The 69787-nt window shown below is 36.7% G+C and overlaps 1 protein-coding gene and 2 long non-coding RNA genes across 3 annotated transcripts; 1 reads left to right on the top strand and 2 right to left on the bottom strand.

Annotated features, from left to right (window-relative positions):
- Positions 1-11851: 11851 nt before the first annotated feature.
- On the top strand, positions 11852-21176 carry LOC135158013 (uncharacterized). Its single transcript, XR_010296854.1, has 3 exons — positions 11852-11988; positions 17955-18160; positions 20803-21176. It is a non-coding gene; the product is annotated as an uncharacterized LOC135158013 (long non-coding RNA).
- Positions 21177-26668: 5492 nt separating this feature from the next.
- Positions 26669-37051, bottom strand: LOC129284054 (uncharacterized). The gene is made up of 3 exons (XR_010296853.1): positions 36913-37051; positions 29744-29953; positions 26669-27050 (listed from the first exon to the last, which is right to left on the bottom strand). It is a non-coding gene; the product is annotated as an uncharacterized LOC129284054 (long non-coding RNA).
- Positions 37052-52744: 15693 nt separating this feature from the next.
- Positions 52745-68455, bottom strand: LOC135158009 (trypsin-like). The gene is made up of 6 exons (XM_064115241.1): positions 68437-68455; positions 67107-67284; positions 66315-66616; positions 57180-57331; positions 54733-54818; positions 52745-52913 (listed from the first exon to the last, which is right to left on the bottom strand). Exons 1-6 carry the CDS (start codon positions 68453-68455, stop codon positions 52745-52747), a joined length of 906 nt encoding a protein of 301 aa, XP_063971311.1.
- Between the last annotated feature and the right edge of the window lie 1332 nt (positions 68456-69787).

Raw genomic sequence — 69787 nt, 5'->3', positions numbered from 1 at the left:
TTTTTGGGGATGTTCGAGTGACAAGATCGTCTCTGTAAAATTGATTTTTATGGACCTCAATGTACATGATGGAAGTTTTAAATGTAATAATTTCGTAAACCATAAAACTTATTTCCCTTAAGGATATTCCACAGTTATGTTTGTGTGCATCATGATCTGCGCATATTTTACACTCTGCGCGCTGACGTCACAATGGATGAACTGGCGATTTAATCAGCTATAGGTATTGTGAGCTGATTTTTCTCCTTATCTGCATGCACTAACTGCAGATCTGATGTGTTATTTTATGAAGCTAATAAACTGGAATTATTCCATGGACCATTTTTTTTATTCCTCTACAATTTCAAAATAGTTTCTCTGTAGTGCTGCAAAGTATGATGAATATGACCCCGAGTTTTGAATAAATGGAAAAGTGGTTCGGAATTTTCCCTCACAAAGATACTGCTTTTGGCGCGTTTTCGGGTGTTTTAAGAAGCAAATTTTCTCTAATAAGAGTTCTGATAGTTTGAAAACAAGCACATGAACCCATATTTTTTAATGTTTGCACCTCTTAGGTATACCTTCCTCTACAACTTTGCAAAGTTTAGTGAAAATGACATGGGTTTTGAATAAAGTGCAGCATTTCTTTTACTTCTCAAGTTTGTTATTGAAATTTGAAATTTTTGAGGTTGAGTATCTTTCCCGCAATTTCTAAGAAGTGAGAGTGTTGTTAGACTTAAATGAGCAAATAATTGATAGCAATATAGATAGATTATCCATCTTATGGATACAATTATTAATCATATTGCAAAATTTGATGAAATTTTCATGGATTTTGACTGAGTAATAGGGCTTTAAACTCTTTGTTGTGATCTCGTGAGGTCTAAAAATGCCAAATTCTTTTGGATGCGCAATTCTTAAGAACAGATCCATTTTGGGTTAACTTTGAAGCTCTATAGCAAAAAATCAAGCACATGGACCCATGTTAATTTTTGAATATTTGGAATATTCAGGTGCTAAAGTATCTATGTGCAAAGTATGATGAAAATGACATGGATTTCGATTGTTTGGGAGCAGAACTAAGGAACCATTCGTATTTTAGACATTTAGACGGTAGTATTAGACTTTTGCATGTTTTCGGCGCACTTTTGGGCTGTTTCAAGCCAACTCGCAACAGTTTAGACTCTGATAGTTTAAAAACGAGCACATGGACCCCATATTTTTAATATTTTAATGCCTTTAGAATATATTCTTCTACAAATCTAGAGAGTATGATAAAAATGACATGGATTTTGAATGTTTGGGAGCGAAATACGGAACCATTCGCATTTTAGAGAGTATTGGGAGACTTTTGCATGTTTTTGGCACTTTTTAGGCGATTTACAAGCCAACTTGTTACACTTGGGACACCAATAGTTTAAAAACGAGCACATGGACCCCATATTTTTATTATTTTAATGTCTTTAGAATATATTTTTCTTCAAATCTGGAGAGTATGATGAAAATGACATGGATTTGGAATGTTTGGGGGCAAAACTACGGAACCATTCGTATTTTAGACGGCATTATTAGACTTTTGCACGTTTTGGGCGCATTTTGGGCGATTTTCATGCCAACTCGCATCACTTTGGACACTCATAGTTTAAAAACGAGCACATGGACCCCATATTTTTAACTTCCCTACACCTTTGATATGCATTCCTTTACAATTTAGCCGAATTTGATGAAAATGACATGGATTTTGAAAAAAGTGCAGCTTACAAAATACTTTTTTAATTTTTGAGTAGATTCACGTCTTTGAAGATTTGTTTTTTTCCAAGTTTTTGCACCATTCTTGCCAAATGAGGGCGCTGCTGACTCCAACTAGATATAGTTTTACCAATTAAAAGACTTTCTCTTACTTTGGTATACACTTTGTTATATATCTTGAATATTTGGTGAAGTTTGATGCGGTATCCACTGAGTAAAGATGATTTAAACTCATTTGGTGAATTCGTGAGGTCTAAGAGAGGCATAATTCTCTTGATTGCGCAAGATTTGCAAATCGTTCAAATACGGCGACTTTGAAGACCCGTAGAAAAAAAATAAGCACATGAACCTATATTATTTTTTGCATTTTCATAATGCATAGATACCAAAGTAACTCTCTGCAAAATTTGGTGAAAATGACATGGACTTCATTTTAACTGTGGAACGTCCTTAAATACCATTTTTATTTTTTAAAAGTATTTCGCAAATGTTAAAATTTATCACGTAATTATAAATAATTAGTATAATACTTATAATTATTTATAATCACGTAATAAATTTTAGTATTTGTGAAATAATCATTTTTATCTATAAATTATTCATCAGAACGGCATCGCTAGCCGGAAGTACGTCATACATAAGAGGTTCAAGGGTCGACGTTATTGTATGGTTGGGGGTCCTAAAGCTGCGCGGGTCCTAAAGCTACGCACCACTCATCGCGCAAGCAGTTTTTAATGGCAAATGCGCACTTTGTGTGTGGAATTGTGACTGCAGAGTGACGAACAATTCCAATTCATTTTTTTTTCAAGAGGCTGCACTAAATCTCTAAATGCAGAGAAATCAATGGCCGTTTTGGAATTTCGGAGTTATAGTCACTTTAATTTCATATATCCTATAATAATGTGAACATATTTTATAAATTGAGGCACAGGAAATACAATTTTTTTGCATGATAAATCGAGTGCGTAGCCAAGGCTCGACATTAGCGGTGGCCCGGTGGCCCGGGGCCACCAAAAATTCACCTCGGGCAACCATTATTGATAAAATGTTAAGTTTTGGTGGCCCGAATCGGGCAACCAATAATTTTCAAAGTAGCGCAATTTTTCTCCCAATTTTGCACGCATTTATCAACTTTCTACAGCTCAAATTGCAAGCCAGTTGTCATGCGCCCTTTTTGTTGATCTACACACAAATACACACACACAAAGTTTGCATATTAGGCCTACAGCATCCAGCCAGACGCGCCGGCCGGCTGGCGTGAGCTTTGCATGAAGCCACTGCATACAGCTGTGCTCTAGATCTAGCTCAGCCTATTCAGACTCAGGGAGCTGCGATAAAAAATGTTGCTGCTGAGAAATCTTCCACAGAACTTTGAAAATCTCAGTCAAAGTCACATTTTACACCAATGAAATGCAATTCTACAGTCTACATTACGAAAATCTGGTGTATCCTGATTATTTGCAAGTATTAAGAAGAGGAATTATGACCTCTCTTTTGACTCAAAAAGACCGATTTCCACATGAATTAATACACATAAAACACATAGGCAAGTACATCACAGTCCCACGTGTGCATTTGTATGTATGTTGATACTTGGTTTCTTTCGAAGCTGTGTATTTTCTAGCCAAAAACAAACAGACAGTTTCTTTCTTTCTTGTTTATAAATGACTTCTTAAACCACTCTTGAGAAAGTAAATACTTTGGGAAGGCATTTCATTGATATGAAATGTGATTTTTTCCCCCCAACATTTTGGCAAATATAGGGAAGGACTTTTCTCACACTTTTTTTCCAGATATAATTTTTGCCGTTTTTTTTTTTTTTTCCTTTCATTTTTTTTTGACAGTGGTTAAACCATTTATACCCCTTCCCATTGAATATGCCTGATTAAAAAATATGTTTCTACTGAAAATAAAATAATACAAACTAAAGGATATAAAAATAAAAATGTGCCATTCCCAAAAAGTAAGTGAAAATTATTTGCTTGGCTTTTAATTATATTCCAGTCAGAATAGACTGTTGCCACAGCTGTTAAAAAATATATGTAATGGCTTCTTAATTTTCCCCTTTTCCCCATTTTTTTATTAACTTTGTTTTATTAATTTTTCTTTCTTTTTCTTTTCTTTTTTCTCTCTAATTTTTTCTTTTCTTTTTTTCCCTGTTCTTTGTTTTTTCTTTCTTCATTTTCTTTCTTTTGTTTTATTTCACTAATTTCTGTTATTATTTTTTTTTTCTTTTTGTAATATACTTTTTGAAAATTATTTTCGTTTGTTTTCCCCCTTTTATGCATTGTTCTAATTTTGCAGCATATTTTTCTGTGATTTTCTCCTTCTATAATATGCTGCAAAAGAGAAAACAGAAATAAACTGGATTTGGGGCATGCATATTCTAGGTTTTAGGATTCAAAGAGGAAGGAAGGAAAAACCATTGTTTTGTACATCTATCTGAATTTGCTATGCACTATTTATTTACTTTACCATTATCTCTATACAGAGATTAAAAAAAAAGTCCACACAACCTGCGAACAATACATTTAATTTATTCTCTTTCAATCATTTCATTTTTACAACGATAGAAAATTTATCAATTAGCAAAGTAAAATAACAGCAAACAAGGTTTACATGTATAAAGTAAAAGTAACATAGTGGTAGTGGCTGCAGAATTAATATTTCAGAAGTTTGTCTTATTCATTTTTAATGTTTTTCTTTATATTTTTCGGGCCACTTAACTTTAATATCGGGCCACCAAAAAAAAAATTTTGATGGTTTTGGTGGCCCGAACGGGCCACCACCAAAAAAAGTTAATGTGGAGCCTTGGCGTAGCTTTCGGACCCCTTCTACATCGGGCGGCGAAATCAAGAGGTGTTCGGAAAACACAGCGGGATTTTCGTATTAGTGAGTTCTGTGATATTTTCTTCTTGGTCAATGATCTTTAGAATATGTGCCACAAATTAGTGAAAGATAATTTGTTCAAATATTGAAATTGGCATAGTTTTTATCATTTGAAAACAAAGTGCGTAGCTTTAGGTCCCCCCATCATACTTACGTTGTTTACATGTGGATCGAGGGGTCTACTCGGCATCAGTTAGGTAAGAAACCTTAATTTTTTCACATTTTAATATTATAATTTTAAAACCTTCCTACGCATTAGGCGTAGGAAGGTGTAAAAATCAATGAAATTCATCAAATTCAAGTGATTTTTGTTTCAAAAGATGGATTTCCGAGGGAAATCCATCTTTGTTTTGCACTTTTGGTCCTTCTCTTCTGCGACTACGGCACGGGAAGAATGTCAAGACGCGTACGTCAATGATGAAGAAGTATATTTCATTATTTAAAAGTCATCATCATTGCGTCCTCAAGACTACGTATGATGCGCGCGTTCGGTAATACAAGGCCGGTCGGTAATACAATCACTCACTAAGTCTATACTACTAACCTCGCAATACGTGTGAGTGGCTCAGCCCTGGGCCTAGCTACGGCTACGCCCACCAGGCCCCCGCCGCACCCCCTCACTCGGGCCGACACCCGAGCGCAACTAACGGCATGCTGCCATGAGCCGGCATGAACGGGAACTCCTCATAAAAGTGATATTGACAGGTATACGGTAGAATACTTACTTTTCTATATCCAGTGCTGCTCCCTTCCTTTTCTCATACATTTTATCACTGAGAGCCCTACCAATCGCTTGTGGAAGAGGGCCATAATCAGACTGATTACTTGACATTTTCGCTGTTTGTTGATTTTCCTGTTCTCGTGACTGACGTGACTTCCCAATTTCACTCGCAAAATATTATGGAACGCTTGGTCGTGCACCGGCAGGAAGTTGGTTGGATATTGGATATTCGATATTCAAACTGTGAAGTTGGTTCGATATTCAGGTTCGATATTCAAACGCGTGTGAATTTGGTTGATTTTCGGTATTCAAAAATTTAGGGGTTTTGAAAGCTAAATAGGGGGTTAAACAGGTGCAGCGCGTCTCGGGCAACCATAAATCCACTGGCTTGCCCTAGTACGAGGACATTTAAGGGACAACGTCAGTGAATATAAGGGCATGAAATTTTGAAATTTTTTTTTCGAGGGGCCCCTAGGGATATCCCGACGGCCTAGCCAGGGTAACCACGTATCCTAACCTGTAGAACTCGACTCGGGCAACCAGATAAACACTAGCTTGACCCGGCGCATGCACATTTAGGGGGCTCAAATTAACAAAATTAAAGGGAATAAAGGCCTATTTATCGCATTTTTTAAAATTAAAATAAAGTATTTTTTCAAGGGGCCCCCAGGGATATCCCGACGGCCTAGCCAGGGTAACCACGTATCCTAACCTGTAGAACTCGACTCGGGCAACCAGATAAACACTAGCTTGACCCGGCGCATTAACATTTAGGGGGCTCAAATTAACAAAATTAAAGGGAATAAAGGGCTATTTATCGCATTTTTTAAAATTAAAATAAAGTATTTTTTCAAGGGGCCCCCAGGGATATTCCGACGGCCTAGCCAGGGTAACCACGTATCCTAACCTGTAGAACTCGACTCGGGCAACCAGATAAACACTAGCTTGACCCGGCGCATGCACATTTAGGGGGCTCAAATTAACAAAATTAAAGGGAATAAAGGGCTATTTATCGCATTTTTTAAAATTAAAATAAAGTATTTTTTCAAGGGGCCCCCAGGGATATTCCGACGGCCTAGCCAGGGTAACCACGTATCCTAACCTGTAGAACTCGACTCGGGCAACCAGATAAACACTAGCTTGACCCGGCGCATGCACATTTAGGGGGCTCAAATTAACAAAATTAAAGGGAATAAAGGGCTATTTATCGCATTTTTAAAAATTAAAATAAAGTATTTTTTCAAGGGGCCCCCAGGGATATCCCGACGGCCTAGCCAGGGTAACCACGTATCCTAACCTGTAGAACTCGACTCGGGCAACCAGATAAACACTAGCTTGACCCGGCGCATTAACATTTAGGGGGCTCAAATTAACAAAATTAAAGGGAATAAAGGGCTATTTATCGCATTTTTTAAAATTAAAATAAAGTATTTTTTCAAGGGGCCCCCAGGGATATTCCGACGGCCTAGCCAGGGTAACCACGTATCCTAACCTGTAGAACTCGACTCGGGCAACCAGATAAACACTAGCTTGACCCGGCGCATGCACATTTAGGGGGCTCAAATTAACAAAATTAAAGGGAATAAAGGGCTATTTATCGCATTTTTTTAAATTAAAATAAAGTATTTTTTCAAGGGGCCCCCAGGGATATTCCGACGGCCTAGCCAGGGTAACCACGTATCCTAACCTGTAGAACTCGACTCGGGCAACCAGATAAACACTAGCTTGACCCGGCGCATGCACATTTAGGGGGCTCAAATTAACAAAATTAAAGGGAATAAAGGGCTATTTATCGCATTTTAAAAAATTAAAATAAAGTATTTTTTCAAGGGGCCCCCAGGGATATCCCGACGGCCTAGCCAGGGTAACCACGTATCCTAACCTGTAGAACTCGACTCGGGCAACCAGTTAAACACTAGCTTGACCCGGCGCATGCACATTTAGGGGGCTCAAATTAACAAAATTAAAGGGAATAAAGGGCTATTTATCGCATTTTTTAAAATTAAAATAAAGTATTTTTTCAAGGGGCCCCCAGGGATATCCCGACGGCCTAGCCAGGGTAACCACGTATCCTAACCTGTAGAACTCGACTCGGGCAACCAGATAAACACTAGCTTGACCCGGCGCATGCACATTTAGGGGGCTCAAATTAACAAAATTAAAGGGAATAAAGGGCTATTTATCGCATTTTTTAAAATTAAAATAAAGTATTTTTTCAAGGGGCCCCCAGGGATATCCCGACGGCCTAGCCAGGGTAACCACGTATCCTAACCTGTAGAACTCGACTCGGGCAACCAGATAAACACTAGCTTGACCCGGCGCATGCACATTTAGGGGGCTCAAATTAACAAAATTAAAGGGAATAAAGGGCTATTTATCGCATTTTTTAAAATTAAAATAAAGTATTTTTTCAAGGGGCCCCCAGTGATATCCCGACGGCCTAGCCAGGGTAACCACGTATCCTAACCTGTAGAACTCGACTCGGGCAACCAGATAAACACTAGCTTGACCCGGCCCATGCACATTTAGGGGGCTCAAATTAACAAAATTAAAGGGAATAAAGGGCTATTTATCGCATTTTTTAAAATTAAAATAAAGTATTTTTTCAAGGGGCCCCCAGGGATATCCCGACGGCCTAGCCAGGGTAACCACGTATCCTAACCTGTAGAACTCGACTCGGGCAACCAGATAAACACTAACTTGACCCGGCGCATGCACATTTAGGGGGCTCAAATTAACAAAATTAAAGGGAATAAAGGGCTATTTATCGCATTTTTTAAAATTAAAATAAAGTATTTTTTCAAGGGGCCCCCAGGGATATCCCGACGGCCTAGCCAGGGTAACCACGTATCCTAACCTGTAGAACTTGACTCGGGCAACCAGATAAACACTAGCTTGACCCGGCGCATGCACATTTAGGGGGCTCAAATTAACAAAATTAAAGGGAATAAAGAGCTATTTATCGCATTTTTTTAAATTAAAATAAAGTATTTCTTCAAGGGGCCCCCAGGGATATCCCGACGGCCTAGCCAGGGTAACCACGTATCCTAACCTGTAGAACTCGACTCGGGCAACCAGATAAACACTAGCTTGACCCGGCGCATGCACATTTAGGGGGCTCAAATTAACAAAATTAAAGGGAATAAAGGGCTATTTATCGCATTTTTAAAAATTAAAATAAAGTATTTTTTCAAGGGGCCCCCAGGGATATCCCGACGGCCTAGCCAGGGTAACCACGTATCCTAACCTGTAGAACTCGACTCGGGAAACCAGATAAACACTAGCTTGACCCGGCGCATGCACATTTAGGGGGCTCAAATTAACAAAATTAAAGGGAATAAAGGGCTATTTATCGCATTTTTTAAAATTAAAATAAAGTATTTTTTCAAGGGGCCCCCAGGGATATCCCGACGGCCTAGCCAGGGTAACCACGTATCCTAACCTGTAGAACTCGACTCGGGCAACCAGATAAACACTAACTTGACCCGGCGCATGCACATTTAGGGGGCTCAAATTAACAAAATTAAAGGGAATAAAGGGCTATTTATCGCATTTTTTAAAATTAAAATAAAGTATTTTTCAAGGGGCCCCCAGGGATATCCCGACGGCCTAGCCAGGGTAACCACGTATCCTAACCTGTAGAACTCGACTCGGGCAACCAGATAAACACTAGCTTGACCCGGCGCATGCACATTTAGGGGGCTCAAATTAACAAAATTAAAGGGAATAAAGGGCTATTTATCGCATTTTTAAAAATTAAAATAAAGTATTTTTTCAAGGGGCCCCCAGGGATATTCCGACGGCCTAGCCAGGGTAACCACATATCCTAACCTGTAGAACTCGACTCGGGCAACCAGATAAACACTAGCTTGACCCGGCGCATTAACATTTAGGGGGCTCAAATTAACAAAATTAAAGGGAATAAAGGGCTATTCATCGCATTTTTTAAAATTAAAATAAAGTATTTTTTCAAGGGGCCTTCAGGGATATCCCGACGGCCTAGCCAGGGTAACCACCTATCCCAACTTGTAGGTCTTGACTCGGGCAATCAGATAAACACTAGCTTGACCCGGCGCATGCACATTTAGGGGGCTCAAATTAACAAAATTAAAGGGAATAAAGGGCTATTTAGAACATTTTTTAATAAAAAAAACGTATTTTTTCAAGGGGCCCCCAGGGATATCCCGACGGCCTAGCCAGGGTAACCACCTATCCCAACTTGTAGAACTCGACTCGGGCAATCAGATAAACACTAGCTTGACCCGGCGCATGCACATTTAGGGGGCTCAAATTAACAAAATTAAAGGGAATAAAGGGCTATTCATCGCATTTTTAAAAATTAAAATAAAGTATTTTTTCAAGGGGCCTTCAGGGATATCCCGACGGCCTAGCCAGGGTAACCACCTATCCCAACTTGTAGGTCTTGACTCGGGCAATCAGATAAACACTAGCTTGACCCGGCGCATGCACATTTAGGGGGCTCAAATTACCAAAATTAAAGGGAATAAAGGGCTATTTAGAACATTTTTTAATAAAAAAAACGTATTTTTTCAAGGGGCCCCCAGGGATATCCCGACGGCCTAGCCAGGGTAACCACCTATCCCAACTTGTAGAACTCGACTCGGGCAATCAGATAAACACTAGCTTGACCCGGCGCATGCACATTTAGGGGGCTCAAATTAACAAAATTAAAGGGAATAAAGGGCCATTTAGAACATTTTTTAATTAAAAAAACGTATTTTCTCAAGGGGCCCCCAGGGATATCCCGACGGCCTAGCCAGGGTAACCACCTCTCCTAACTTGTAGGTCTTGACTCGGGCAATCAGATAAACACTAGCTTGACCCGGCGCATGCACATTTAGGGGGCTCAAATTAACAAAATTAAAGGGAATAAAGGGCTATTTAGAACATTTTTTAATTTAAAAAACGTATTTTTTTCAATGGGCCCCCAGGGATATCTCGACGGCCTAGCCAGGGTAACTACCTATCCTAACTTGTAGAACTTGACTCGGGCAATCAGATAAACACTAGCTTGACCCGATGCATGCACATTTAGGGGGCTCAAACTAACAAAATTAACGGGAATAAAGGGCTATATTTATCCCATTTTTTTAATTAAAAAAAAAATCAAGGGGCCCCCATGGATATTCCGACGGCCTAGCCAGAGTAACCCCGTATCCTAACTTGTAGAACTCGACATGGGCAACAAGATAAACGCTTTCTTCACCCGGCGCATGCACATTTAGGGGGCTCAAATTAACAAAATTAAAGGAATATAGGGCTATTTTAAGCATGGGGAACCACGGTTCTGACTATTCCCCCATCCCTTAGTGCCGCCAATGGGTAGAGTTAAAAAAAATAATGAAAGAGGGAAAACAAATAGAAGAGAGAGAAGCGAAAGAGAGAGATAGAAAAGCAAATGAGAGGGCCAAGGGCAGAGAAAGAGAGGGGTCGTATCATTGTATGAACAGGTTATTTCATGATTATGCCCCGAGCATTAGGGCAATGCTCAATGCGTGATAAGAGCAAAAAAGAGGGGACACACCATGGCGCACGCAGCAAAAATTTGCTTAATAATAAGTCTCGAGCGAGCGAGATAAAAATTCACCTTTAACTTTGAGATTGATTATGATATGGTATGCCGAAAATGACATCATATATCTTCCTTTCCTTTCTTTCCTTTTATCATTTCTTTTTTGTTCTCGGTTGTAGAACTTTTTTTTTTTTTTTTTTTTTTTGGGGGGGGGGCAGTGCTATGCGGATCGGGTCGGGGGCAATGACGGCACCAGGGTTTTTGACCTAGGAGAATATGGGGCGCCAAGTGTCCGCCAGTGATTTCCGTCCAAATCACGGCATTCCGTACACAAAATGTGTTTTTATTCAGACGAAAATCATTTCGTCATGACGCTTTTTTATTTCGTACACAAAATTTATTTTTTGTCACACAAAATCAATTTCGTCTCGACGAAATGCACGAAATCAATTTCGTCTAGACGAAATGTAATTGCGTCCACAAAGTTTATTTGGCGTGCCATACGAAATGAATTTTTATCAAACGAAATGGCGCACCAAATGTCCAATGGTAAATTCCGTCCAATTCACGCAATTCCGTACACAAAATGTGTTTTTGTTCATATGAAAATCATTTCGTCATGACGCAGTTTTATTTCGTATACGAAATTATTTTTTGTCACACAAAATCAATTTTCGTCGAGACTAAATGTAATTGCGTCCACAAAATTTATTTCGTTGGATGCGAAAATCTATTCCGTCGACGAAATCATTTTGTGTCAAAACCACAAAAAAATTTCGTTGACGAAATGATTTTGTGTCAAAACACAAAAAAATTTCGTCGACGAAATGATTTTGTGTCAAAAGACAAAAAAATTTCGTCGACGAAATGATTTTGTGTTTTGAGTCTTTTTGACATAAAATCATTTCGTCTCCTCTGTCTCGAAGGGGACATAAGAAGGTCGCTGATTGGCTGCACCTTGCTCTAGCTGTTTTCGCTCCGGGACGATCAATCACACTTTTTCACAGCTCAAATTGGCATGTTGGTGAACTTATTAGCTTAGATTTCACGTTATTCATGCCTACATGAGCTGCATACAACTGCTCTAATCGGTAGGATGTGGACGGACATTGCATTCGTAAGTTCAGCTATGTTTTCGACTTCAAAATTACGTTGAAAAAAAAAAGGGAATTCGTGAGTCGTCGTTACCAAACTTGCATTTGCAAAAAGCTGTGTAACAGTACTAGTCCCGTGTGTTTAAGTTTATGTACTGTAGTCAGCAGACCATGGGGGGGGGGGGGGGGTTGGTCTTTTCTGCACACCAAAAAAGTAAAATGGTTATGAATTATACAGGTTGAAGATATTTAGGCCTTGATCTTAATAAATAATGTAAAATTCATTTCGAGCAAAATGCTGAAAATTTCATTGAAATTGGATGACAACAAAAGTTATTGATGCCTGGCCGTACACACCCAAGGGTTCATTACATGCCGCCGCGCACAGAAAAATCAAGCCATAGAAGTCGAGTCGTGTGTTGTGGACCCAAGAAGTGATATCCCAGCACGCGCGACCCACTAGTTAGAAATCCACTGCCAAACGCGGTTCGTGGTGCAAGGTTAGTATACTAATACTAACCTCGCAATACGTGTGAGTGGGCCGTACATGCCGTATGAAACTCTAACTTAACGTTAGGCTACTCCACTCAGTGACTCACGCGTATTGCGAGGTTAGTATTAGTATACTAACCTCGCACCATTAACCACGTTTGGCAATGGATTTCTAACTAGTGGCCGGGTCACGCGTGCTGTGATCCCACTTCTGGTGTCCACAACACACAACTTCTATTGCTTGATTTTTCTGTGCGCGGCGGCATGTAATATAATGAACCCTTGAGTGACTAGGCCTAAAAAAATCAGGCGATGGTTCGTATAGCCAGCCATTAAACACTCCACTATAGCCTGTAGGTGAAGCGGAGGTTAGCAGTAGTGAAGTGTAGTGGAGCTTACACAAACCATCGCTCGCTGTACTAGTATAGTTGTGGTACTGGCCTGGCCCTGGCCCCACTCATTACTAGTTCGAGGTTAGTTGCTACATATAGTTGCTACAGTACATGTATAGATCGACTATAGTACTAACCTCGTACACCGAACTGCATTTGGCCCTGGATTTCTGTGAAGTTGGCAAACATCGCTTCATTACAATACAGAATTAATATTTGCCGAAACTCCTCGCTACTCACGGGGGCGCTTTGCGGTGAGTAGCCATAATACAAAAAGTCAATAGTATATTTTTAATTAAATCAAAATCATATTAAAAAAAAAAGCAAATTTGATTAGTCCTACTTTGGAGTTTGGACTAGAAAGTGACTTCGCGTGTCTCTTCTTTTTACGCAAATAAAAGGAAGCCAGATGGTGGCGCTAATAAATTTCACAGCCTTGATTCAGGCTCGCTTCAAATGCAGCTCCTCGGTAATTATGCCCCCGCAGACAAAGTCCGGAGGGGGCATTAAGCGTTGCCCCTGTCCGTTGATTCGCCCGCCCCCCCCCCCCACTTGGTTTCCGCGCAATAAATCAAAATATATTTCGATTTATATATATTGATTAAAAAAAATTTTGGTGTGTAGGTACATGACACCATAGTACAGGCTAACTTTGAATTCAGAGTCTGCAGGTCCAAGGTCACAGCTCATGAATATCCGAGTTGGTTTTCGCATGATGACTTATGAAATATTCAACAGATTTATAAAAATTATGGTGTGTAGGTAGATGACACCAAATACAGGCTAAGTTCGGAGTCGGCAGGTCAAAGGTCACGGCTCATTAAATATGCAATTTAGTTTCCGCATGATTACTTATGAAATATTCTAAATATTTAAACGAATTTGAGTGTGTAGGTAGATGACACCAAAATACAGGTTAAGTTCGAATTCGTAGTCGGCAGGTCAAAGGTCACGGCTCATTAAATATGCAATTTAGTTTCCACATGATTACTTATAAAATATTCTACATATTTAAACAAATTTGAGTGTGTAGGTAGATGATACCAATACAGGCTAAGTTCGAATTCGGAGTATGCATGTCAAAGATCACAGCTCCTTAAAGATATCTTATGAAATATTCAACAGATTTTTAAAAAATTTGGGTGTGTAGGTAGATGATGATGATGATGCACAGCATTTTTACAGCGGCGTAACAGGGTTCGGTGGCCAGGGGGGGGGGGGCAAGAGCCAAAAATTTCCCGGTCATATCATGGTATGAATAGGCGTAATGGTGTAATAAGGCGACTATTTTGAGAAATGCAGCTCCTTGGTAATTATGCCCCCGCAGACAAAGTCCGGAGGGGGCATTAAGCGTTGCCCCTGTCCGTTGATTCGCCCGCCCCCCCCCCACTTGGTTTCCGCGCAATAAATCGAAATATATTTCGATTTATATATATTGATTAAAATTTTTGTTGGTGTCTAGGTACATGACACCATAGTACAGGCTAACTTTGAATTCGGAGTCTGCAGGTCCAAGGTCACAGCTCATGAAATATCTGAGTTGGTTTTCGCATGATGACATATGAAATATTCAACAGATTTATGAAAATTATGGTGTGTAGGTAGATGACACCAAATACAGGCTAAGTTCGGAGTCGGCAGGTCAAAGGTCACGGCTCATTAAATATGCAATTTAGTTTCCGCATGATTACTTATGAAATATTCTAAATATTTAAACGAATTTGAGTGTGTAGGTAGATGACACCAAAATACAGGTTAATTTCGAATTCGTAGTCGGCAGGTCAAAGGTCACGGCTCATTAAATATGCAATTTAGTTTCCGCATGATTACTTTAAAGATATTCTACATATTTATACAAATTTGAGTGTGTAGGTAGATGATACCAATACAGGCTAAGTTCGAATTCGGAGTATGCAGGTCAAAGATCACAGCTCCTTAAAGATATCTTATGAAATATTCAACAGATTTTTAAAAAATTTGGGTGTGTAGGTAGATGATGATGATGATGCACAGCATTTTTACAGCGGCGTAGCAGGGTTCGGTGGCCAGGGGGGGGGGGGCAAGAGCCAAAAATTTCCCGGTCATATCATGGTATGAATAGGCGTAATGGTGTAATAAGGCGACTATTTTGAGAAATGCAGCTCCTTGGTAATTATGCCCCCGCAGACAAAGTCCGGAGGGGGCATTAAGCGTTGCCCCTGTCCGTTGATTTGCCAGCCCCCCCCCCCCCACTTGGTTTCCGCGCAATAAATCGAAATATATTTCGATTTATATATATTGATTAAAAAAAATGTTGGTGTGTAGGTACATGACACCATAGTACAGGCTAACTTTGAATTTGGAGTCTGCAGGTCCAAGGTCACAGCTCATGAAATATCCGAGTTGGTTTTCGCATGATGACTTATGAAATATTCAACAGATTTATAAAAATTATGGTGTGTAGGTAGATGACACCAAATACAGGCTAAGTTTGGAGTCGGCAGGTCAAAGGTCACGGCTCATTGAATATGCAATTTAGTTTCCGCATGATTACTTATGAAATATTCTAAATATTTAAACGAATTTGAGTGTGTAGGTAGATGACACCAAAATACAGGTTAAGTTCGAATTCGTAGTCGGTAGGTCAAAGGTCACGGCTCATTAAATATGCAATTTAGTTTCCGCATGATTACTTATAAAATATTCTACATATTTAAACAAATTTGAGTGTGTAGGTAGATGATACCAATACAGGCTAAGTTCGAATTCGGAGTATGCAGGTCAAAGATCACAGCTCCTTAAAGATATCTTATGAAATATTCAACAGATTTAAAAAAAAATGTGGGTGTGTAGGTAGATGATGATGATGATGATGCACAGCATTTTTACAGCGGCGTAACAGGGTTCGGTGGCCAGGGGGGGGGGGCAAGAGCCAAAAATTTCCCGGTCATATCATGGTATGAATAGGCGTAATGGTGTAGTAAGGCAACTATTTTGAGAAGGCCAGAACTTATCTTTAAAAAAAGTTGCGAGCGAGCGAAGCGAGCGAGCAATTTCTTTTTTACCTTTTTAATACAAAAATCCAATTTTGTGATAGATTTTGACATGATATCCAGATAATAAATTTATTTAATTCTTCTCTCTTTAGATTCCTTTTTTGTCACGGTGGTCTGTACGCGCCACTGTGAAGAGGATTATTTGCGGCAGTAGCGTGAAGAGTAAAAAACAAAACAAAAAAACAACGAGGGGCGCAGTATAGAACATGTGCCAAAAGGCTGCTTTATATATATATATATATATAAGTCCTGAGCGAGCGAAGCGAGCGAGAAAAAAAATCAACTTTTCATGAGAATATAACTTTGAGCTATTTTTTAACATATTCAGTAATTAAAATTATATCCTACAATACTTTTCCAACAAAAAAGGAGGTAATTCCTCCTTTTTTTTTTAATATTCCATTTTCAGTAGCCAAATAGAGATGAAAATTATTCTATTTGGGAGGGTAACCATGGACCTGGGCCTTTACTGTGTATTTACAGTAAACTCTTACTAAATGAACAAATATATAAAAAATTTGGTTTACCCTACATAATAATCCTGGGCTACTTTTAGATTGCATAGCCCGGGGGGGGGGGGAGGCTTTTTGGTCCCCCTCTTCAGATCTCCGTCGATCGCAACGAAAACCAATACACACGTCACCATCAATGTAATCTGCAAGCATGGAGCTAAGGGTGTATCGCTGATTTTACAGAATTTAAATTTATTTTTAATAAATTAATAATGTTAATTTATGCCTAAATATAGAATTCTCTGCTTTAAAGGTAAATCTCTAAATAATTCCCCAAATTCTATGATTTCTAAACAAATGTGCTCCTGAAAAATATGGTAAATCAAATTTCTAATCTTATGTATTTTATTGGTTTTATAATTCCATACGTATTTCTTAGTTTTGGGGCCTTATGTATTTTATTGGTTTTTTTCAATGGGATCACTTCGTGGTACTATTCCAATTATAAAAAGCAAAGATTTGATTATTTTCAACCAATCAGTGCAAGAATAATGATGCATTTGTCAATTATGACTGAAAACAGAATTTCCATTGGATTAAATATGTATACAAAATAATATTTTTGAGCAATTTTCGGTCCAACATAAACTCATAAAATGTTGGGTAACTGCGTATCCGGGCGTCTCGAATTTGGTCTCAAAAGCTCTGCGAGAATTGAACGAAAAAAAAATTGTGGTACCTCGTTTCTCATTGTGGACTTATCGTGAAAAATGTGGATAGGGGGGCTTATTAAGCCCCCCCCCCCCCAGGGGCTAGATAGGGTTAATATATCATCATGAATATAAAAAAAAAAACATTTATTTTGTTGCAAGTCACTGGAAAAGGTTTGATTCCTAAATAAATATTATTCTTCATGTATTATCAAATATTTAATTGAAAAATTTTAAGTTATCTTTTCATTCGATGTATTAAGCGCTATATAAAAGCGGATTATTATTATTATTAGGTTTTATCATAATTTTACTTTTTGAAAATTATGCTATTTTGTGACTAAGGCTACGTTTCATGTACTTTCCACCAATAGTATACGATATCAATGGATTCTAGTTAATCCTTTTGGGTAAGATTGGAACTAACTCTGTGTTTGGTAGATAAAGTTATATGACTAACTTGTCCAAGTGTTGAGAAACGGGCCCCTGCTGAGTACATGTAGGCCTAGAGTTTTTATGCCCCCACAGACGAAGCCCAGAGGGGGCATTAAGCGTTGCCCCTGTCCGTCCCCCCCCCCCACTTGGGTTTCCGCGCAATAACTCGAAAAATATTTAATGGATTAAAAAAAAATTTTGGTGTGTAGGTAGATGACCACAAAATACAGGCTAAGTTCGAATTCGGAGTCCGCAGGTCAAAGGTCACATCTCATTATATATGCAAGTCGGTTCAAAGGTCTGAATTTGTTAATTATATATATATGCATATTGGTTTCTGTATGATATTAAGTTCAATCATATTGAATGGATTTCTGATCGCGTTAAGCAGGGGCATCTGTGTCCTTTGGACACGTCAAATTTTCTTAATTATGTGTAATTGATTTTATGACATGTGTTTACATTTGCTGCAGATTCCCATTCAGCCGTTGGACTGAACCGGTACTGTAACACAGTATGGATGGTCAATATGAAGCGAGCTTCATTGAATTCCTCCAAGAGCTTTGTACTCCGTTTTGCTCATTTTGAAGATGGTAGCTTTGACAGGACTGGGCAAGTGACTCGTCTTAGACAGGATGCTGTCCCAACCATATTTGATTTCCTGCCTCGTCTTCAGAAGGTAGATTAGATCTATATCATACATGTGTTCTAAAGAAATATTTTCTCTGTATTATCTACCTTTGGTTTGATAGAACATTGCTTTAAATATTCCATTTTCAGTAGCCAAATAGAGATGAAAATTATCCTATTTGGGAGGCTAACCATGGACCTGGGCCTTTACTGTGTATTTACAGTAAACTCTTACTAAATGAACAAATATATTAAAAATTTGGTTTACCCTACATAACAATCCTGGGCTACTTTTAGATTGCATAGCCCGGGGGGGGGGGGGGGAGGCTTTTTGGTCCCCATCTTCAGATCTCCGTCGATCGCAAGGAAAACCAATACACACGTCACCATCAATGTAATCTGTAAGCATGGAGCTAAGGGTGTATCGCTGATTTTACAGAATTTAAATTTATTTTTAATAAATTAATAATGCTAATTTATGCCTAAATATAGAATTCTCTGCTTTAAAGGTAAATCTCTAAATAATTCCCCAAATTCTATGATTTCTAAACAAATGTGCTCCTGAAAAAAATGGTAATCAAATTTCTAATCTTATGTATTGGTTCTATAATTCCATACGTATTTCTTAGTTTTGGGGCCTTATGTATTTTATTGGTTTTTGTCTCGCCTGAATAGCAGAGCGAGACTATAGGCGCCGCTTTTCCGACGGCGGCGGCGGCGTCAACATCAAATCTTAACCTAAGGTTAAGTTTTTGAAATGACATCATAACTTAGAAAGTATATGGACCTAGTTCATGAAACTTGGGAATAAGGTTAATCAAGTATTAGTAAACATCATGCTCGAGTTTCAGGTCACGTGACCAAGGTCAAAGGTCATTTAGGGTCAATGAACTTTGGTCAAGTTGGGGGTATTTGTTGAATTACTATCATAACTTTGAAAATTTATGGATCTAGTCCATGAAACTTGGACATAAGGTTAATCAAGTATTAGTAAACATCCTGCCTGAGTTTCAGGTCACATGACCAAGGTCAAAGGTCATTTAGGGTCAATGAACTTTTGCCAAGTTGGGGGTATTTGTTGAATTACCATCATAACTTTGAAAATTTATGGATTTAGTTCATGAAACTTGGACATTAGGTTAATCAAGTACCACTGAATATCCTGTGCGAGTTTCAGGTCACATGACCATGGTGAATGGTCATTTAAGGTAAATGAACTTTGGCCGTGTTGGGGGTATATGTTAAATTACCATCCTAGCTCTGAAAGTTTATGGATCTAGTTCATAACACTTGGGATATAAGAGTAATCAAGCATCACTGAACATCCCCTGTGAGTTTCAGGTCACAAAACCAAGTCAAAGGTCAGTTAAGGTCAATAAACTTAGGCCATGTTGGGGTAATTGTTGAAGTGCCATCATAACTTTGAAAGTTTATGGATAGAGTGAATGAAATGTGGACATGGGTGTAGTTGACAGTCTTAAGTCTCCGTTCAAATGTCATTTATGGTCAATGAACGTGGTATTATGTCATTATATGAATGATGTTTTTGTGAATGATTATTTTATAGTAGTTTTCAAAGTTAGCACTGCTGCTATATTAAATTGCGTAATGCAGGCGAGACTGCCAGAGGCGTTCCACTTGTTTTTTTTCCACTTGAGATCACTTCGTGGTACTATTCCAATTATAAAAAGCAAAGATTTGATTATTTTCAACCAATCAGTGCAAGAATAATGATGCCTTTGTCAATTATGACTGAAAATAGAATTTCCATTGGATTAAATATGTATACAAAATAATATTTTTGAGCAGATTTTGATATTATGGTATTGTAGATAATGCCATGGGTAACGCGCGTGCCAATTTTCGTCGCGATTGCGAGATCAACGGCCGAGATCATAAGGGGGGCTGAATCAGCCCCCCCCCCCCGTCTTCTTAGGCGTCGAAATAGCCCAGTCTATTTAGGGTTAAAGATAAATCCCTAAATAATTCCCCAAATTCTATGATTTCTAAACAAATGTGCTCCTGAAGAAATGGTAAATCAAATTTCTACTTTTATGTATTTTATTGGTTCTATAATTCCATACGTATTTCTTTGTTTTGGGGTCTTATGTATTTTATAGTTTTTTTTTCAATGGGATCACTTCGTGGCACTATTCCAATTATAAAAAGCAAGATTTGATTATTTCCAACCAATTAGTGCAAGAATAATGATGCATTTGTCAATTATGACTGAAAATAGAATTTCCATTGGATTAAATATGTATACAAAATAATATTTTTGAGCAATTTTCGGTCCAACATGAACTCATAAAATGTTGCGTAACTGCGTATCTGGGCGTCTCAAATTTTGTCTAAAAGCTCTGCGAGATTTGAACGAAAAAAAAAATTGTGGTACCTCGTTTCTCATTGTGGACTTATCGTGAAAAATGTGGATGGGGGGGCTTATTAAGCTTATTAAGCCCCCCCCCCAGGGGCTAGATAGGGTTAATATATCATCATGAATATTTAAAAAAAAAACATTTGTTTTGTTGCAAGTCACTGGAAAAGGTTTGATTCCTAAATAAATATTATTCTTCATGTATTATCGAATATTTAATTGAAAAATTTAAAGCTATCTTTTCATTCTTCTATCTGTTTTTGTTCAATATTTCTTATATGTTTCTTTTTTTTTAATTCATTCATCTCGTACAGAGTTCATCCAAGCCAAGGAATTCCCCGAAAGAAAGACGTTTTGATTCAGCAAACAACCTCCCAGATACTGCAAAGTCTTCAGCACCTTCATTTCTCGAGGACCACTCCTACTCAATATCAGAAAGTCCAAGAGGGGAAAAGTGGAAGATAACAGCAATAATGGACTATTAAAAACTTGGAGAAGAGGCTGAAACCACACAGCAGAAGTCCCGCCGTGTACATTACTTGCTCTTAAGTTTGGACAAACATGACTCGCAAAACTTTACAACAAATAATTTACGCTATGTGCATTCTGATTATTTGAAATAGCTCAATGAAAAAGTTTACCACTCGGCATGTAACAAAAGTGCATTCATTAAATTTGAACGTGTTGCAAAAATGATGTCTTACAGTATATTTATTCTGACTTAGAATGTCAGAAGAGAAAAAAGTTTGTGAAAAGTAGGAATGACAGCAAGCTGACAGAAGAATAGAACAGGATAGAACAAGGCGATAGTTATGAATGAGCTGTTGGATAGAGACAAAAAGATGAATTAAGAATGGGTGTGATAGAGAAAGAGAGACGGGTGTTGGGGGAGCCTGTGATCAATGCCTGAGAAAGCGAAGATTACCATAATTTTTTTAAGGATTTGAACAGTCAGGAAGAATCTGGGTTTTTTTTTCTGTTGGTATTTCTCAAAATACTTGTATGTTTTATGTAACGAAACGGGTATAATCCTTCGGAAGTTTCACTCACACAGAAAATATTAACTAAACAAAAGAAAAAAAAGCCAAATAATTCACTGATTTTCAATTGTTCAGTAACTCTCATATCCAAAGTGCCCCCCCCCCCCATCATTTCAATGTATTGGAGAGAGAGTATGAACGGGACATGGCTGTCTGCAGAAAAAAAAATACGGGGGGGGGGCAAAACATTTTTGGGATATGTGCAAGGGAGCGAAGCGACAGCAGAAAATTATTTTGCAATATATGCGAGAGAGCGAAATGACAGAAGAAAAATGCAAGGGACAAGAGATTTGGGGAATATGTGAGAGGGAGCGAAGTGACCAAGCAGAAGAAATGTAGAGGACATAAAATTGTTGGGGTATGTGAGGGAGCAAAGCAACCGATAAAAAAAGCAGGTCAAAATATTTTTTGTGAATGATTATTTTATAGTAGTTTTCAAAGTTAGCACTGCTGCTATATTAAATTGCGTAATGCAGGCGAGACTGCCAGAGGCGTTCCACTTGTTTTTCAATGAGATCACTTCGTGGTACTATTCCAATTATAAAAAGCAAAGATTTGATTATTTTCAACCAATCAGTGCAAGAATAATGATGCCTTTGTCAATTATGACTGAAAATAGAATTTCCATTGGATTAAATATGTATACAAAATAATATTTTTGAGCAGATTTTGATATTATGGTATTGTAGATAATGCCATGGGTAACGCGCGTGCCAATTTTCGTCGCGATTGCGAGATCAACGGCCGAGATCATAAGGGGGGCTGAATCAGCCCCCCCCCCCCCCGAAATGAGCGAAATGACAGAGAAGAAAAATGCAAGGGACAAGAGATTTGGGGAATATGTGAGAGGGAGCGAAGTGACCAAGCAGAAGAAATGTAGAGGACATAAAATTGTTGGGGTATGTGAGGGAGCAAAGCAACCGATAAAAAAAGCAGGTCAAAATATTTTCGAATATGTGTGAGGAAGCGACTCGTTCACTCTTGAGCAGGAGGGACTTGTTTAAAAATAGCTTAAGAAATATGCGTTTTCTAAGCATGGTAAACACATATTGTAGGCCTACGGTAGAATTTAGGTGCTCTAAGAGTTAGATTCTGAATGAGCTGCATTTGCTGGTAAGACATGCGCAGAGGATCTTTGTCTTTCATCCATTTCCACACTTTTCTTTTGATTTCAGTTTCCAGGCAGAAAGGTCCACCCTCCTGTGGATGCCAATGGGGCAGGGGATTATATGCTTAAAATGCAAATTTTTCTGGTTGGAATATCAAACATTATCCTGAGCTTCGCGCTCATTTTAAAAATTATGTATAAACTATTAATGCTGATAAATACATTTAGATGTGCAGTGCTCTCTTGTAAAGCAGTTTTGTACTGAAGAGGCTACCCTGGGTAAATAAAACAGAATAAATGAATAAAGAAATAAATAAAAATGATGTTTCTAATCTCAGACTTTCTTATGCCCCTCGAAAGCTCACCCATTTTTACAATTCTTTGTTTCTCTTTTGATATCTAAAGTTCCGTTTTTTCCCTTTCTATCGTGCACTATTCTAAGCCCCAGCCCCACTGGCTTCCACAGGAGGGGGGGGGGGGGGGCTTCCCCTGAAAACTGAAATCAAACAAAAGAAATGTGAAAAATAAAAATGGATAAGAGACACAGATCCTTGCCGCATGTCTTACCAGCCAATACAGTTCATTCAGAATTTGACTCGTAAAACACCTAAATTCTACCGTAGGCCTATAATAGGTTTATTGCCATTTCGTCTACTGCCATTTTGTCCACTCACCAAATGGTATGTCATTTCATCTACCATCAGTTGTTCCTTTTCCACATCTTCCAATTACCATTTTGTCCAATAGCTAGTTCGTCTAATAACCAATTTGTCTACTTTCATTTGGTCTAATTGCATTTTTGGCCAATTTGTCCAATAGCCACTTTGTCCATTTTCATTATGTCTATTACCATTTAGTCCAATAGCCAATTGGTCTAAGGGCAAATGGCCACTGACCACTTAGTCTACTTACATTTTGTCTATGTTCCATTTTGTCCAACTGCAGTTGATCCACTGTCACTTAGTCTAAACCCATTTCATCTAACAATCATTTGGTCTAATCATCAATGGGTCCCATTGCCATCCCGGTCAATATTCGTTTCGTCTACAATCAAATAGGAATAGTCTACTACTAGCAGTCCTTCTAGTTTGGTGCCTGTGTATTGCTACCCCGACTCCTGTTGCTCTTGTGATTTGTTATTAATTTACACCTGTCGTTTGATTAATCTTTTATTAGTGTTTTTTTAAGCTCCATTGTAATACATTTTATGTTTTTATGTAATGTTCTCCCCATCCTTTCCCACTTTTCTCTCTTTTTAATTTTTTTTGTGGCGTCCAAGGCTGTTATCGTTATTATTATAGTACATTTCTTGTTTATTAGTACTATCATTAATTACTATTATTACAATTATTATCATTGTAATATGATGAGTGATGATTATCATTTTTAGGTGTGCATTTGTTAAAAAAAAGAAATGAGGGTAAATTCCAAATCAAAGGACCCTATTTCAATTTTATCATTTTTAACCACTCCAATTCCCCCTTTTGTGTGCGTGATGTGGTAGAGAGAGCGGGGGGGGGGGGGGGGGGTAGGAGGCTGCATGCTGTACCGCATCATTCCATTCCTGATAGCAGGCCTAGTTATATATTTTTTTATCTTCAGGAATTTCAAGGTATATTTAAGAAGTCATTTTGTCCCCCCCCCCCCCCCGGATGATGCATTATATTTGTATTAGACAACATGGCTATTGGACCAATTGGCTATTAGACTAAATGACTATTGGACGATTTGAGAATTGGACGAACTGGGCGATTTGGTTGTTAGACAAACTGATTATTGGACCTAATGGGTGGTGGACGAAATGATAGACGAAATGGCAATTATCCGGTAGATAATTTGGATATTGGACCAACTGATATTAGCCAACATGGCTTGGACTAAATGAACATTGGACGAACTGATTAATGGAGATGGCATTAGCCTTAATAGAATTAGACTAAATGGGTGGTAAACGAAATTGCTATTGGACGAAATGGCATTTATAGACAAAATGAAGGTAGACCATGTGGTGAGTGGACTGTATGGCAGTAGACGAATTGGCAATTTACCTTAAAATATGGGTTTACCATTCTTAGAAAACGCATGTTTCCTAAAACAAGTCCCTACCGCTCGGGAGTGAATGTGTCGCTCCCTCGCACATATTCCAAAATATTTTGACTGACCCTGGGTAAATAAAATAAACAATTACCAAAACAAAAATTTTGTTTTTAATCTGAGACTTTTTAATGCCCCTCGAAAGTTCACCTGCTTTCTCACTCTCCCCCTCTCTATCTTTGTTTTTATTCATTTTCATTTTACAATTCTTTCTTTCTCTTTTGATATCTATAAAGTTCAGATTCACCCTCTCTAACTTGCACTATTCCAAGCCCCCGCCCCATTGGTATCCACAGGAATGGGGGGAGGGGGGGCTTACCCCCTGGAAAATAAATTCAAACAAAAGAAAAATGTGAAAATAAAAATGGATAAAGACAAATAATCCTCTGCGCATGTCTAACCAGCCAATACAGTTCATTCATAATTTAACTCTTACAACACCTAAATTCTACCATATTATCAGTTTACCATGATTATAGAAAACGCATATTTCCTATGCCATTTTTAAACAAGTCCCTATCGCTCGGGAGTGAACGTGTCGCGCACCAGCACAAATTCGAAAAATATTTTGATTGACCTGCTTTCTGGTTTTTTTTATCGGATGCTTTGCTCCCTCACACATACCACAATTTTTGTCCCTCTTTCCTTTTACTTCTGCTTGGTCACTTTGCTCCCTCTCACATATTCTCGAAATATTTTGGCCCCTGCATTTGTTCTTCTCGTCACTTTGCTCTCTCACATATATCCCCAGAATAATTTTTCTGCTCGGTCGCTTCGCTCCCTTGAACATATCCTAAAAATGTTTTGCTCCCCCTGCATTTTTTTCTGCAGACAGCCAATCCATTTCTCATCCAACCTCTCTCTCTCTCCAATACCTTGAAATGAGGGGGGGTACTTTTGATATGAGAGTGTCTGAACAGTTGAAAATAAGTAAAATATAATTTGGCTTTTTTTTTTTTTTAGTTAATATTTTCTGAATGAGTGTATCTTACAAAAGGATTATACCCATTTCATTACATACAACATACACATATTTTGAGAAATACCAACAGAAAAAACATGTACTATTCATTACTGTCCAAATCCTCAAAAAAAAATTATGGTAATGTTCGCTTTCTCAGGCATTCATCAAAGGCTCCCCCACACCTGTCTCTCTTTCTCTATCACCCTCAATCTCAATTCATCTTTTTGTCTCTATCCAACAGCTCATTAGTAAAGGTCAAGTCTACCCAAGAAAATTGTTGGTTCAGTTAAATTGAGAAAAATCAAACTAGCATAACGCTGAAAATTTCATCAAAATTGGATGTAAACTAAGAAAGTTATGGCATTTTAAATTTTCACTTATTTTTCACAAAACAAAAATATTCACAACTCAGTGACATGCAAATGAGACAGTCGATAATGTCCCTCACTCACTGTTTATTTTGTTTTTTATTGTTTGAATTATACAATATTTCATTTTTTACAGATTTTACCATAAGGACAAACTTTACTGAACCAAAAAAGTATTGAATAATGCTAATTCCACATGATCAGGGAGGAATAAAATTTTGTTTAACATGACAAGGAGAAAATTAGAATATACCTTATTCTATATATCAAATGAAATAGTGAGTGGATGACGTCATCAGTCTCCTCATTTGCATACTGACTGTGTACAGAATGTGCATATAACTCTTTTGTAAAATTTAGCAAAATTTTTAAATGTCATAACTTTCTTATTTTACATCCCATTTTTTATCAAATTTTCAGTGTTATGCTTGTTGGATTTTTCTCTTTTTATTCATATCAACAATTTTTGGGGTGGACTTGTCCTTTATCTGTCCCCCTTGCTCTATCCTGTTCTATTCTTCTGTCATCTTGCCGTCATTCCTACTTTTCACAAACTTTTTTCTCTTCTGACATTCTAAGTCAGAATGAATATACTGTAAGACATCATTTTTGCAACACGTTCAAATTTAATGAATTCACTTTAGTTACATGCCCACTGATAAACTATTTCATTGAGCTATTTTTATTAATCAGAATGCACATTGGGGTAATTATTTGTTGTAAAGTTTTGCAAGTTATGTTTGTCCAAACTTAAGAGCAAGTAATGTACACGGCGGGACTTCTCGTGTGTGGTTTCCAGCCTCTTCTCCAAGTTCTTAATACAGTCCATTATTGCTGTTATCTTCCACTTTACCCCTTTTGGACTTTCTGATATTGAGTAGGAGTGGTCCTCGAGAAATGAAGGTGCTGAAGACTTTGCAGTATCTGGGAGGTTGTTTGCTGAATCAAAACGTCTTTCTTTCGGGGAATTCCTTGGCTTGGGTGAATTCTGTACGAGATGAATGAATTAAAAAAAAGAAACATATAACAAATATTGAACAAAAACAGATAGAATTAAATATTCGATAATACATGAAGAATAATATTTGTTTAGGAATCAAACCTTTTCCAGTGACTTGCAACAAAATAAATGTTTTTTTTATTTTTTATTCATGATGATATATTAACCCTATCTAGCCCCGGGGGGGGGGGGGGCTTAATAAGCCCCCCCCCCATCCACATTTTTCACGATAAGTCCACAATGAGAAACGAGGTACCACCATTTTTTTTTTCGTTCAATTCTCGCAGAGCTTTTAGACAAAATTCGAGACGCCCAGATACGCAACATTTTATGAGTTCATGTTGGACCGAAAATTGCTCAAAAATATTATTTTGTATAGATATTTAATCCAATGGAAATTCTATTTTCAGTCATAATTGACAAATGCATCATTATTCTTGCACTAATTGGTTGGAAATAATCAAATCTTGCTTTTTATAATTGGAATAGTGCCACGAAGTGATCCCATTGAAAAACAAGTGGAATGCCTCTGGCCGTCTCACCTGCATCACGCGATTCAATATAGCAGCAGTGCTGATTTTTAAAACTACTATAACTCGCACAAGATGTTCAGTGATACTTGGTTACTCTTATTTCAACGTTTTATGAACTAGACCAATACACTTTAGAGATATGATGGCAATTCAACAAATACCCCCAACGTGGCCAAAGTTCTTTGACTTTACATGACCTTTGACCTTGATCATGTGACCTGAAACTCGCACAGGATGTTCAGTGATACTTGATTACTATTATGTCCAAGTTTTATGAACTAGACCAACACACTTTCAAATTTATGGCTGTAATTCAACAAATACCCCAATTTGGCCAAAGTTCATTGACCCTAAATGACCTTTGACCTTGATCATGTGACCTGAAACTTGCACAGGATGTTCAGTAATACTTGATTACTATTATGTCCAAGTTTCATGAATCGGATCCATAAACTTTCAAAGTTATGATGGTAATTCAACAGATACCCCCAATTCGGTCAAAGTTCATTGACCCTAAATGACCTTTGACCTTGGTCATGTGATGTGAAACTCATGCAGGATGTTCAGTGATACTTGATTAACCTTATGTATAAGTTTCATGAACTAGGTCCATATATTTTCTAAGTTATGATGACATTTCAAAAACTTAACCTTAGGTTAAGATTTTGATGTTGATTCCCCCAACATGGTATAAGTTCATTGACCCTAAATGACCTTTGACCTTGGTCATGTGACATGAAACTCAGGTAGGATGTTCAGTAATACTTGATTAACCTTATGACCAAGATTCATGAACTAGGTCCATATACTTTCTAAGTTATGCTGTCATTTCAAAAACTTAACCTCAGGTTAAGATTTGGTGTTGACGCCGCCGCCGCCGTCGCCGTCGGAAAAGCGGCGCCTATAGTCTCACTCTGCTATGCAGGTGAGACAAAAACTATAAAATACATAAGGCCCCAAAACAAAGAAATACGTATGGAATTATAGAACCAATAAAATACATAAAAGTAGAAATTTGATTTACCATTTCTTCAGGAGCACATTTGTTTAGAAATCATAGAATTTGGGGAATTATTTAGGGATTTATCCTTAACCCTGAATAGACTGGGCTATTTCGACGCCTAAGAAGACAGGGGGGGGGGGCTGATTCAGCCCCCCTTATGATCTCGGCCGTTGATCTCGCAATCGCGACGAAAATTGGCACGCGCGTTACCCATGGCATTATCTACAATACCATAATATCAAAATCTGCGAAAAATCTCATTGCTCATTATGTTAATTAATGCGTAAAATCATAAGTTTGCTCTAATTAACAAAATAATGCCCCTAAAATGCTCATTTTTGTTTCACTTACTCTTTATAGGCATCTGATTAAATTAATTTTTTTTAAAGTTGTCAACATCACATTCATTTTTTATGTATTTTATTGTTTTCTAAATTTCTTATGTATTTCTGTGTTTTTCGACTTTTTGTTTTTTATTGTTTTTTCAATGGAAATTGTCGGAGACGTTTTTTTTTTACCATAAACAAGATAAAATTAATTGATTTTGAGCAGTAAAAGGAAAAATATGATACATTTTATAAATTTTGGCTAAAAACACTACTTGCATTGGATTTGTACACAAATACACGTTTTTGAGCAATTTTGGTTCTGCATGCAGTTACGAAATGTTGCGTAATTTCGGAACCCTGTACCTGGGGGTCACAATTTTGGTCTCAAAAGTTGCGCAAGACTTGAAAGTAAAAAGTCAACGAGTGACGCGGTCAAAAAAATGTCGAGCTCCATGCTTGCAGATTACATTGATGGTGACGTGTGCATCGGTTTTCGTTGCGATCGACAGTGCATGGAGATCTGAAGAGGGGGACCAAAAAGGCCCCCCCCCCCCCGGGCTATGCAATCTCAAAGTAGCCTAGGATTATTATGTAGGGTAAACCAAATTTTTAATATATTTGTTCATTTAGTAAGAGTTTACTGTAAATACACAGTATAGGCCCAGGTCCATGGTTACCCTCCCAAATAGGATAATTTTCATCTCTATTTGGCTACTGAAAATGGAATATTTAAAGCAATGTTCTATCAAATCCAAAGGTAGATAATACAGAGAAAATATTTCTTTAGAACACATGTATGATATAGATCTACTGTACCTTCTGAAGACGAGGCAGGAAATCAAACATGGTTGGGACAGCATCCTGTCTAAGACGAGTCACTTGCCCAGTCCTGTCAAAGCAACCATCTTCAAAATGGTCAGAACGGAGTACAGAGCTCTTGGAGGAATTCAATGAAGCTCGCTTCATATTGACCATCCATACTGTGTTACAGACAGTACAGGTTCAGTCCAACGGCTGAATGGGAATCTGCAGCAAATGTAAACACATGTCATAAAATCAATTACACATAATTAAGAAAATTTGACTTGTCCAAAGGACACAGATGCCCCCGCTTAAAGGGGAATCCAACCCAAATAAATAATTGTTTTTATAAGGAAAAGAAAAATCAGACAAGTAGATATGTGAAAGTTTGAACAATATTGGATAAACAACAAGAAAGTTATGAATTTTTAAAAGTTGTAAATATTGGTAATCACTGTACCCAGTGGCGTAACTACGGGGGGGCATGGGGGGGCACGTGCCCCCCCAATCAGCTGGCAAAAAAAAAAAAAAAAAAAAAAAAACGGGGAAAAGGAGAAAAAGAGGGAGAAAGGGAAAGAAACGTAGTGGGAAATAAGAAATTATTGTTCATTATAATGTTATATTATGATTATGTTATGTTATATTACTTTAAAAAAATCATAACTTTATGAAACATAATTTGCTCAGGGCCTTTGTCTTCATTGTTCCTGGCGCTCGCATCGTCTGTTTAACGAGATATATAATCCCGTTGTACTAAAACCTCCCGTTTTCAAGTCAATATACACCAAATATATTTCCTCGCACTTCGAATTATTATTGTTTTATGTAGTTACATATGCTTCTTTTTCATGACTACTTAAAGTGGTTGCCCCATTTTAAGGTCTTAATATAAAACACTTGCTGTCCGTGCTTACGATCGCATTACTGGATAGCTGAGATATGTCTGCTCTTCATGAATTCCTAAAATTAGTCCTTAAAATGTAACTTTTTTTTATCTGAAAATCAAACATTTTCAGCTTGCGCTTCGCGCTCGCATCATTTGGTTAGCGAAATACGCATGGTCTTCGTGTATTCCTACAAACAAGCCTTAGAATTCCCCTCTTCAGTTCTGAATTAAGTAAATTTCCAGCTCGCGCTTCGCGCTCGCAATATTTGATTAGTGAGATGCGTATAATAATCATGATTACAATGACTACAAAAAGTGCTTCATGTGTTTAGATGTAATTCTAGTAACATCAGCATGCACTTGGCACTCGCATTAGATGACTATGGTGAGATATATGTACTCTTAATTGATTCCTTAAAAAAATAGCCCATAAAATAGCCCTGTTCAGGGTCAAAATATACAAAAATTTCAGCTCGCGCTTCGCGCTCGCATCATTTGGTTAGTGGAATATGTATGGTCTTCCATGAATTCCAACAAACAAATCTTAGAATGCTTATCTTAAGGTCTGAATTTCCTAAATTTTCAGCTCGCGCTCGCAATATTTGATTAGTGAGATGCGTATGATAATCATGATTACAACGACTACAAAAAAGTGCCTCATGTGTTTAGATGTAATTCTAACAAAATCAGCATACGCAAGCTTGGCACTCGCATTAGATGATTATGGTGAGACATGTATATACTGTTTGTTTAGCAAGACAGGTATGTATCATGATTACAAAAATTTACTTATAATGTCCCTTTTTAGTTCTGAATATAAAAAAATTTCAGCTCGCGCTTCGCGCTCGCATTATATGATCAGTGAGATACATATCCGCTTTAATGGCACTGTCCTTAAAATGTCACTATTACTTATAGGTCAGTATACCTGGCAACTAAGCGCGCTTCGCGTGCTCATTAAGTGACTCAAATTTTTTTTTGGTGCCCCCCCCAATGCCGTGACCCACGGTACGCCACTGACTGTACCCATGGAGACTTCAAATTGGCTGCATATGGGATGTCATAGTGATGTAAGGCAAGGACTACTCTTCCATGTACTCCAATTCATATTATGGCGAAAATGTGATTTTTTCCCAAAAGTTTTATTTCAAATTAATATTTTTCTTTCATGAGGACATAAAACAATATACTACCTGGGTTATATTTAGATTACTGCCCCAGGGGAATGGGTACTTAGGAGAAAACCACTAATCCCTGATAATAAAGTACATGGCCTATGGGAAAGTTGTCCTTGCCCCTTGTCATAATTTACTTATCCAGTTGCCAATTTGAAATCTACATAGTATTAGTGATCTCAATTTTAAAGCAGCTATAACTTTCTTATTGCTTGTCTGATTTCTTTCAAACTTTCACCATTCTGTTTAATTTATTTTTCTCCTTCCCAACACAACATTTAATGGCCAAGGCTGGATTCCCCTTTAACGCGATCAGAAATCCATTCAATATGATTGAACTTAATATCATGCAGAAACCAATATGCATATATATAATTAATTAACAAATTTAGACCTTTGAACCGACTTGCATATATAATGAGATGTGACCTTTGACCTGCGTACACCGAATTCGAACTTAGCCTGTATTTTGTGGTCATCTACCTACACACCAAAATTTTTTAAAATCCATTAAATATTTTTCGAGTTATTGCGCAGAAACCAAGTGGGGGGACGGACAGGGGCAACGCTTACTGCCCCTTCCGGGCTTCGTCTGCTGGGGCATAAAAACTCTAGGCCTACTCAGCAGGGGCCCATTTCTCATTACCTGGACAAGATAGTCATATATCTTTATCTATTAAACACAGAGTTAGTTCCAATCTTACCCAAAAGGATTAACTAGAATCCATTGATATCGTCATATTGATACTATTGGTGGAACAAAAATAGCATAATTTTCAAAAAGTAAAATTATGATAAAACTTACAATTATTGTGATGAATTTGGAAATACATCCTATCAAAATAATAGCAGAGGCGAAATATGCATAAAACATACTCAAACATGCAGACATGGGCATTAAATTGCTGAGGAAATGAAATTATCAGTAATTCATTTCATGACAAAAAAAAATCACATGTATGTGGACATTGAGATGGGTATCCCCAGATATAAAATTTGAATAGTTTAAGTAAACCATACAGGCTTTCTTCCTAAAATGATGATAATTATACAGGTTTTTAGGATTCCAAACACCATCAAAATATTATCATCATGAATAAACTCTTTAGATACCGAAACACACGATTTTATAAATTCTATGCGTATATTAGAGAGAGAATTGATCAAAATCTTGATAAGGGTCTGAAAGCGACGAGTACGAGTCCAATTATGGATGGCCTGAAGTGGTAGAATCTTTGTCAATTCAATTATTTTACTACTTTAAAATGAATGGTTTTGTGATGTTTTACCAACACTTGTTATAATTCTGTGCATTACAATTACTATTGAATGATTTATCCCACTTGTGTACAATATAATTCATTTTCTATGAATTATTATGTAATATTATAATTTTTGAATTTCGAGGCTCATTTGCATGTATTATGGTGTCATCTATCTAAACACCCAATTTTTAAAAAATCTGTTGAAATTTTATAAGTTATTATGAGGATACCAACTCGCATATTTAATGACCCTGTGTAGTGGTCCACCTGCATTCCCCCAACCAGTTATCGGGAGGAGAGACCTGCGGGTCACAGTTCTGTGTGCGCGCCCTTGTAGGCGACCCAGATTGGCTGGCTCCTCCAATATGCCTTTGAATGTCTTTGACAGATATATGGTGCTATAAAAATGCAGTGGCATAACAGGCGGGGGGGCAGGGGGGGCAAGTTACCCCCCCCTGGCGGATTTCACCGGGAAAATTAAAAAACAACGGGAAAAAGAAAAAAAGGAGGGAGAAAGAAAGGGAAAGGGGAAGGAAAGGGGAAAGAAAAGGAGGAAAGGGAAATGGAAAGAGAAAAGGAAAAAGACAACGAAGAAAAAACTGTTTTTAGTAAAAAAAGGGAGGAAAGCGGGAAAATGTACGATAGAATTAACATTTGAAAAAGAACAAATCATTGAGAAAAGGGCCTATGTAATGCAATAGCACGGTGGGAAATAAATTAAAAGATGACAAAATGGCAAACAATAGCGGGAAATGAAGGTAGAATGTAATTAGTCAAGAGCTAAATTAGAAAACAAAGAAAAGGAACAAGAAAAAAAATAACACGACCGGGCTGCTGATGATTGAAATTAAAGAGCGGGAAGAAAGATGGACTGCATACAACCTTGTGCTATAAGTTTTCTAAATTTTATGCAAATAAGCTACCGGGGCTTTGCCCCAGACCCCACAAAGTAGGGGCTCTTCATTTATAATCTTCAAATGGCTCTATAACGCCCCCGTTCAATCACGTTCAATCACTGCCATACAGGCGGGGGGGGGGGGGGGGGTCGTGGTTCCACACCCAAGAGGATATAAAAGAAATTTTATAGGAGACAACGTACATGACGTATAATGAAATGAATAAAAACAAGGAAATGTGTTATTTGCTGATAATAATGGAAAAATCTATCACATAATTAGATTTTAATTTCAATAGGCAATTTTTTCCAGCTCGCTTTGCACACTGGCGACTTTTTACAAATTTTTCCCACATTTCTATGTTTTGCCCCCTCAAAATATTTGGTTCATTACGCAACTGGGTTGAATAAATGTGTTGTGTAAAAGCTATATTATGCCCGCGATTTGATTAAAATTGGGGAAATCTGCAAGGTTTAAATGGCTTTGATATCAAGAAGTTCCTGGGGCTCTGCCCTGGACCCCAAACGCACAGCACTGCGTATGGAAGGGTTGGGCCATGGCCCCAAAAAGTTCTACAGCCAAGAACAAAAAAAGGAGGAATTACCTCCTTTTTTGTTGGAAAAGTATTGTAGGATATGATTTTAATTACTGAATATGTTAAAAAATAGCTCAAAGTTAGATTCTCATGAAAAGTTGATTTTTTTTCTCGCTTGCTTCGCTCGCTCAGGACTTATATATATAAAGCAGCCTTTTGGCACATGTTCTATACTGCGCTCCTCGTTGTTTTTTTGTTTTGTATTTTACTCTTCACGCTACTGCCGCAAAGAATCCTCTTCACAGTGGCGTACAGACCACCGTGACAAAAAAGGAATCTAAAGAGAGAAGAATTAAATAAATTTATTATCTGGATATCATGTCAAAATCTATCACAAAATTGGATTTTTGTATTAAAAAGGTATAAAAAAAATTGCTCGCTCGCTTCGCTCGCTCGCAACTTTTTTTAAAGGTAAGTTCTGGCCTTCTCAAAATAGTCGCCTTACTACACCATTACGCCTATTCATACCATGATATGACCGGGAAATTTTTGGCTCTTGCCCCAACCCCCCCCCCCCCCTGGCCACCGAACCCTGTTACGCCGCTGTAAAAATACTGTGCATCATCATCATCTACCTACACACCCAAAGTTTTTAAAAATCTGTTGAATATTTCATAAGATATCTTTAAGGAGCTGTGATCTTTGACCTGCATACTCCGAATTCGAACTAAGCCTGGATTGGTATCATCTACCTACACACTCAAATTTGTTTAAATATGTAGAATATTTTATAAGTAATCATGCGGAAACTAAATTGCATATTTAATGAGCCATGACCTTTGACCTGCCGACTACGAATTCGAACTTGACCTGTATTTTGGTGTCGTCTACCTACACACTCAAATTCGTTTAAATATGTAGAATATTTCATAAGTAATCATGCGGAAACTAAATTGCATATTTAATGAGCCGTGACCTTTGACCTGCCGACTCCGAACTTAGCCTGTATATGGTGTCATCTACCTACACACCCTAATTTTTATAAATCTGTTGAATATTTCATAAGTCATCATGCGGAAACCAACTCGGATATTTCATGAGCTGTGACCTTGGACCTGCAGACTCCGAATTCAAAGTTAGCCTGTACTATGGTTTCATGTACCTACACACCAATTTTTTTAAAAATCAATATATATAAATCGAAATATATTTCGATTTATTGCGCGGAAACCAAGTGGGGGGGCGGGCGAATCAACGGACAGGGGCAACGCTTAATGCCCCCTCCGGACTTTGTCTGCGGGGGCATAATTACCGAGGAGCTGCATTTGAAGCGAGCCTGAATCAAGGCTTTGAAATTTATTAGCGCCACCATCAGGCTTCCTTTTATTTGCGTAAAAAGAAGAGACACGCAAAGTCACTTTCTAGTCCAAACTCCAAAGTAATCAAATTTGCTTTTTTTTAAATATGATTTTGATTTAGGCCTAATTAAAAATATACTATTGACTTTTTGTATTATGGCTACTCACCGCAAAGCGCCCCGGTGAGTAGCGAGGAGTTTCGGCAAATATTAATTCTGTATTGTAATGAAGCGATGTTTGCCAACTTCACAGAAATCCAGGGCCAAATGCAGTTCGGTGTACGAGGTTAGTACTATAGATCTATACATGTACTGTAGCAACTATATGTAGCCACTAACCTCGAACTAGTAATGAGTGGGGCCAGGGCTAAGGCTACCACAACTATACTAGTACAGCAGGCGATGGTTCGTGTAAGCTCCACTACACTTCACTACTGCTAACCTCTGCTTCACCTATAGGCTATAGTGGAGTGTTTAATGGCTGGCTATACGAACCATTGCCTGAGTTTTTTAGGCCTAGTCACTCAAGGGTTCATTACATGCCGCCGCGCACAGAAAAATCAAGCAATAGAAGTTGTGGGTTGTGGACACCAGAAGTGGGATCACAGCATGCGTGACCCACTAGTTAGAAATCCATTGCCAAACGTGGTTAATGGTGCGAGGTTAGTATACTAATACTAACCTCGCAATACGCGTGAGTCACTGAGTGGAGTAGCCTAACGTTTCATACGGCATGTACCATGTGTACGGCCAGGCATCAATAACTTTTGTTGTCATCCAATTTCAATGAAATTTTCAGCATTTTGCTCGGAATGAATTTTACATTATTTATTAAGATCAAGGCCTAAATATCTTCAACCTGTATAATTCATAACCATTTTACTTTTTAGGTGTGCAGAAAGACCAACCCCCCCCCCCCCCCCATGGTCTGCTGACTACAGTACATAAACTTAAATACACGGGACTAGTATTGTTACACAGCTTTTTGCAAATGCAAGTTTGGTAACGACTAACGAATTCCCATTTTTTTTTCAACGTAATTTTGAAGTCGAAAACATAGCTGAACTTACGAATGCAATGTCCGTCCACATCCTACCGATTAGAGCAGTTGTATGCAGCTCATGTAGGCATGAATAACATGAAATCTAAGCTAATAAGTTCACCAACATGCCAATTTGAGCTGTGAAAAAGTGTGATCGATCGTCCCGGAGCGAAAACAGCTAGAGCAAGGTGCAGCCAATCAGCGACCTTCTTATGTCCCCTTCGAGACAGAGGAGACGAAATGATTTTATGTCAAAAAGACTCAAAACACAAAATCATTTCGTCGACGAAATTTTTTTGTGTTTTGACACAAAATCATTTCGTCGACGAAATTTTTTTGTGTTTTGACACAAAATCATTTCGTCAACGAAATTTTTTTGTGGTTTTGACACAAAATGATTTCGTCGACGGAATAGATTTTCGCATCGCAACGAAATAAATTTTGTGGACGCAATTACATTTAGTCTCGACGAAAATTGATTTTGTGTGACAAAAAATAATTTCGTATAGTACGAAATAAAACTGCGTCATGACGAAATGATTTTCATATGAACAAAAACACATTTTGTGTACGGAATGGCGTGAATTGGACGGAATTTACCATCGGACATTTGGTGCGCCATTTCGTTTGATAAAAATTCATTTTGTATGGCACGCCAAATAAACTTTGTGGACGCAATTACATTTCGTCTAGACGAAATTGATTTTGTGCATTTCGTCGATTTTGGGTGACAAAAAATAAATTTTGTGTACGAAATAAAAAAGCGTCATGACGAAATGATTTTCGTCTGAATAAAAACACATTTTGTGTACGGAATGCCGTGATTTGGACGGAAAACACTGCCGGACACTTGGCGCCCCATAGGAGAAGGCAAAAAAAAAAATGAGCCGGGGGGTGACACACATTTTTTTTTAAATCGAGCGAGAAGCGCAGGCTACTTTTATGTTAAATGCAGTCCCTACTGAATTGAAAAGGGACCTGTTAAGGATTAGCTGTTTGCATTAATTGGGTCATAAAGATGATATCTCACCAAATAAATAATGCGAGCGCGAAGTGCAAGCTGAAAATTTTTTGATATTTGGGAGAACACCTGGCCGTTCGAATCACTTTTTGTGATTATGAACTGAATGGCTATCTATTTCGCTGAAAATATTTCATTTATGAAAATTATGAATACGCAGGATATGTATCTCGCTAAAACGAATAATAAAAACTCTAATAACATTGAAGTTTTAAGCCCCATGTGAACAGACAAATCACTTATCTCAATCATTAATAATTGCGAGCGCTTTGCGCGAGCGACATTTAGAATTTTATATAATGACCTGAAAGATTTTTGTCATTTTTTTTTACCAAAATTGTTGGGAGCTTAATGTTAATGGTGTATGGATGAAAATTTTTTCAAAATTTAAAGGACAAAAAACATTTTTGGAAAATTATGACAACGTTTAATATACAAATTTCTGGGGGGGGGGACTCACCGGGGCTTCCCCATTCGGTGGCGCCTCTGGTCTGGGGCAGAGCCCCCGGAACCTCGTGATATTTTAAAACGTTGCAGATGGCCAATTTTTAAATAAATAATAAGCGAAATATGTTGAGGCAGCACAACATAGCAAATGTGGAATAAAACAAGTTGAAAAAGTCGCCAGCGAGCGAAGCAAGCCAGAATATTTTGGCCTTTTAAAATTATTTTGAAACTAAATTCTAATTAAGTGATAGTCGCTTTGGAAATTTAGTCGATCAATCAATCAATCAATCAATCAATCAATGAATTAATCAATAGCTTTGAAATTAGTCACCCGATATCGTCTAAAAGAGGCATTTTAGTTCATGAAAGCTTATTGAAGGGGTATAACTCCTTGCTGATTAATTGAATTGAAGGCTACACATGCAAAAGAAAATGTCTCATGACAATCATTCGTAGATTCAAGGGGCTTTATACTGATATATTTTATATTTTGACAATACGTTTTCTGTCGGAATACGCCCCCAACTTCTTTCCAAGAGATGACGATCTACAACAGAAGGCTAAAGATATTCATTCGACCCAACCCATTCTCATTTTTGTTTTGTTTTTGTAAGGTGATTACAAAAAGAGTATGTATAATGATTAGACTGATTCTAGAAAGAAAGAATAGGCAACCACTAAACATATTTTGTGCAAATGAAAGAAAAATACATGTGTCACTCAGCTTTCGGAACTATTTTAATGGCGAAGGAATATACGACTGAGTATAATAGATGAATAATATCTGCTCATGAGATGCTTTATCGAGTTGCCCCCTAAATGTGCATGCGCCGGGTCAAGCTAGTGTTTATCTGATTGCCCGAGTCGAGTTCTACAAGTTAGGATAGGTGGTTACCCTGGCTAGACCGTCGGGATATCCCTGGGGGCCCCTTGAAAAAATACGTTTTTTTAATTAAAAAATGTTCTAAATAGCCCTTTATTCCCTTTAATTTTGTTAATTTGAGCCCCCTAAATGTGCATGCGCCGGGTCAAGCTAGTGTTTATCTGATTGCCCGAGTCGAGTTCTACAAGTTAGGATAGGTGGTTACCCTGGCTAGGCCGTCGGGATATCCCTGGGGGCCCCTTGAAAAAATACGTTTTTTTAATTAAAAAATGTTCTAAATAGCCCTTTATTCCCTTTAATTTTGTTAATTTGAGCCCCCTAAATGTGCATGCGCCGGGTCAAGCTAGTGTTTATCTGATTGCCCGAGTCGAGTTCTACAAGTTAGGATAGGTGGTTACCCTGGCTAGGCCGTCGGGATATTACTGGGGACCCCTCGAAAAAAAAAAATTATGCCCTTTTATTCTATGACGTTTGTCCCCTAAATGTCCTCGTACTAGGGCAAGCCAGTGTTTTTATGGTTGCCGGAGACGTGCTGTACCTGTTAAACCCCCTATTTAGCTTTCAAAACCCCTCACTTTTGAATATCGAATATCGAATATTTATCCAACTTCACACGCGTTTGAATATCGAACCTGAATATCAAACCAACTTCACAGTTTGAATATCGAATATCGAACATCCAACCAACTTCCTGCCGGTTAATCGTGCCGATAATTGTTCAGAAACACCCTCCTTCGTCATAATCCCTCTCTCGTTTCAGTTCCGTTCCTCCACAGTTCGAAGATTGGTGGGTAATCAAAATTCATCATATAGCCGCCTTGCCCCCGGCCCCCAGCCCTCCCCTAGTGTAATTCTGCCACTAATTGAGCGATATATTGTCTACTATTATCATCATCTAGTATCCCTAAATTAGACCCCAAAATAGCCAATCTGGAATAAAATTATTGGAAATGGGTTTTCAACTGATTTGAGTAGGTATATGGGTACGTGTCAACATTTACCCCAAAAAAGTTAGGAGGAATAGGTTGGGGAAAGTGATTTTTTTCAAGGTCAAAGGTCAATGACCTTTTCATATATATACTGTATAATGGTATCTCTGAGATGGAAAGGCGTAGGTTGGTGATAATGGTGTCAAAATGCACAAATTCTTACCAGAATATAAAATAAAATTAAATTAATTACCTAGAACGCACATTCACCGATAAAATTCAAGGTCAAAGCCTTTCAAAGGTGAATGACCTATTTTACATTATATACCATACCATATAATGGTATCTCTGAGATGATAAGGTACAGGCTGGTGATCATGGTGTCAAAATGCACAGATTCTTACCAGAATTAGATCAAATAAAATAAAATTAAGTAGATAGAATGCACATTCACCCGTAAAATTTAAGGCCAAAGGTCAATGACCTTTTATACATTATATACCATATTAAATAATTGTATCTCTAAGATAAAACGGCGCAGGTTGGAGTTCTTGGTGTCAAATACACAGATTCTTACAGGAAGAAATAGAATAAAAGTAAGCATCGAGAATGCACATTCTTCCATAAAATTCAAGGACAAAGGTCAATGTCCTTTTTAACATTTTTATTTAATAATGGTATCTCTGAAAACACCGCAGGTTGGTGATCTTGGTACCAAAATGCAAAGACTTGTACAAGGAGATTAAACAACACCACTGAAATAGTATAAAAAATAAACTTTCACCCTTGAAATCCAAGATCAGAGGAAATACATAATCTGTATGACATAAAAATAACCAAAAAATTACCCTTTGTGTTCATATTTTGTGAATAATGTAAATAAAGATGGCTAATTTGTAATTAAAACATTGAGGTTTCATAATTTCAGTCTGAAATATTGAAGGTCATGGAGAATGTATTAAGGGGTCAGAGGTCAATTAACCCTTTCCAAAATATCAGTGGAAATTAAGTAAAAAAAAGTTAATAACCAAATAACACTTCTTCATATACTGCGATGCGTTGCCAATAGCAATGAAATCAAGTATATTATTTTAAATGATTTTTATCTTAAGTAGCAGCATTTGATGCATCATAATATCTAAATCAATGCTGCCGTGTCTTTTTCTCTCCAGGGATAGACCACTCACCTCAATGCTATAATAAATACTATAAACTATTAGCTTAATCTTCTGAAAATGGATAGGTCTAACTCTCATGTCACAGCTAGCATCATCTGAGAGCATTTCCAAACGGCAGAGGGATGATGATGAAGATGAAATGAAGGCCATCATTAGAGCTGCAGCTTCTGTCATACATGTAGTAAATGGCATGTATATCAACTTCAACAAAGATGAATTCCCGTATCATTATTATTTACCTTTCATTGCGAGCTGCCAGAATATCTTGAGATGCTAATGCTGCAGGACAAAACTTCATATCTGCTCTCTGCCGTACGTCACCCATTGCTATTCCTACTAGGTATCGGTTTGTACAAGGATCGTCTATTTGGTCCAGAACAACTGATTGTTATCATGCACAAATTAGGCATATAATAATGAAATTCAAAAGGAGATAATAGCTTACAAGACATCCATCGACCTAACAAAACTCCTACAGCACCACTTCCAGTTCTTGAGAATCAGGCTGTGCAACATATAGATCCTGATCAATCTGATATCCCTTGACAGAACGTTAAGCTTTCATTGAATGGGCCAGATCAGAGTCTTGAAAATGTTAGAAGGTTTTCAAGAGTTTAATTACTTTTTGCTGAAGTTGAGACAGTTAACTTAATTTACTATGACAAAAGCTGCAGCTCTAATGATTGCCTTACTTTAATTCTTCATCATTGTCCCTGGCTATATGAAAATGTTCTCGGATGATGCTTGCCATAAGAATTAGGCCTATCCTGTCTTACAAATTAAGTGATAGTATTGATTGAGCATTTGAGGATAGTGGCCTATTGCTACAGAGAAATTAGTACCTTGATTTATAAAATGCATAAATAAATGCTGCTACTTTAGACAACTTCACCATTTCAAATTATATCATCCATGATTTTTTAAACACTTTTGGCAATGCATTACTACAATATATACTAAAAAGTGCTATTTGATCTCAATTTCATCTCGAACTTGTATTTTGACATGATCATTGGTCAAGGATTCAACTATCAAATTTGTGTTCAATTTCCACGCAGGTCAGTCTTTTTCCCATAAGAATCACTATACCTAAATGCCACAATCACGTTATATCGACCTATTTACTTAAATTCCCTGACGTTATTGACATAGTGTTGATTGACCTCTAACCCCTAAATATACTTTTCATGGCCATTTTCTATCCTTATTTCAGAGTAAAATTATCAAACATCCAAGTTGTCATTACAAATAGCTATCTTTCTTTATATTATTCACAAATAAAATGTGAATATAATGGATTAATTTCTTTTTGGGGGAATCATGAATAGATAAATATATAAATATTTATCAACTTTTGATCTGCGACTTTGGATATCAAAGGTGAAGGATTATTCTTTATGATTATTTTGTGCCTTTTTATCTTCTTGCAAAAATTGCTTTTTGAAACCGAAATGACCAACATGCAGCGTTTTATCTCAGAGATACCCTTATAAGATATATAGCCAAAAAAATGAATGTAAAAAGGTCATTGACCTTTGACCTTGAACTTTATGGATTAATATGCATTCTAGGTGATTAACCTTATCTTATTTGACCTTCCTGTAAGAATCATTTTGACACGACGATCACCAACCTGTGTCGTTTCATCTCAGAGATACTATTTTGCAGTATGATACATAATGTTAAAAAGGTAATTGAGCTTTCAAAGGCTTTGACCTTGAATTTCATTGATGAATGAGCATTGTAGGTACTTGATTTGATTTCATTTGATCTTCTGGTAAGAATTTGTGCATTTTGACACCAAGATCACCAACCTGCACCTTTTCATCTCAGAGATACCATTATACCATATATGATATATAATGTAAAAAAGGTCATTGAGCTTTCAAAGGCTTTGACCTTGAATTTCATTGATGAATGAGCATTGTAGGTACTTGATTTGATTTCATTTGATCTTCTGGTAAGAATTTGTGCATTTTGACACCAAGATCACCAACCTGCGCCTTTTAATCTCAGAGATACCATTATACCGTATATGGTGTATAATGTAAAAAAAGGTCATTGACCTTTGAAAGGCTTTGACCTTGAATGTTATTGTTTAATGTGCATTCTAGGTACTTAATTTTATTTAATTTGATCTTCCTGTAAAAACCTCTGCATTTTGACACCTAGATCACCAACCTGCGCCTTTTCATCTCAGAGATACAATTATACCGTATATGGTATATAATGTAAAAAAGGTCATTGACCTATGACAAGCTTTGACCTTGAATTTCATGGATGAATGAGCATCGTAGGTACTTGATTTTATTTTATTTGATCTTCTTGTAAGAATCTGTGCATTTCGACACCATGATCACCAACCTGTAATATTTTATCTGGGAGATACCATGATACAGTATATTTAAAAAGGTCATTGACCTTGACCTTGAAAAAAAAACACTTTCCCCGACCCGTATTCCTCCTTAATTTTTTTGGGTAAATGTTGACACCCATACCTACTCAAATCAGTTAAAAAAACATTTCCAATAATTTTATTCCAGATGGTTAATAATTATGGGATACTAATCATCATCAACATCATCATCAGCATCAACATCATCATCATTATTATTATTATCATCATCATCATTATTATTATTATTATTATTGTCATTTATTGTTAATATTACACATAATATTACGCTTAATGCTCATGACACTCAATAAAGTGACCTATAGTTTGGCACTTGTTAATTTTTCTTCCCTTTCTCCTGACTAAGCTTTCTCTAAAATTCTTCTTTTCACGTTATTTCTTCATTTATTATATTTATGCGAGAGAAGAATGATGTGAATCGAATAATATAGGACCAAAATTGCTAAGGCGGACGGTACTATTTCATTTCAAGAAAATATGATTTTTTCTTTATTAAAGACCTCTCATTTCCATATTCTCTTTAATCAAAAAACCCAAAAAATTTCGATAGCATATTCAGAAAATAATATCATCTTCTTTTTTAATTGCATCTATAACTTTTTTATTGAAGTAATCAAAATTATTGGGGCAAATTGTAGATCGCCCCTGCTGAAAGAACCAGACGCTTTTTAGGGTGGGGGCTTTGGGGACTGAAGCCCCCCCCAAAAAAAAAAAAAAAAAAAAAATCGCTCAAGCCCCCCCCCAAAAAAATAAAATCGACCACAAAGAAAAAAATATATATAAAGGTCCTATATGCGAAGGTCTATATACATTATCCCATTCATGTCGTCAAGTGCTAAAAAATCAAAGTTTTTGATATTCAAATTATAACATTTTCTCTCTCGGTCGCTAAACACTCCCTCGCAAAATGTCATCTGAATGAAGAATACATTAATGCTCTCTGCAATAGGCTAACGTAGACTGTCTTCCAACTTTTTCCCCCAAATTTTTTGTTATTCTTTAGGATATTTTTCTTTAGAAAATGTCTCCGTCGCTATATACTCCCTGATAGAGGCTAAACTTATAGAAAACATATAGTTATAAAGTTAGTATAGTGCTGATCCATATTTTGGATGGCGAGAGGGGGTAAAGACAATGTCCAAAATATTTCGGCGAGCTCTGCACGCCCGACAATGCACAATTTTGCACGTGAAGCTCACCGAAAAGTTTACAGTTTTATAATGTTTAATAATTTTCATGTCAAATCTGATGGTTTTATAGCGGTTTCAAATGTTTGTCAAATACATTTTTGCAATGGATTCTTAAATTTTTCAATATCTGTCAAAATCATTAGGCAGGGAAAATCGATATGTTTGCCGCATCCCCAATATTTTCATGGCGATCGCCCCCTACCCCATGATAGAAGAAAGATCTAGAATGATTTGACTCTACTCTCTACCATATGTGTATACTTTTGTGTTATACAGGGCAGTGATCATTGGGCTGTTTTTTGCAGCCTTTATGAAAGTTAAAAGTGTATCCCATTCAGCAATTTAACGATGTTGCAGGTGTAGGCCTACATTCAATTGTAAAGATCATAAAGTGCTCCAAATGCTAGGTTTTACTTTAAACTTTTTCTCCCTGGTCACCACATTCCCTCGTAATATTTTAAGGGGTGTCATTGATATTAAAACCCAATCCCCTGCCATGTTCTACTTTTACGTTCAAAGACTTAAAAACGCATCAGGAGAGAGTAACAATTAACACAAACCATTTCCTGATAACCAGTCCTACCCCCCCCCCTTATCGTTAAATGCCCTCATCTACATCTATAATAATATAGATGAACAATTCTCAAGCATTAATTTGAAAATAGTGATTTCTTTCGCTCGGTCGCTACGCTCCTTCCGCACGATATTACAAATATTTTTATAGGAGGGGGACAAGCTGTTTGGTGTATATCCGCAATAGGCCATTTTCATTGTATTGAATAAACCGTCGAAAGTTTTTCAAGCCCTCAGAAGTCCCAACAAAACTTTTAGTCTACAACCCAATGTGTATGGAAGCAGGAGACCGTCAAAAACACGGATATACGTCGTGTCGTAATTCAATTTACTACACGACGTAAATAATTACGTCGTGTAGCAATTCGAATTACTACACGACGTAAATAATTACGTAGTGTAGTAATTCGAATTACTACACGACGCAATTCCGTATTACTGCCCAACGAATTAATGTCATGACGTTAAATGAATTAGTGTCGCTACATCAAATAATTAAGGTCGTGTAGTTATTCGAAAATAAAATAAAAAATAAAAATGTCATGCCCTTTTATTCACTGACGTTTTTCCCCTAAATGTCCTCGTACTTGGGCAAGCCAGTGTTGTTATGGTTGCCCGAGACGTGCTCCACCTGTTAAACCCCTTAGCTTTCAAAACCCATAATATTTGAATAACGAATATTGGTCCAGCTTCACAGGCGTTTGAATATCGAACCTGAATATTAAACCAACTTCACAGTTTGAATATTGAACATCCAACTAACTTCCTGCCGGTACGTTCCGGTACAAAACTCTGTAGTCTCAGCTCTTCACATTGCGCTCATATAACGAACGATCTCATTGGTTGATTTAACGTCACTACACTAATTCATTTAACGTCATGACGTTAAATCGTTGAGCAGTAATTCGGAATTACGTCGTGTAGTAATTATTTACTACACGACGTAATTCTTTAGGTAGTGTAGTAATTGGAATTACTACACTACGTAATTATTTACGTCGTGTAGTAATTCGAATAACTACACGACCTTAATTATTTGATGTAGCGACACTAATTCATTTAACGTCATGACATTAATTCGTTGGGCAGTAATACGGAATTGCGTCGTGTAGTAATTCGAATTACTACACTACGTAATTATTTACGTCGTGTAGTAATTCGAATTGCTACACGACGTAATTATTTACGTCGTGTAGTAAATTGAATTACGACACGACGTATATCCGTGTTTTTGACGGTCTCCTGCTTCCATAAATGTGAAGTCATATTCACTCGTGTTAATTTAAGCACTTCAATTAACAGCGTGAATCATCATCATTTCGACCATGACTGTGAGCACGCTGTGAACCGCTCAACCGCATACATTCGTAATTACGACGCTTCGTTATTCAGAAGGTTCGAATATTCCGAAGGTTATTCCGAAGGTTCGTTAGTCCGAAAACGAAATAAGGTTCGTAATTCCGATGGTTCATTAGTCCGAAAACGAAATAAGGTTCGAAATTCCGAAGGTTCATTAGTCCGAAAACGAAATGGGTTCGTAATTCCGAAGGTTCGTTGGTCCGAAAACGAGATAAGGTTCGTAATTCCGAAGGTTCGTTTGTCCGAAAACAAAATGAGGTTCATTTATCCGAAGGTTTTTTAGTCCGAAAAGGAAGTAAGGTTCGTTAATCCGAAAATGAAGTAAGGTTCGTTTGAAGTATTTATTCTATTCATGTAATACAAGAAGTTCTCAAAATATTCCTATTCAGGTCTGATCGTAAAAACTTATCAGCTGGCGCTGCGTGCTCGCATTTTCATTAGTATGCATAGGCCTACTTATATGAATTCTAACAAACTACCTATTTATGACAGTTTATACAAAATTTAAACTCGCACTTCGCGCTCGAAGTAATTAGGCATGAGGCAAACATTTTGAGGGGGCGATATGGTGTATCGGGCAAAAATAAAAATGCGAGCAAGCGAAGCGAGCGAGCAAAAATTTTGACATTTTTATTTAAAAAAAAATCAAATTTTGTGATAGATTTTGACATAATGTTAAAAGATAATATCATATTTCACCCTTCTCTCTTTTTTTTTTGTACACCACGGTGAACAGGATTTTTGCTATGATTGTGCGCATCAGGGCGAAGCTCTATATACCCGAGGGGGCCAGTATGGCGCGTGTGGCAAGAAGTAGCTTAATATAAGTCCCGAGCGAGCGAAGTGAGCAAGACAAAAAAAAATCACCTTTTCATGAGAATCTAACATGAAGATAATTTTTTAACGTGATATTCAGAAAAATATAATACACTTTTCCTTCGCTTTTCTTTCTTTACTTCTTTTTTGTGTTTGGTTGTAGAACTTTTGGGGCCATAGTCCAAACTCATCCATACAACAGTGCTATGTGGGTGGGGTCCGGGGCGGAGCCCCAGAACCTCTTGATATTAAAGCCATTTTAAACCTTACAGATGGCCACTAATTTTAATCAAATTGCGTGTATATTTATATAGCTTTCACACAGCACATAAATTCATGAAGTCAATTAAAATGTTTAGAATCACCTATTTCATGTTCTATGGAGATAAAAAAGGGACTTTTTCAGTTCAATTCAATTCAATTCAATTACTTAAATTGAAATAGGCCTACTATTTATAGTTTCTGAATCCAAATCCTGCAATTAAATGCAGTATATATTGTGTGTCGTACGGGACAACTTTTAATAGGACAATTATTGAAAAATGAAGGGCAGTAATTAGATCCTTATGGGATAAATCGATCACCCATGGGTCAAAGATAGAGAAACTGATATTGTGAAATTGCATCATCAAAAATAAAATTATAGGAAAAACTTTTGCATTTTCATGTGTCGTACGGGACATTGCCAAAATTAGGCTCTGATAAATCAGGGCTGCCCCCATTATGGATCATGAAAATGTTGTAGATGTTATTTGGAACCATCAATGATACATTATTCCATTGACCCGCAATATTTTCAATCTTCTCGTGCTTTGCCAATAATGGTTTTACGCAGTGTTTGTACTTGACTATTTAATTAGCAAAATTATTGAAAATTGAAAATTCCATTGTTTCCCCCCAAAAAAACTATATCTGACTTCACTTTTGGTTAAAACTCATAATTTTCATAAAATTTAGGTATCATAGTAAAATATTACACTACTTATGACTTATTGAAAGCATGGGTTATCAACCTAAAATTTTAGGGGGGACGCAGGAAAAAAAATTGACAAGCAAAAAAAAAAAAAAAAAAAAAAAAAAAAAAGGTTATCCCCCATTCAACAAAAGATTTAGGGGGGACCGTCCCCCCCGCTTCCGCCGCCTATGGTCCCATGTTACAATGTACACAATACTTTTAGGACCTATGAGACCTATGACAGCCATTTTGGATTTCAAAGTACAGCATTTATTACCTCCACGACCAATATATGATGTATTTAGTTAAAAATCATGTTTAAGACAATATGTTTACTCGTACATCACAGTTATATGCATTTTATGATTCTCACTCTTGTGAAAATTAGTTTCCCTATTTACATGTTACATAATTTAGTTAGGGCTTGTAGAGGTTATTTTTAATGTCAAAATACAGTATTTATCACCTAGATGGCAGAAGAAATGCTATAATTTTTTTTTTTTATGTTTTCATATAACATTTTACTCATACAACAGGATTATATGGATGTCATAGTCAAGCAAATCCAAATTCTTACAAACTTATATGTCCCCATTCACATTGTAGATAATACTGTTATAGGGCCTATAGGGGCCATTTTGAATTTCATAATACAGCATTTATCTCACGCATGACAAAAGAAATGATATGTCTTGCTATAAAACATGTTGTCAGACAATATTTTACTCGTAGATCTCAATTACATGCGTTTTATGTTTCTTACTCGTGTGAAAATTAGTTTCTCCACTCGCATTGTACATGATAAATATAGGGCCTATGTCGGCCATTTTGAATTTCAAAACACAACATTAATTTTATCACATAAATGGCATATTAACAATTATGTTTTTAGTCAGTATTCCACTCGTTTATCTTAATAATATGCATTTTAGTGCTCGCTCTTGTCATTTTTTTGGCCCCGGCCATTGCCATTGTATATAATACTCTTTGGGCAAGTGGCGGCTATTTTAGATTTTAAAATACAGCAATGTTCCCATATAATAAATGATATATCTCGTTAGTAATGATGATTTGCATATATTACTTCGTTCATACATCGCGAATTTTTGCAGTTTAGTGCTAATTTTTTGAAAATTAGTTCTCCCTATTCTTATTGTACATAATAGAGTATACAATGGTCTATGGCGGCCATTTTGAATATCAGGAAAATAAATATTTTGTCAAAAATTATTTTTTCAGAGAGTATTTCACTCCTGCCACACAATTTTGTGCATTTCATATAGCCAATGTGCGGACAATTTTATGATTTTCATGGGTAATTTGCATATTTTGCCAATTTGCGGAAAATACTCAAGGTTACACGAGTGGTATCATCCATATTCGTAATCAGCACCCTCGAATTGACAAGAAACCATGTTTCATAAGATATTGTACACACTAAGAAATAAAGGTTCAAAATTGAACCCCGAAAGGTTGATGCAAAATCAGCACCCTATGGGTTCAAAGATTGAACCCATGATTGGGGTTCAAAAATTGAACCCCTGGTTGGGGTTCATTTTTGCACCCTGTGGGTTCAAAACTGCACCCCTAGGGGTTCAATTTAAAATTTAGGGGTGCAGTTTTGAACCCGCAGGGTGCAAAAATGAACCCAAACCAGGGGTTCAATTTTTGAACCCCAATCATGGGTTCAATTTGTGAACCCATAGGGTGCTGATTTTGCATCAACCTTTCAGGGTTCAATTTTGAACCTTTATTTCTTAGTGTGTATATACAAAAAACAAGGTTTGGTCAATTTTCTATGGGGCCTATCCTGGACTAGATCTAAAAATTCAAAATTTCGCTAATGGAAGAATTAATTTTTCACTCGTTCACTTAGCTCACTCGCGTATAAATGAATAAAATGCCTGGAGAAAGTAACAACACAAACCTACTTCCTAATTACCAGCACTGTCTCACTCAGCACATGACCTCATCTAAATCCATCAGGCCCTGATGGGTTTTATACATGTAGATGAAATGGTTATCAAAACATTCTCAGGCGTTTTGAATTTGTGATATTGTTTTTGATCGGCCGCCACACTCCCTCGCATAATATTAGAGACATTTTGGGGCCGAATCCGGTAGCTATTGTATTGTATTTATTTTCCATTCATAAAAAAACATGCAAAATACAAACAAAATACATCAGATATAATTACAAACAAAATACAAAATGAATACATATCAATGACTGGAATGGCCACTCAGAGTGGTAATTGTAACCACTTTGTTCTGCCTAGGGGTCCAGAACGTAATAAATGATAGATCAAACTGTAGGCCTATTATAAACATCTTCAACAGGCAGAAAAGAACGACATTAAACACAATATAAAGTAATGAAAACTAGACAATAGACATAAACAAAATTTAAAGTTAGGGCCTATGAGTTCAAGCTACAATTAAGCAAATTTTTCTCCCGGCATAACAACGCGTTGCTCGGAGATCAATGTAATTTGATATCTTAGAGCTCAAAGAAGTAATGTAGTAAATTTTTTGATAAATTTCATATATCTAAAGGGAAGTCATTATATGGGCGTGAACCTTTATATAACATACGGCAATTTTTTTGTATTTTGGTTTGGGCATAATTACATTACCTACGGATCTTAAATTATATGAGTAATTACAAAGTGAATCTGCTAAATGTAATGGAGCAAGGCCGTTCGATGATTTGAACACCATACTGTACATGAACATTTTGTTGTTCTTGTTGTTTGCTTGGGTTTTAAGGCGCGTACACAAGGAAAGTATGACTAAATAATTTAAATTACTTTCTGTTACAAAATGTCTTATACGTGCTAAATATTTGACAAGATTATTAGTTTTTCTCACACAGTTCTTCAATATGGATATCGCGCTTAAATTTTGGATCGAGATACATGCCTAAGTAAATATTTAACAGAGTTAGATTGCTTAGTGGTTTCATCAGATATGTTAACATTTATATTTGCACATTTTGATAACCATGATAACATAATATTTGTTCCGAAAAACATGAAATTCGTTTTATCAACAATAGTTTGTTGTGGCACAGCCAGTCATATATGTTATGTAGATCAATATTTATGTAGTATTCTTTTTCACTGATATTTTTTCCAGAAAAATAAAGAACTGTGTCGTCAGCATACAGATGCAGTTTACAATATTTTATATGTTAATTGATATCGTTTATGTATAACATAAAGATAATTGGCCCTAGGGTAAACCCTGTAGAATCTCATACTCTACTTGAGACATTTGATGTAATATTCTCGATACATGTACATACATGTATATTCCGGTTGTATGAATAACTTTCAAACCAGTGCAAAGAATCTTCTGAAACACCAATCTTAGCGAGCTTCTTCACAAGTATTTTAACATCCGCAGTGTCGAAGGCCTTTTTTTCAGGTCGATGAATACTGTACTGTTCCCGTATAAAGACTCTTTCCCATTTCATTGAGTCAGTCATCTGTGACTTTCATTTTAAGACAATAATAAGCCCTCATTGACATTCATGAGCATGAAGATAGTCATAATCTAGCCTTTTCATAGGATAAGAGCGTCATTAATACGCGATTTCCTCGATTCTTGGCCATCGATACTAGTGGTATCGTGTTACAAAAAAATAATTATTCATTGACCTCATTACGTCATCTAATTTAATCATTCTGAAACTTTTCTTTCCACACAAAATATGGACCTACGAACACTCCAGTGAGTACGTCTAAATTGATATAACTACTTGAATTCAGTTGACTATTTACACATTTCACACTATTTCTTGTGATCTTAGGTTAATCCTTTAACTAACTAGAAAGTTTGCCATCATTCGTATGTAAAAGAAAAGCAGAATTTGGTCTTTATATTTGAACTTAGATTGTCTACAACACTCTACTGAAGGTTTTTACCCCGGGTTTTTACTTTTCTTTGCATCGACGAGGAGAAGGCCAAGGAGAGACAACTCGTAAACGCCCACAGACCGGGCCACAGACTACCCCGTCGCAACCCGATTGGAACCCCAGGTACCCGTCCATCAGGCCGACCAGCCCCCGCCCCGATCATCGCAAAGTTTTTACGGATGCCCGACCCGGGACCTGGTCCTCTCCACCTTCGAGAACCTGAAGCGACCTACTCCACAGTCCGCCCCGCAGCCGCAAGGATCAGCCTCAGCTATGCTGCCACGCCCCCTCGCATAACAGTAAGGACCGTTATTATTACTAAGGACGGTGACTTTTCGATATCTAATTCCAAAAAAGAGCAAAATTCAAAAATATTCAAAAAAAAGTAAAATTATGTTATTTTCATCAAAATTTTCACTGATGGTGTGAACTTGTATCCACAATATGTACCTAAAAAAATTGAATGCTCAACTTTATGTAAAATATGAAAAAAACTTTCTATAAGCGTATATAGTGGATTTAGCTCCTTTTGGAACAAAACTCAAATTTGCAATTAATGTTTACCAACCTTTCCAAAATAATTTTCAAATGCGATACGTTGCATTTGATTCCAACGTCTAAAATGCATAAATTTGTATCAAAAAATCAATTTTGGTGAAAAGTGGATTTATCTCCTTTTGGAATCAAGCTCTTATATTGTAATTTTGTACAGAAATGCATTTATTGCATGATTCCATCAGGCCAACACCTTCAATTATATTTAGAAAAAGAATAATGAAGAAGAATAAAGAAAGTTTTAATCAAAATCATTTTCCCAACGAAGATGCTCATCAATATCTGGTAACATTAACTCCTCCTCATTCTATCTGCATATTGGCAAATGGAACAAGCTATGTTGAGGATGATTGAAACGCCGAGCAATGAAGATACCACTGATGTGATGATAATGGACGACTGAGATAAGGCTTCGGCATGTTGGGTGTACATATCACAAGCGCACGGAACATCTGAAATATCATGAATGAAACAAAGTGGTATTTTCTTTCCTACTCTTTGAATTTGTGTGCGTCACAATACACTCTAAAAAATATTGGGTAAAAATGCTCCATGAGGGTAATTATGTGTCCAACCAACATTGGGCATTTCTTTTAGGGAATTTTATTAATGCAGTGTGATGAAAATTTTGCCCATTCTAAAGTAATTGCTGCTTATTTTTTTAACCTTACTGGACAATATGCTTTCCGTATTGCCAAAGGGTAAAATACTGACCAAATTGGTTGGACACATAATAACCCTCGTGCAAGTTGAACAATTTTACCCAATATTTTTTACAGTGTACTCATTATACACCCAAAACACTGAATTATATTTATCTCTTGTTTTGTGGCTTAAAATGTTAGATAAATCTTCGGAGGTTGTGCACATGCTCATTATACAAAATGACATATAATTTGAACAATACTAGATTTTCAATTAAACCAATCTTAAAATAAGTAAGAATAAATTGGAAAGGATGCCATCATTTTGTAATTGAGAAAATAATTTTTCCCTAACTTCCACAAAAAGTGGCACCACTTTTAGACAAAAATAATAAAGGAATTTAACATTCTCATACAGGTATATAATAATAATATAGGGTATTTATATTGCGCACATATCCTCCTTGTTAGGTGCTCAAGGCGCTCCTATATTACCCGGCTAAGCTAGGCGTTCATAGCGCACACAGCTTTTTAAGGAATTACTTCCTACCGGTACCCATTTACCTCACCTGGGTTGAGTGCAGCACACTGTGGATCAGTTTCTTGCTGAAGGAAATTACGCCATGGCTGGGATTCGAACCCACGACCCTCTGTTTCAAAGTCCGAAGACTAATCCACTGGGCCACAACGCTCCACATATTAGTAGTGATTATACCTAAAACTATTTAAAAACATATTACTTATTCTATAAAAATTTTATTCAATTTTCATCCATCTGATTCTCTGCTGCCTCTTTTCCCCCTCCTGTTAAAAGGATTTTCCATCTTGGTTGGATTCCCTGAATGTTTTTGCTGAACTTACATGAAATTTGCGTTGGAGTGGTGACGAACGACCGGATCCAATCTTCATAACGTGTCAGCCTAGTATAAACACCGGGTGATTTCCGTATGCCACACTTATACCCCCAGCTCACCACACCGATCTGAAAATACTGGTCTGTATAATCATAATGATCGGAGAGATATACCATGGGACCACCGCTGTCGCCCTTTAAGGGTAAAAAATGAAGAAAAAAGTATTACATTGATGAAGATAGTAAAATATCGGCTCGGTGTAAAAATGGCAGAGGTAATAATGGCAGAGGTAAAAATGACAGAGGTACAAATGGCAGAGGTTAAAATGACAGAGGTAAAAATGGCAGAGGTAAAAATGGCAGAGGTAAAAATGACAGAGGCAATAATGGCAGAGGTAAAAATGGCAGAGGTAAAAATGGCAGAGGTGGAAATGGCAGAGGTAAAAATGGCAGAAGTAAAAATGGCAGAGGTAATAATGGCAGAGGTAAAAATGGCAGAGGTAAAAATGGCAGAGGTAAAAATGGCAGAGGTAAAAATGGCAGAGGTAATAATGGCAGAGGTAAAATGGCAGGGGTAATAATGGCAGAGGTAAAAATGACAGAGGTAAAAATGACAGCTCTAGGTAAAATATGGCCAGTCTTAAACCCCCATGCAATGAATTGTCAAAAAGCCCCCGCATGTACATACATTAAATAAGAAGTGCATGTCACGGTTAGGCATTTCATCATCATTATGTCTTCATCGGCCTAACAATGCTATTTACGAATTCGTTGAAGGTGTACCGTGAACGCTTTTGAAAAAGAAATCAAACGAGAGATATTTTTTCATTCAATTTATCAGGAGCAAAATGAAACTGCACTATTCTCATTCATCATTTTATAACATTCCTTTTTGTCTGGCTGTTTTTTTTTATATCTAAAATTTTGCCAGGTTTACCGATGCAAAAATGAGGAAGAGTAGACATAAGAGAGGTGGAGAGACAGAGAGGGTTAGGGGGCGGGGAAAAACATAGAGAACATAGCGGGGAAAGCTTAGACGTTGAAATTATTACGAATGATTGTGGTTGAATATTATGTCCTTATTTGTAATGTCGTCTGTACTATTCTTTTTAAATAATTGAATGACAATAAGCATGCGTTCCCAGGCTTGGCACTGAATATGTAACTAACTTGTTTTGACTGGTAAACCAATTTAGGGTCGATCGAGGGAGACCGTCTGGTTCAGATTCTTTGCATAAAAGAAGACCCTGAAACCTTACCACTGCATCCAATATGATATAAACGCCTTGATGGTCATAACCCTTGGAAGCGGAAGTACTGTTGGGTATTTTGTACACCATAAGCAGCACCCTCTTGGTAACTAGCTTGGTATGCTAAAATGTAGAGATTTGATACAAATCTCTGTAATTTTTCAAACAGAAGAAAAAACATTGTTTATTATCTAATTGTTATTATTTTGTTGTAATTCTTTTTCTGACCTAAAAGAACTTCATTTAGTTGAAATAATTTTTTGTGTCATTTTCCCCTTCAACCAAATCTCCTTTCATTTTGGAGTGAAAACTTTTTTTTCTCGGCTTTTTAACAAACCAGCACCCCATTTTTCATTAGCTTTTCAAAAGTAAGTGGTGCTCACTCAAGCGGAAATATTTTTCGACAGTTATATCGTCATTTGCTTAAATGGATCTGTACCAATGTTAAAATGTGGAAAAATCTTCACTAGATTTTACATGCGGGGGCTTTTTGACAATTCATTGCATGGGGGTTTAAGACATATTTTACCTAGAGCTGTCATTTTTACCTCTCCCATTATAACCCCTGCCATTTTACCTCTGCCATTATTACCTCTGCCATTATTACCTCTGCCATTTTTACCTCTGCCATTTTTACCTCTGCCATTTTTACCTCTGCCATTTTTACCTCTGCCATTATTACCTCTGCCATTTTTACCTCTGCCATTTTCACCTCTGCCATTTTTACTTCTGCCATTATTACCTCTGCCATTTTTACCTGGCACCAAAATATCAACGATTTGAAATTATCCAAAAAAAATTGAGCAAATAAACGCGCAACACTGGACTGCAAATTCATAGAGTAGGCCTAATTTCCCACATAAAGGCGGAATTGTATTAAAATCCGATCCCCATAGTCAATTTTGCATATCAAATTAGTGGAGACTGTTTTGCAAATGCTGGCTACAGTTTTTTTGAAAAATTTCACTCATCAAAAACAATTAATTGAACGTGGGTTCAATATGACATGAAAACTATTTCTCGAGAATGAAAAATGTTTTTTAACTTTCTTTCCATCCTTGCAATCCTTTCGGACTTTTTACGAACCCTGACGGAATCCCAAACTCAAACCAAACTTTTCGATAGTGTTTAAATGCCTCGGACAAATTCCCCCACTCCCCCCCCCCCTCCTCATCTTAATTTTTCTCTTTTCACTCACCACGTGTCAAAAGTGCTGGCCTTTATAAACAGATTGATGCATGACTGCATGTTCATTTCCATTTTATAGGGCATAATTACACTTTAACAAACTTAGAGCAATGATCACCTGACAAGAATCAGCAGTACCATCATCATAGCCAGCACAGATCATATTCTCGGTGACGTTGCCAAGTATTTTTAAAAGCTTGGACTGGTTGCACTTTGTCCAGTTATAGATGGGAACGATTGCCTCATAAAGTGTGTCAGGATAGTCAATCACTGCAGAAAGAATAACCCATCATCCTATTATATAAATTCCATTATACCCTCGAAATATTGTATTATCTATCTAGTAAGTGACCTAATGAGCCAAAAGAAATTGGAGTACATGGTATACATGTGCGATGGCGTGTGAGGCGGAAATGGTAAAAAAGTTGCGAGCGAGCGAAAAAAAACTTTTCTTTGCAAAAATGTAATTTGATTTAATTATTTTTTATATCATTCAGAAAATAATATCACATTCCACCCACTTGACTTTCGTTTTCGTTCCTTTTTCTTATTTTCACTGTCTTGGTCGCTGAACTCTATGTGTGAGGGGGTGTGTGTGTGGGCGGAGGGGGGGGGGTCAAGTGCCAAATGCCATCCGTACGCCAGTGTATCCTACAAAAGTTTTACCATGTGACTCGACGACTGCAATACCAGCTTCCTATACGACTGAGGTAGTCATCGGGATTGAAATACAAATCAATAACATCATCATCGTCATCATCATCATTATCATTATTATCATTATTGTTATTATCATTATTATCATTATCATTATTATTATTATTATCATCATTATTATCATTATTATTATTATTGTTGTTGTTGTTATGAGCAAATATCATCCAAACAAAAATACAATTTCATTTAATCAACTGCCACAATGTATACCATTGGTATCGATCACGGGGGTGGGGGATATATCCCCCCATTATATTTTATTTTATTTTATTTTATTTCAGAAATTATTAACAAACATAATGTACAACATAAACAAATAGTGATACATTTCTTTTTACAAATATAAATACAAATAATAATTAATTGGCAAAAATGTATATAGATAGTATTAGTTTGCAATATTATAAGTTGTACTTTGTTGAGTAGACAAAAAAAATGCTGGAGACCGCTACCATAAGCAGTGCTTGACTAGGGTAGCGGCCTCAAACGTAATAGCAAAATAACAATAAAGAAAACGAAGTCAAATACAAATCGGGCATTGACTTAAATAGATTATAAACAGATATTATTAATACGATATTTACATGCAAGGACCTTGTATGCCTGATATTATGTGCCCAGTTGACGTGTTGGGGTGTGTTTGTGCATGTGCAAACGTGTTCGTGTGTGCAAATGTATATTTAAAATTGTGTGTGAATGTATAAGTGAGGGTGTGTTGAGAGTGTGTGTGTGTCGATATATGAGCAGCGGCGTAACAGGGGTCGGTGGCCAGGGGGGGCAAGAGCCAAACATTTCCCGGTCATATCATTGAACAGGCAATGGCGTCATAAGGCAAAAATTTTGAGGGGGCGATATGGCGTATCGGGCAAATGTATATATATATATATATATATATATATAAGCGAGCGAGCGAAGCGAGCGAGCAATTTTTTTTGGACATCTTTATTGCAAAAAATCCAATTTTGTGATAGATTTTGACACAATGTTAAAAAGATCATATTCACCCTCCTCTCTTTCCTTTTTTCTCTCTTTTTTTGTACGCCACGGTGAACAGGATTTTTGTTATGAACTTATGATTGTGAGCATCAGGGCGAAGCTCTATATGCTTGAGGAGGCCGAGTATGGCGCTTTTGGCAAGAAGTAGCTTAATATAGGTCCCGAGTAAGCGAAGCGAGCGAGATAAAAAAATCACCTTTTCATGAGAATCTAACATGAAGATAGATTTTAACGTGATATTCAGAAAAATATAATACACTTTCCTTTCTTTCCTCATTTTGTTTGTTTGGTTGTAGAACTTTTGGGGGCCATGGTCCAAACTCATCCATATAACAGTGCTTTATGTGTGGGTCCAGCGCAGAGCCCCGGAACCTCTTGATATCAAAGCCATTTTAAACCTTACAGATGGCCACTTATTTTAATCAAATTGCGTGTATATTTATATAGCTTTAACACAAGACATAAATTCAATGCAGTTGTGTATCGTAATCATCCAAATATTGTGAGGGGCACACCATAGCAAATGTGGGAAAATTTGTAAAAAGTCGCCAGCGAGCGAAGTGAGCCAGAAAAAAAGGCCTGTTAAAATGAAATTCTAATTATGTGATAGATTTGCACATCATTATAGCAAATATCATGTCATATATTTTTTTTCATTCATCTCATTTCGCTGCCTCCTTTATTTTCTTTTATTTCCCCTTGGCCGTGGAACCACCCCCCGGTACGCCAGTGCTTCAACGTAAAGCCTAATGCAGGAAGGGTCCATATAGGGGCCCGTTATAGAACCCATTGAAGGTTACGGATGAAGAGCCCCCACTGCACGGGGTCTTGACTCTTGGACAGAGCCTTTGGAGATTTAGCAAGTTTATGATAGACTTTCATACGACATTATGCTATATACCATCCATTTTCTTCCCGCTCGTTATCTCAATCCTCGGCAGCCCGGTAGTGTACGTTTTCTTATTCCTATTCTTTATTTTCCAATTTAGATTTTGGCTAATTCCATTCTGCCTTTATTTCCCGCTTTTGTTTGCCTTTTTGTCATCTTTGATTTATTTCCCTGTCTTACTAATCATGCTAATGTATTTGTATATAACGGGGCGAATTGTTCTTTGTCACTTGTTGTTTTTCCTTCCTTTTCCCGTTATCTTTCCGTTTTCCCTTTTTTATGTTTTTTCTTAGTTTTCTTTTCCCTTTTCCTTTCCCTTCCCCATTTTTTCTTTCCTTTCCCTTTCCCTTTCTTCCCCCCTTTTTTTTCTTTTCCCCGTTTTTTTTATTTTCCCGGTGAGCTCCGCCAGGGGGGGCAGCTTGCCCCCCCTGCCCCCGCCTGTTACGCCAATGTATATGAGGGCGTGAGGGTAGTATTAATTAGGAATTATTGAATGGTTCCAGGATTACAGCTTGACATGTTAGAAACGTTTGATACTATGACTACTTTTTTCAATACATGAATTTTTCTGATGTAACAGTTTATGAGATCAGATAGAATTTAAAAATTGACCAAGACCCGAAGAACTCTTTTTATATATATTTATAAATTAATCAGAATTGTATTTGCTTTGCGTATCATAAATTTTTAAAAGGATGATTTGAATGAGTTAAGAGAGGGACATTGTTTTAAGTATTGTGGTAAGGAATTCCAGGTATCTGGTCCATGATGGCGAATTGATTTTTGAGCAAGAATAAGTTTGGGGTTGTGTAAATGATAATCGGAAGAATGGCGGGTTGGATATACATGTATATTTGAATTTAAATTGAATAGATTTTGGAATAATGATGGAAGATTATTGTAAGTGTATCTAAACATAAATATACCTATTTGTAGAGTGTGAATATCCTGTATTTTAAGTGCATTTAATGAAATAGAGGTTCTGTGTGGGAAAAAATAATGTGAATGAGTAACGTTACGAATTGCTCGTTTTTGAAGAAGTAGAAGTTAGAGAGTTTCTTTTCGTTATACTACAGTTACCCCATACAATATTGCAATACATCATATGTGAAAGTACTAGGGAGTTATATAGAACCAATAATGATTTTTCAGAAAGAAAGTCTTTTAATTTGTAAATTATTCCTATGTTTTTTTTTTTATATAGATGTATGTACATTGTGTATGTGTTCATTCCACGTTAGATTGGAGTCAATTGTTACTCCCAAGAATTTGGTAGAGTGCTTTTCAGTAAGAGGTAAACCGTCAATTGATAAATTGGGAGCTGGTAAGTGTGGATTAGCTTCTCGAAAGTGTATAAAATTGGTTTTGCTTATGTTAAGTGAAAGATTGTTTGTTTTAAACCATTGGGATATTTTAGAGAGTTCTGAATTAAGAATATGAGTAAGAGTATCTAAATTAGCATGGGAATAGAAAATACTGGTATCGTCGGCAAAAATTATGAAATTCAGAATTGGGGATGAATTTATGATATCATTAATATAGATAATAAAAAGTAACTGATTAGGAATCGAAATATTGTTTTTCAGAAAAGTAAAGAGTCGTTTATAAATATTTTTTCAATAATTTTAGATATTGATGGTAGTAAAGATATGGGCCTGTAATTGCTGATTAAGGAGGAATCTTCTTTTTTATAAATTGGTATTACTTTTGCGAGTTTCAGGGAATCCGGGCATTTGCCCGTCGAAAGAGAGAGATTAAATATATTGGATAGTGGATGAGCAATGTAATGAATAATTTGTTTAAGCAAATAAACGCTAATTCCGTCATGCCCACAAGACTTGCTAGATTTCAGTTGTTGAACAATACTGATTAGTTCAAGTTCATTAGTTGATCTTAAAAAGAGTGAATTTTCACATGCTGGAGATTTAGTAAAATTTAGTAAAATGTGAATCATTAACATGAATGTTTGAGGCCAGATTGGGACATACATTATTTATTTATTCATTATTTATATTTCGTTTTATTTATACAGGGTAGCCCCATCAGTAGTCATGTACTGTTTTCCAGGGGGCCCTGTAAACAAATATTTACAATATAACCGACAAGCAAATTATATAAGGAAAAAACAAACATAACATGCAGAATAATCAGAAGTGAATACATGGAAAAAAGATGACGGTACATGAGTTCAATGTAGGAAAGTAACGTTTATTCATCTAGATTTCAATCAGTATTACAATACAGGAAAAACAACCCCCTCCCCATACATTTCAATTATTTAAATTCAGGTAAATCAATGTGATTGCTACTCAATGTGAATAGTATATACGAAAATTTACTTGTGGAAACGAACATAAGCAAATCATCAATTATTTTTTATGAAATTAACAGAGAAACTCATAATTATTTCATATGTAACAATCTTTAACATGTGTTGCATATAGTTAAGATAATACATACACTATTAAAAGCCTATATCTCTGCTTCACGTACTGATTTCTGCATGTTGCAGAGTGTGAAGGGGCTATTTCTTGGAAGAGCACCACTTCAAGTACTGGGAACAAAAGGCATTCTTACTACTAGCACTTCTCACATTAGTGAAATAATCATCAAATGCATTTGAAATTGTTTCTGGGTTAGTAAATTATTGACCATCAACATTAAAACTATTTGCAATATCATGTTTTTTCTTACCTAAGAGATCGTTGACAGTTTTCCATAAAAAATTAACATTATTTCCGTTTTCCTCTATATTTTTTTTAAAGTACAGTTTTCGAGATATACGAATAATGGATGGCAATTTATTTCAATATTTTTTATATTTGTCAATTTTTTCCTTGCATTGAGTATTTAGCGCTTGCTTATAGAGTTTATTCCGTGTTGATATTTATCGTTTAATGCCCTTTGTGATCCATGGCTGTTTATTCTTTTTAAGGACATTATCTTTTACAAGAGGTATTTTTTTGTTATAATAATGTAAGAGTTTTTGAATAATTATTTCAAAAGCAACATCAGCGTTAGTTTCGTTCAAAACTTCATTCCAATCTTCTTCAGCTAAATCAGTTTTTAGAGCATCGATGTTGCGTTGGGTTTCTTTTCTGTGCATTTCTTTTTTGTTTTTATTTTTATGTTGTTGAATTTTAGCTTGATTAGAAATAACAAATATAAGTAAATGGTCCGAAATGTCAGAATAAATTATGCCATTTATGAAGTTTTTTTTAGTTACATTGGAAATGATATTGTCAATGAGGGTTTTAGACGTACTTGATATTCGTGTCGGATTACTAATGTGCGGGTGGAAAGAGTATGAAAGCAATGAGCTAGTAAATCTTAGAGTGTAATTATTGTCAGTATTAATAAGATTAATGTTATAATCTCCCATTATGTAAATGTCTTTATTTTCCCGAAAAAATAAAATTAAGACATTGATCGAGCTTATCTAAAAAAAATTGGGGGTCTGTACACATTACCTACGATTATGTTTTTATTTTTACTGTTTAAAATTTCAATGAAAATATCCTCCGTGCCTTGGATATATATATCTGTCATTACTTTAAAATTTATATCATTGCGCGTGTACAAGGCAACGCCACCCCCTTTATCATGCTCACGGTCAGAACGAATCATTTGATAAAATTTTATCAATGATATACCGATAATAGAGAAGGGGTAATTGTTAATATCGGAAAGAAGTAATTCAATAGAATTAAATGATTTATTTAAACTTCTAGCGTTTATGTGCAGAAGACCTGAAGAATGACTAGACAAAATATGATTTTGAACACTAGCAATGCTGTTAAAGGATGTGTTGGTTTCAGTTGTAATAAAATAATCATTCGGTGAAACGTTGAATTTATTATTAAAATCTTCTGTTGTGAAATATTTACTTTCTGAGTCCATCAAGTCTTGGTCATGCATGCTTTCGTCACGGGGTATCATTTAGACTTTTTGAATGTGGATGAAGAACTGTGTTGTGAATCGAGGGTAGGTATGTGTGTGTGTATGTTGTGGCTGGTAGAGTGTGACGGGTTGTGCGAGTGCGGGAGTGAATGTGTGTGCGCACGGGTAATAACAGGGGAACATACTTGCATGAAGTGACATAATGCATGACATGAAAAGTGGGGTGGCTTGCGTTATATCAGATCCCCCAATAATTTACGGTCGAACATCATAATATCTGTGATGAATCCATATGCCAAGTATTATCATGATACTAAAGAAGAAGTACACGATCATAATCATGATGGTAATATTGATGTAAGATGACCATATTTCTCCCCGGAATTTTCTTGTGTTCATTGTTATCGAATGAAACCATTCGTTTCAGATATTGTTAAAAAAAGGGATGGGGAGGAGGAAAAAAAAATCCATGCAAGATGAATAGAAGGAAATGTTCATGTTTTTTGTCTTCTCAACAAAGTACAACTTATAATATTGCAAACTAATACTATCTATATACATTTTTGCCAATGAATTATTATTTGTATTATTTTTGTCAAAAGAAATGTATCACTATTTTTTTCATGTTGTATATTATGTTTGTTAATAATTTCTGTTGGAAAAATGCTGAAATAAAATAAAATCAAAATCAAATGTTAATGTCTTTATGCATGATATTACACACACACACACCCACCCACACACACACAAATATATATATATATATATATATATATATATTGTAAAGAAATGGATGAAGAGAATAATGGTAGGCGTAGCTTAAATCAAGGTTCCCCAGAGCTATCTACCCTTTGGAAAAATTGGTGATGCCGAAAAAATGTCTCTGCCGGGAATCGAACCCGGGCCCCCAGCTTTGAACACCTGTGCCTTAACCACTAGACCACAGAGACGGGTTAGTGGCTAGGGCGACCCCGATCCGATTGACCGTCAGATAGACAGATTTTCGACACTATACCAATTATAATTTCCTTTGTCGGGTGAAGGTGGGTTTCGAACAATGACAAGCCGCCATGCTTCATACGTGTACTGTATCAAAGCAATAACTTTGATCCAGCTGAAGCATACGTGTACTGTATCAAAGCAATATCTTTGATCCAGCTGAATCCCGATGTTTAATGCATCAGTGAGCACACAATATTCGAAAATTATGCAAATGAGAAGAAAGTTCAAGGCCTTGGCCCCACTCTGTGCCGTATTGAATGGTTATTTTGGTGTGAGCGCCTTTTGGATAGTGTTACTCCGAAGCCATGTGCGAAGTTTCATGAAATAACTGTTGGCAGAAGTAACAAAAACCGTCCATGAAACAAACCCTCATTTCATATTTGTTAAAATTTTGAGTTCCTCTCTCATAGACTTGTGTACATTATGGGTGCATATGTTTAAGAATAAGTAACCACTTATTCAATATGGTGGAACTTTTTTTCAAGGCTGTCACTAGCAATGTCATTTGGCAGTAATGTTTATCAACCTATGGGCAGAATTCTGTGCAAAAATGAAATCGATTTGTTTATTTATGGATGAGTGAGCACGCATCAAAGTGGGAAAATTTGTATTTTCAATGTCACAGACTCATTTTAAAGGTTAATAAAGTGAATATTGGGGGCAATTCGGTTCCAAATGTGACTTTAATTGCTGTTGTTTTTATCATCCATCATTTCTATCACCACACACTTTCCGAATTTTAAACATTTTCATGGTTGAGCGAGCACATTCGAAAACTTAGGAATGAATACTCTTTATACTGCATAAATGTATTGTTTTCCTAACAATTTCTCATGATCAGTTTAATTTATGGAAAAATCAGTTGTGGATCCAGAATTTTAAAATGGGGGAGGGGCCTATAATCGGGGGAGACACCGACATTTTCAAATTTTAACATGATCTAACAAATTATAGAGGATACTACCATAAACCCATATGATGATATGTCACTTTACAGGGGCCGCGGAACGGTTTTCAAAGTGGGGGGGGGGGCTGACCATGCAAAAATCGTATGGTCATTTTTACATTTTTGTACATACTTTTGGTAAAAAGTGGGGGGGGGGCTGAAGCCCCTCCGTCCCCCCCCCCCGCTTCCGCGGCACCTCCAATACATTGTGCTCACTCAACCATGAACATACGATTTCAAAATTGTGTGTGGAGTGACTAAATGATGGATAGTAAAACAGCATAACACCATAAAATTCACCTAAAATCAACTTTTGCCCAACTTTGTATTTGCACAATCTGAAAAAATACTCTTGTGACTTTCAGAAATGGTCATTTTAATTCAATCTTTAATTACTCATGCATGACTCAACTGATCAATCTCATTTTTCACCAGGAGTTGCCTAATGAGTGTAAAAAACCACCTGCGAAATATCATATCTCAAAATAATTCCGTTCAAAAGTTACAGCAATTCGATTTAGGGGGGACTTACTTTTTTTGTTGTGTATATATATATATATATTTATATATATATATATTAATTTACCAAATGTGTTGAGATCGGAATAGTGTGTAAACGCAACCTTTCAAGAAAAGCCCCCCACCGGTCTCCCAGCTTTTGACGGACATTTTCAATACATTTGCTGTGTTGTTGAATCCGTCGTGCATCGCAGAACGAAAACTCCCCATTTTCCTTCTTGTGAATATTTCGTCAAATGCAGTTCTTAACATATCAATCAAAAAGCAGATTTTTTTATTCTTACCGTCACTTTTCCGTTTTCCCCATCCAGTGATTGTTACATTGTCTCCTTCGCTAAACCAATCATCCATGTCTTCAGTCGGAAGACAAACCGTGTTCACTTTATAATCGAGGGTGAAAGGTACTTCCACTTTTAACAAAGCGAGGTCATTGTCGAAGTTTTTTATATTTCCGAAATCATAGTTGGGGTGAACGATGATTCTTTGTGCGTTCCGTTCTTGCGTTACATTATTAATAGTACCAGTATTGTTGACCGAGCCGACTCTTAAACTGTACACTTCTGGCGTACAGAGAAATTTAGGATCGCTTCATCCATGTAAAAAAGAGAGAAATTACAGAGCTTCGTAAAATATACAGGAACGAAATTATATGATGTAAAATTTAAAGAGAATATCGATTGGATCCCTCTTATAACGATTACTAAAGTTTATTATGGGAAGATTCTTATTTCCAATTTTAGTCGTCATCATTATCATCATCTTCTTCTTTTTCTTCATTACTATCATCATCACATAGGCCAACTATAGGGCCACGGGACGCTTCCGTACCCCCTCCCCGATTCGGCAGCGCCTGTCATCCTCCTTTGCGTCATCATCATCGTCATCACCATCATCATCATTATCATCGTTATCAGCCTCTTATCAGCACCTTATCAGGAAATTCGATTTTTTTTTTTTTAATTAGAAGTTATCATATTGAACATTATACTGTATATCAGAATTACTTTCCCCAATAGCTTTCTCCAGCTCAATATTGAAATAGTGGAATAAATGATGAGGTTATATGACCAACTTACACGCAATGCGCAGCAGTAAGGACCCACCACGGGTCAATCAAAGAACCTCCACAGATAAACTCGCCCGGTTCGAACATGGCTACCTGCCACGGCCAGGCATTCTCTGCTGCTGGCTCTCCGCCTACAATACGGAGACTGGTTCCCATCTTGTTAACCCTCCCACATTCATTGGGATTTGCTGAGAACAGAGAGAAAAAAAAAAGGAATGATGATATATCAATATCATTGGTTTCATTTATGTTTAATATATCTCCATTAAAATGAAGGCATGCAAAAATATGGGTTGCCATTAAAAATTTGTAAACTTTGTACAAGCATCTGAGCATGGGCCGAATACTTCACCTTGAGAGTTTCTGCTCATAACGCTGGAAACTTTGAAATAATTGTAACTTTAATTGACAATGCACTAACATTGGATACGTCCACTTCATATTTGAATTTCAAAAGTCTGTAGAAATGATATAAAAAAATATCGTAAGAGATTTCGGATCTGAGAATAATTTGATTAAATTATTACCTGAAATATGTTTTGACGTGTAACTATTAATTAATCTCCTTCTGATCAGATAGATAGATAGATAGATAGATAGATAGATGAATAGATGGATGGATGGATGGATGGATGGATAGATAGATAGATAGATAGATAGATAGATAGATAGATAGATAGATAGATAGATAGATAGATAGATAGATACGAGATAGACAGACAGACAGATAGATAGGTAGATAGATAAATAGATAGATAGATAAATAGATAGACAAACAGTGTTATGTGAAAGGACGGAATGGCCAAGGTGAGGGGTGAGACTGTCCGATGCCAATCAAATTGAGGAATATGTCGACGATGGCCTCGAGTATCGTACGTTACTACTAAAACGATTTCCCATTAAAAAATTGTTAGACCTATCAACTTATTGATATTACCTTCTTTTTCATAAATCTCTATTAATACCCTGTCCGGTTTCGGTGTGGCGTCGGCCGAGGTCCTAAAAAAGAGACCAAGGTCAAAGTTCCAAGGATAAGGACTTCATACCGGCCGCTGGGACCGAAGCGGCAGCCAAGGGAATGACTTCCTCCGAGGGCAAGAACCGCGCAGGTTGTGGGTGGGACTTTTTCAATAAAAGTGTACAAAAAACGTAAAAATGACAATATATATTTTTCATGGTGACCCCCACCCGAGCTCCTTTTCAAAACCGTTCGGCAGCCCTTGCAAGTTATTAGACCAAAATAGTAGAACAAATCATTTAGCTTATGTGATATTAGACTATCTGAGAACTACACCAGCTGCAGCTGTAGACAAAGTGAAAATAGACCCGACTAAACTTACCTTGCCAATCAGCGGCCATTAATGTGGCGACCATCAAAACCGCAAATAATAAGCATACCTTGACCATCATTTTGAGTGTTCTTTATTTTGAAGTTTACAAAATCTGTGATATGACGGTTTGTGTTTTATTTGGGATGGTGCTTCAAGTTTGTAATAGTCCCACGTCATCACTGATTGAATACATTATTGAATACTTCATCGACAAAAAAACTTCAACGGTGGGAAACGATAAGATGTCTATTATGGCTATTCAGCATTCATGATAGAATAAAATCAACCAAGTGGAATCAACTTTGACATCATTTTTCATGATTCTGGATGATATGACAATGAATGTTTTTCAAGACATTGAATATTCACAAAGGTTAAAATTTGCTTTTATCCCCCCTGGGATTTCCCAATTTCGCAATAGTATAATGAGTATCATGTAAACAAGTTATTTTGGTAATAGTTAACTACCACTCGAATGCTAAATGTTAGAAAAATCAAAACAGCTTTGATAGTACATAATCATGATGAAAACTCGACGACGACATGGGCGGAAATCCCAGGGGGGCAGGGGGACGCGTCCCCCTTACCAATTGGAATGGGTGGGGGACACACTATCAAATGTCCCCCTACTATTTTTGGTCTTTTATGATGGAAAAAATACATCATTCCAAATCAAAATAACACATGCAGGATCCTATCCTTGAATTTTTCGAGAAATATCGATATATTCTATTGTTAAAGGGATAAGAGAAGAATCAAAGAGGAGAAATTTTTTTGATTGGTGTCGTGATAAACGATCAGATATTGTATTTTTACAGGAAACATTTAGTACGGAAGATATCGAAGGGAGGTGGAAAAAACAGTGGGTTGGAAATATATATTTCAGTCATGGTACGAGTCATAGTAAATCATTGCTGATGAAGAAGGTCGGCTTATAATTTTGAAATGCAACATACAGGGGTTTAATTTAGTTTTAGCAAACGTATATTTCCCAGTTCGTGGGAAAGAATCGGAGCAAATAACTTTTTTGAGGAAGCACAATAGAACATTAAAAAGAATAAATGAGAATAATTACCCCCACAATAATAGGAGGAGATTTCAATACGATACGTGATAAAGACCTAGATTATAGGGGTACATGTAATCAAAATATGAATTCCAAATTTGAATCTCTTTTCAACGATTTTTTGATTGAACATAAATTGATAGATATATGGAGGGAAAGAAATGGTATTAAAAAAACAATATGCCTACAAACAAATGAACCCTTTCATGCAAAGTAGATTGGATTATTGGTTTGTGTCAGAAATTTTAGAAGAGATTATTTCAAATTGTAAAATACTTCCATCTTTAGCACCAG

The sequence above is a fragment of the Lytechinus pictus genome, unplaced genomic scaffold (genome assembly GCF_037042905.1).
Source record: "Lytechinus pictus isolate F3 Inbred unplaced genomic scaffold, Lp3.0 scaffold_25, whole genome shotgun sequence".
In the NCBI taxonomy this organism is placed as follows: Eukaryota; Metazoa; Echinodermata; class Echinoidea; order Temnopleuroida; family Toxopneustidae; genus Lytechinus; species Lytechinus pictus.
This window is presented reverse-complemented; position numbering and strand designations above follow the sequence as displayed.

Excerpts from the sequence above, each read along its gene's own strand:
- LOC135158009 (XM_064115241.1), bottom strand. Across the intron at positions 57,332-66,314 it reads GGGAAAACGGAAAAGTGACG|TGATTGACTATCCTGACACA; the intron begins GTAAGAATAAAA and ends TTCTTTCTGCAG. Across the intron at positions 52,914-54,732 it reads ATCGGTGTGGTGAGCTGGGG|ATATCGAAAAGTCACCGTCC; the intron begins GTATAAGTGTGG and ends TTTTGGAATTAG.